This window comes from Etheostoma spectabile, unplaced genomic scaffold, assembly GCF_008692095.1.
Source record: "Etheostoma spectabile isolate EspeVRDwgs_2016 unplaced genomic scaffold, UIUC_Espe_1.0 scaffold00008247, whole genome shotgun sequence".
In the NCBI taxonomy this organism is placed as follows: Eukaryota; Metazoa; Chordata; class Actinopteri; order Perciformes; family Percidae; genus Etheostoma; species Etheostoma spectabile.
In genome coordinates this window covers 1-62,965 of record NW_022603574.1, presented here as the reverse complement: position 1 = coordinate 62,965, position 62,965 = coordinate 1, and the positions used below count along the sequence as shown (strand labels likewise).

The 62,965-nt window shown below is 46.2% G+C and overlaps 2 protein-coding genes across 2 annotated transcripts; one reads left to right on the top strand and one right to left on the bottom strand.

The window, feature by feature from the left end:
• Positions 1–3,413: 3,413 nt before the first annotated feature.
• On the top strand, positions 3,414–3,956 carry gemin6 (gem (nuclear organelle) associated protein 6; the record flags this gene model as incomplete). Its single annotated transcript, XM_032508542.1, is given in 2 exon segments — positions 3,414–3,781; positions 3,842–3,956. Coding segments are annotated over 2 exon segments (405 nt in total), but the record flags the coding sequence as incomplete, so codon positions are not given.
• Positions 3,957–12,308: 8,352 nt separating this feature from the next.
• sos1 (son of sevenless homolog 1 (Drosophila)) lies at positions 12,309–62,962 on the bottom strand (the record flags this gene model as incomplete). The annotated part of the gene is given in 24 exon segments (XM_032508539.1): positions 12,309–12,449; positions 12,835–12,978; positions 12,981–13,157; positions 13,160–13,274; positions 23,028–23,149; positions 26,524–26,559; positions 27,386–27,659; positions 27,741–27,857; positions 28,107–28,279; positions 29,610–29,727; positions 29,812–29,974; positions 31,342–31,461; positions 31,546–31,768; positions 31,948–32,051; positions 37,906–38,022; positions 38,333–38,414; positions 41,168–41,829; positions 53,064–53,191; positions 53,468–53,566; positions 54,950–55,060; positions 60,509–60,652; positions 61,800–62,009; positions 62,260–62,426; positions 62,920–62,962. Coding segments are annotated over 23 exon segments (3,636 nt in total), but the record flags the coding sequence as incomplete, so codon positions are not given.
• Positions 62,963–62,965: the final 3 nt, after the last annotated feature.

Sequence of the window (62,965 nt, the reverse complement as noted above, 5' to 3'; positions counted from 1 at the left end):
ATATATTACACTAATCATACACACAATATATACACTAATACATACACACAATATATACACACTAATACATACACACAATATATATACACTAATACATACACACAATATATATACACTAATACATACACCAATATAGAGACTAATACACACTATACATACACACATATATATACACTAATACATACAAACAATATATATACACTAATACACATAATACATACACACAATATATATACACTAATACATACCAAAAATATACACACTAATACTACACACAATATATACACACTAATACATACACACAATATATACACTAATACATACACACATATATATACTAATACATACACACAATATATAACCACTAATACACACTAATACATACACACAATATATACACTAATACATACACACAATATATATACACTAATACATACACACAATATATATACACTAATACACACTAATACATACACACAATATATACACTAATACACACTAATACATACACACAATATATATACACTAATACATACACACAATATATACACACTAATACATACACACAATATATACACACTAATACATACACACAATATATACACACTAATACATACACACAATATATATACACTAATACATACACACAATATATACACACTAATACATACACACAATATATACACACTAATACATACACACATATACCACACTAATACATACACACAATATATACACTAATACACACTAATACATACACACTAATATATACACACTAATACATACACACAATATATATACACTAATACACACTAATACATACACACAATATATATACACTAATACATACACACAATATATATACACTACTACATACACACAATATATATACACTAATACATACACACAATATACACACACTAATACATACACACAATATATATACACTAATACATACACACAATATATACACACTAATACATACACACAATATATACACACTAATACATACACACAATTATATACACTAATACACACTAATACATACACACAATATATATACACTAATACATACACACAATATATACACACTAATACATACACACAATATATACACACTAATACATACACACAATATATATACACTAATACACACTAATACATACACACTAATATATACACACTAATACATACACACAATATATATACCTAATACACACTAATACATACACACAATATATATACACTAATACATACACACAATATATACACACTAATACATACACAATATATACACACTAATACATACACAATATATACACACTAATACATACACACAATATATACACACTAATACATACCACAATATATATACACTAATACATACACACTAATATATACACACTAATACACACTAATACATACACACAATATATACACATAATACATACACACAATATATACACACTAATACACACTAATACATACACACAATATATACACACTAATACATACACACAATATATATACACTAATACATACACACAATATATATACACTAATACACACTAATACATACACACTATATACACACTAATACATACACACAATATATACACACAATATATATACACTAATACACACAATATATACACACAATATATACACACTAATATATACACACTAATATATACACACTGTTTACACACAAAACAACATAGATACACTAATACATACACACAATATATACACACTAATACATACACACAATATACACACTAATACATACCACTGAGGTATACACACTAATACATACACACAATATACACACACTAATACATACACACAAATATACACACTAATACATACACAATATATACACACTAATATACACTAATACATACACACAATATATACACACTAATACATACACACAATATATACACATAATATACACTAATACATACACACAATATATACACACTAATACATACACACAAATATACACACTAATATACACTAATACATACACACAATATATACACACTAATACATAAACACAATATATACACACTAATATGTACACACTAATATGTACACAATATCTCCATACTCTAAACAGAAACAATATGGAGGCATGAGTGCAGTGAAGAGTTCAATAAAATTATTTAAATGTGGAGCATCGTTTGGTTATTGATCCAGATGTTTTCTGGTTACTGATCCAGATGTTTTCTGGTTACTGATCCAGATGTTTTCTAGTTTTTATTCAGATGTTTTCTGGTTACTGATCCAGATGTTTTCTGGTTACTGATCCAGATGTTTCTGGTTACTGATCCAGATGTTTCTGGTTACTGATCCAGATGTTTTCTGGTTACTGATCCAGATGTTTCTGGTTACTGATCCAGATGTTTTCTGGTTACTGATCCAGATGTTTTCTGGTTACTGATCCAGATGTTTTCTGGTTTTTATTCAGATGTTTCTGGTTACTGATTCAGATGTTTTCTGGTTACTGATTCAGATGTTTCTGGTTACTGATCCAGATGTTTTCTGGTTTTTATTCAGATGTTTCTGGTTACTGATTCAGATGTTTTCTGATTACTGATTCAGATGTTTCTGGTTACTGATCCAGATGTTTTCTAGTTTTTATTCAGATGTTTTCTGGTTACTGATCCAGATGTTTTCTGGTTACTGATCCAGATGTTTCTGGTTACTGATCCAGATGTTTTCTGGTTACTGATCCAGATGTTTTCTGGTTACTGATTCAGATGTTTCTGGTTACTGATCCAGATGTTTTCTAGTTTTTATTCAGATGTTTTCTGGTTACTGATTCAGATGTTTCTGGTTACTGATCCAGATGTTTTCTAGTTTTTATTCAGATGTTTTCTGGTTACTGATCCAGATGTTTCTGGTTACTGATTCAGATGTTTTCTAGTTTTATTCATATGTTTTCTGATTACTGATCCAGATGTTTTCTGATTACTGATCCAGATGTTTTCTGATTACTGATCCAGATGTTTTCTGATTACTGATTCAGATGTTTTCTGGTTACTGATCCAGATGTTTTCTGATTACTGATTCAGATGTTTTCTGGTTACTGATCCAGATGTTTTCTGATTACTGATCCAGATGTTTTCTGGTTACTGATTCAGATGTTTTCTGATTACTGATCCAGATGTTTCTAGTTAATGATCCAGATGTTTCTGGTTACTGAGCCAGATGTTTTCTGGTTACTGATCCAGATGTTTTCTGGTTACTGATCCAGATGTTTTCTGATTACTGATCCAGATGTTTCAAGTTAATGATCCAGATGTTTCTGGTTACTGAGCCAGATGTTTTCTGGTTACTGATCCAGATGTTTTCTGATTACTGATCCAGATGTTTCTGGTTACTGATCCAGATGTTTTCTGTGTTCCAGTCTGGTTCTGGTGAACTTCCAGGACGATGCAGTCCGGGGGGGCGGGGCCTCGGTGCAGGTGGTGATGGGTCATGCCGTGCAGGAGGTGCAGGTCTTGCAGGAGGCGGACCAGGAGACCACGGACCGTCTGCAGACCTCCTTCCTGCCCGCGAGCGCCCGCCCCCTCGCCCCGGAGCAGCGGCACCGGAGGCGGGCCAGCGTGCGGCGCTGGCTGGAGCAGAACCGGGTCCCGGTGCAGGAGGACGGCGAGGACCTGCTGGTGGCCGGCGCTCTGACCATCACGGCGCCGTATGGACCCGAGGACTGCTGCAGCTCCAACCAGATCATCCTGGACCGCGTCCAGAGACTGATCCAGAGTCAGCCGCCAGGTCCATCCAATCACAGCGCAGTGCCACCTGCCAGCCCACCCATCCAGAAACTGATCCAGCCTGCTGACCAATCAGAGCGCAGCAGCTGTGACTGACACTTGTCTGAGACAGTTTGAGTTCAGATTAAGTTTTGTTTTCTGTCTTATGGCCAATAAAAATCCCTGAAGGGTGAAGTCCCGCCCTCTACCTGCTGATGTCATCAGTCGGATGAATAGAAAGAAAGTTATAATATTTAAACCGATCAGTTTTCTTTAATAAAACAGGAAGCAGCAGCAACTGGAAACATGAATCATATATTTATTATATCTTATTCAATTCAATTCAGTTTTATTTATAGTATCAGTTCATAACAAGAGTTTAATGGAGACCCTGAGAAAGCTCGATCACCTCTACTCTTGAGCCGTGTTTTAGGGACAACAAGTAGACACTGGTTTGCAGACCTTAATGACCTTGAAGGAGTATGTGGCTTCAAAAGATCAGTGATGTAGACTGGAGCTAGTCCATGAAGGGCTTTAAAAACAAACAATAAAACCTTAAAATCAATCCTAAAAGTAACTGGGAGCCAGTGAAGAGAGGCAAGGACAGGGGTGATGTGATCTCGCTTACGAGTTCCAGTGAGGAGACGACTGGCAGCATGTTGAACCAGTTGTAGTCGAGAGAGGGAGGCCTGGCTAACACCTCCATAAAGAGCATTACAATAATCAAGGCGTGTTGTAATAAAAGCATTTATAACCCTCTCAAAGTCTGTGAAGGATAAAAGGCCTTAAGCTTAGAAAGAAGCCTCAGTTGAAAGAAACTTGCTTTCACAACAGAATTGATCTGCTTCTCCATTTTAAAATCACAATCCATTTTTACACCCAGGTTTGTTACAACAGACTTAACATAAGGTTGAAAAATGCCCAGGTCTATTTGTGAGACATCAGAGGTTCCACTAGGTCTAAAAACCATGACCTCATTTTTACTCTCGTTAAAGTTTAAAAAATGTAAGGCCATCCAGGCTTTAATATCATTAAAACAGTCAAGAACTACCATCATTTCTCTTGATGGGCAGGTGGATTTGTGAATCATCTGCATAAAGATGGAAGCTGATGTTGTGTCTTCTTAAGATACATCCAAGGGGAAGCAGATAGAGTGAAAAAGAATTGGCCCGAGAATCGAACCCTGTGGAACTCCACATGTGAGGGACACAGAAAGTGAAATAGAGCCACCAAAACTGACTCTAAAATCTCTGTTCGACAAGTATGACCTAAACCACGCTAAGGCAGTGCCCCTAATCCCCACGCCATGCTCGAGGCAAGAAATAAGGATGCTGTGGTCAACTGTGTCAAATGCTGCTGTAAAATAAGAATTACATAATCTCCAGAATCAGTTGAGATTAAACGATTGTTAAAAACTCTTAAAAGGGCAGATTCAGTGCTATGAAATGTCTTAAAACCAGATTGGAACACCTCAAGAACACCATGTGTATCTAAAACCGACTGCAACTGTAAAAGAACAACCTTCTCTAAAATCTCCGAGACGAAAGGGAGTTTAGAGATAGGGCGATAGTTTGAAAGTGCAGATGTGTCCAAATTTGTTTTTTTGATTAGTGGCTGCACCACTGCTTGTTTAAAAAAGACTGGTACAGAACCTGAAGTAAGGCTGCTGTTTATAATTTCTGGGATGCTAGGTCCAATAGTGTCTCACACCTCTTTAAAAAGGCGAGGCAGGACAATATCAGTGGGACAAACTGAGAGTAGAGATGGACACAGACTCAAATCGGTTGAAAACAGCTGCACACTCAATGGAGATGGAGGGGTCAAAAGCAGGATGTGAGGTGCTTGCGCTAATTGAGGCAATCTTATACACACAAAAATGGAGACATTTTTCACAAGCCTCAGAGGATTCTACATGGTAGACGGAATGGGGCGTATCAAGAACCGAGTTAATTGTTTTAAAAAGAACATGAGGTTTGTGGCAATTATTTGAAATAAAATCAGAGATACTTGGTCTTCTCAGCTTTAACAGTTCACTGATAAATGCATAAATTTTTTCTAAAAATGTCATAAGAAACCTGCAGATTGTCTTTTTTCCATTTGCGCTCAGCTTTCCTACACTGTGCCATTTATCAAAGGTTCAGGTTTGGGTTTTGAAAACATGGATTTAAATGGGCCAGGGTGGTGCAGGAGGCCAGGGTTGTGCAGGAGGCCAGGGTGGTGCTGGAGGCCAGGGTGACTATATCTTTGGATAATGCGTCACGGAGGTGCTTGGGTCCGAGAGCAATAACTTCAGTTTTATCTGAGTTTAACATTAGAAAATTACAGCTCATCCAGGTTTTAATATCCTGAAGGCACGTTTGAAGTTTAGCTAACTGATTAGTTTCATCCGGCTTGATCGATAGATATAACTGAGTATCATCTGCATAACAATGAAAGTTTATGGAGTGTTTCCTAATAATACTGCCTAAAGGAAGCATATATAAAGTGAACAGGATTGGACCGAGCACAGATCCTTGTGGGACTCCATGATTAACTTTAAATCCTGACTGAAAATCTTCAAATAAGCTGTTGCTATGCAGAAAGTCACACAGCTGTTTGGCGACTACTTTCTCAAGAATCTTAGAAAGATATAGGTCTATAGTTGGCTAAAACATCTGGATCAAGGTTGGATATAGGTCTATAGTTGGCTAAAACATCTGGATCAAGGTTGGATATAGGTCTATAGTTGGCTAAAACATCTGGATCAAGGTTGGATATAGGTCTATAGTTGGCTAAAACATCTGGATCAAGGATGGATATAGGTCTATAGTTGGCTAAAACATCTGGATCAAGGTTGGATATAGGTCTATAGTTGGCTAAAACATCTGGATCAAGGATGGATATAGGTCTATAGTGGGCTAAAACATCTGGATCAAGGATGGATATAGGTCTAGTTGGCTAAAACATCTGGATCAAGGATGGATATAGGTCTATAGTTGGCTAAAACATCTGGATCAAGGATGGATATAGGTCTATAGTTGGCTAAAACATCTGGATCAAGGTTGGATATAGGTCTATAGTTGGCTAAAACATCTGGATCAAGGTTGGATATAAGTCTATAGTTGGCTAAAACATCTGGATCAAGGTTAGATATAGGTCTATAGTTGGCTAAAACATCTGGATCAGGGTTGGATATAGGTCTATAGTTGGCTAAAACATCTGGATCAAGGTTGGATATAGGTCTATAGTTGGCTAAAACATCTGGATCAGGGTTGGCCTTTTTTAGAAGAGGTTTAATTACAGCTACTTTAAAGTGCTGTGGTACATAGCCTGTTAATAAAGACAAATTGGTTATATTCAGTAGAGAAGTGTTGACTAAGGGTAAAACTTCTTTAAGTAGCCTAGTTGGGAAGGGGTCTAAGAGTTAGGTTGATGGTTTAGATGAAGCCTAGACGGGATGGGGTCTAAGAGGCAGGTTGATGGTTTAGATGAAGCCTAGACGGGATGGGGTCTAAGAGGCAGGTTGATGGTTTAGATGAAGCCTAGTCGGGATGGGGTCTAAGAGGCAGGTTGATGGTTTAGATGAAGCCTAGTCGGGATGGGGTCTGAGAGGCAGGTTGGTGGTTTAGATGAAGCCTAGTCGGGATGGGGTCTAAGAGGCAGGTCGATGGTTTTGCCTCTCCGCGAGCTCTGTCCCGGTGCCGGTGCGTGTCTTTACTTTAAGAGACGTGTTCTTCATTCATGAATTGCGAGCATTAAATCGTCACAAACCCGCGCATGCAGTACATCATTTGAAAGCTGAAAGTCTCATGATTCCATTGGGCCCACACACAAAGCATAAGGTGACTTATAATACGCTATGAAGTAAAGAAACACGGAAAGATTCTGCACCGTTTCTGTCTAAAGTCGAGCTGCATCCCTACCTTTGTCCTCGTGTCTTTATCCACAGCGGTGAAAGATCGTCATAAACTTTTTTTTCCTACATCGCCAACAGTTCAAAGAATAAGTCTATCCATTCCTTTTAATCCAAAACAAGCTGGTCCCCTCACAATCTGGTAGATTCTGGCCGAGTTTCCTCGTAAACAAAGCTGAACAGTCCATCATTTTTGGACTTTGATCGCTTCTGCCGTCTGTCCTGAAGCAGCCACATTGTATCTTGTATTGTATCTCGATAGCTTGAAGTCTAAGGAGTTGAGTGACAGCTGATATTAGCCAATCCCTCCACTGGAAGCTGAGAAATCCTTTGTCGAAGCCAATGAAGTCGCAGTGTTTACAGAGGAGGGTCCTGGTTAAATATTGACAGCTATTCTATCCAATTACAACCAAACATTATGAAACCAGCCTCCCTGTGTAGCCAATAAGAAGACGAGTTGATTGATACCAAACATGACCAGAAAAATGTAACCCTGTGATGGCTCCAGCTGTGTCAAAGCAAAAATATTGCCTTCTTATGGCATTTCACCATTTCATCAAACTATGATTACTTATTCCTATAAATCTATGCATGTAGTTCTTTCAGGTATGTGTGTGAGTGATGTAGATGTGTTTTTGTATTTCAGAAGTATTGTATTTTGCACTTTTTGGGCTTTTTTAGAAATAAGAAATAATAAAAACGCAAAGACATATCTGTAGAAATACATTCATATAAAATCCATTTTCTAAGTCATTTTTTCTGGATCCTTTCTGTTCTAAGTTGAGACATGTGGCTAGGGTACTATGTTAGTATATAGCACCTGTAATATGCTTACAGTAGTGCTTTTTATTAATTTTTCAGATGATTTACTTGGACGGAAATAGAGATTCTGTGTTCTAACCTCTGTAGCTCTGTGTCAGTAAGGCCTGGTGTCACACTGCCACTAGAAACTAAAAACTGAGAGTGTTCACAATGACCTCAGGGTCATCAGAGGGCAGAAGCATGTGGAAACTGCATCACTTTTTTGGGGGTACAAAATTTAGGCGAGAAAAGCATATATTTTCAAGGGTTTCTGAAGAGGTTAGATGAAGAAATAATTGAATTAAATTGATAAAGATCAAGTGAAGCAAAGCAGTCTAAACATATATCTGGTTTTACAGCTGTTTCTAAGGTTCCTGAGTTTAGAGATAAGCCAGTTAAAGGCAGGTCTTGGTGAATTTTGCTTCTAATAGTTATCATTTTATCGTTGAAGAACCTCATAAAGTCGTTACTACTAAGAGCTCTGGGAATACTTGGCTCAGTAGAGCTGTGACCTTCTGTTAGCCTGGCTACAGTACTGAAAAGAAACCTGGGGTTGTTCCTATTTTCCTCTATCAATGACGAGTAGTACGCTGCTCTGGCATTACGGAGGGCCTTCCTATACGTTTTAAGACTATCTTGCCAGGTTAAACGAGAATTTTCCAGTTTGGTGGAGCGCCAGATCTTCTCAGTTTCCGCGATATTTGCTTTAATTTGCGAGTTTCAGTGTTATACCATGGAGCTAACCTTCTTTGTTTTATTATCTTCTTTTTTAGAGGGGCAACAGAGTCTAGAGTCATTCGTAGCGAGCCTGCTGCACTATCAACAAAATGATCGATTTGGGAGGGACTAATAGCATAGGAGTCCTCCGTTACTTTGGGACTTGGTAATGAATTAAATGCTAACGGAATCGCATCCTTAAATTTAGCTACAGCACTATCAGATAGACATCTTGTATAGGAGGTTTTGCCTAACGGCGTGTAGTTCAGCAGTATAAACTCAAAAGTTATCAAACAGTGGTCAGATAGGAAGGGATTCTGTGGGAACACTATTAAATGTTCAATTTCAACACCATACACCAGAACAAGATCGAGGGTGTGGTTAAAACGGTGAGTCGGTTTATGAACACTTTGAGAGAAGCCAATAGAATCTAATAGAGAGATAAACGCAGTGCTAAGGCTATCATTCTCATCGTCCACATGAATATTAAAATCCCCTACAATTAGAGTCTGGACCAGGGTCTCGGTACACTATAACAAATAGAACTGGTTCAGAGTCTGGACCAGGTGCTCGGTACACTATAACAAATAGAACTGGTTCAGAGTCTGGACCAGGTGCTCGGTACACTATAACAAATAGAACTGGTTCAGAGTCTGGACCAGGTGCTCGGTACACTATAACAAATAGAACTGGTTCAGAGCGTGGACCAGGGTATCGGTATATATACACATATATGCATATATATACACTCACCGGCCACTTTATTAGGTACACCTGTCCAACTGCTCGTTAACACTTAATTTCTAAGCAGCCAATCACATGGCGGCAACTCAGTGCATTTAGGCATGTAGACATGGTCAAGAGAATCTCCTGCAGTTCAAACCGAGCATCAGTATGGGGAAGAAAGGGGATTTGAGAGACTTTGAACGTGGCATGATTGTTGGTGCCAGAAGGGCTGGTCTGAGTATTTCAGAAACTGCTAATCTACTGGGATTTTCACGCACAACCATCTCTAGGGTTTACAGAGAATGGTCCGAAAAAGAAAAAACATCCAGTGAGCGGCAGTTCTGTGGGCGGAAATGCCTTGTTGATGCCAGAGGTCAGAGGAGAATGGCCAGACTGGTTCGAGCTGATAGAAGGGCAACAGTGACTCAAATAACCACCCGTTACAACCAAGGTGGGCAGAAGAGCATCTCTGAACGCACAGTACGTCCAACTTTGAGGCAGATGGGCTACAGCAGCAGAAGACCACATCGGGTGCCACTCCTTTCAGCTAAGAACAGGAAACTGAGACTACAATTTGCACAAGCTCATCGAAATTGGACAATAGAAGATTGGAAAAACGTTGCCTGGTCTGATGAGTCTCGATTTCTGCTGCGACAGTCGGATGGTAGGGTCAGAATTTGGCGTCTCCAACATGAAAGCATGGATCCATCCTGCCTTGTATCAACGGTTCAGGCTGGTGGTGGTGGTGTCATGGTGTGGGGAATATTTTCTTGGCACTCTTTGGGCCCCTTGGTACCAATTGAGCATCGTTGCAACGCCACAGCCTACCTGAGTATTGTTGCTGACCATGTCCATCCCTTTATGACCATAATGTACCCAACTTCTGATGGCTACTTTCAGCAGGATAATGCGCCATGTCATAAAGCTGGAATCATCACAGACTGGTTTCTTGAACATGACAATGAGTTCGCTGTACTCAAATGGCCTCCACAGTCACCAGATCTCAATCCAATAGAGCATCTTTGGGATGTGGTGGAACGGGAGATTCGCATCATGGATGTGCAGCCGACAAATCTGCGGCAACTGTGTGATGCCATCATGTCAACATGGACCAAACTCCCTGAGGAATGCTTCCAGCACCTTGTTGAATCTATGCCACCAAGAACTGAGGCAGTTCTGAAGGCAAAAGGGGGTCCAACCCGTTACTAGCATGGGGTACCTAATAAAGTGGCCGGTATATATATATATATATATATATATATATATATATATGCATATACTTACATATATACATAAACATACACACATATACAGTATATACATATATATACACATATACATATACAGATGATGTGAGGAAAATAAGTTTTTAACACTCTGCTATTTAACAAGTTCTCCACTTAGAGATCATGGAGGGTCTGATGTCCTCGTAGGTGCATGTCCACTGTGAGAGACATGTCCACTGTGAGACATAATCTAAAAAAACATCCAGAAATCACAATGTATGATTTATTAACTATTTATTTGTATAATACAGCTGTAAATAAGTATTTGACACCTGAGAAGATCCATGTTAACATCTGGTCCAGCAGCCTTTGTTTCCAACGTTTCCTGTAGTCCTTCACCAGGTCTGACACCCTGCAGAAGGGATTTTGGCCCCCCCTCCACACAGATCTTCTCTAGACCAGTCAGGTTTCTGGGCTCCCTCTAAAGATTCTCTATTGGGTTTAGGTCTGGAGACTGGCTAGGCCCCCCCAGAACCTTGATCTGGTTCTTCTAGAGCCCCCCCTTGGTTCTCCTGGCTGTGGTCTTCGGGTCTTTGTCATGTTGGAAGACCTCGACCCATCTTCAATGCTCTAACTGAGGGAAGGAGGTTGGTCCCCAAAATCTCCCAATCCATGGCCCCGGTCCTCCTCTCCTTAATACAGTGCAGTCCCCCTGTCCCATGTGCAGAAACCCCCCCAAAGCATGATGCTACCCCCCCCCCCCCCCCTACTATTCATATGACAGAAATAATAAATTATAAAATAAAGACAGTGGAGCTCGGTGTATTCCCTTGTTTTATTACCAGAGAGAAACACAAGCAAAACAGTACCCACAATCCTCTCTGCTCCTCACACACACACACACACACACACACACACACACACACACACACACAGAAACACACACACATCAATGTTCTCCAACGCTCTGCAGGAAACAAGCAGTTGGGTTTTCACAATAAGAGCACATGATCTTTAGTTTTCTCAGTTCCGACTGGATCAGAGTTTTTCCTGTTTGTTCTGATCCAATCAGCTGTCCAGTCAGCTCAGAGCCCCGCCTCCTCCAGCCTGTCCAATCAGCTCAGAGCCCCGCCTCCTCCAGCCTGTCCAATCAGCTCAGAGCCCCGCCTCCTCCAGCCTGTCCAGCCTGTCCAGTCAGCTCAGAGCCCCGCCTCCTCCAGCCTGTCCAATCAGCTCAGAGCCCCGCCTCCTCCAGCCTGTCCAATCAGCTCAGAGCCCCGCCTCCTCCAGCCTGTCCAATCAGCTCAGAGCCCCGCCTCCTCCAGCCTGTCCAGTCAGCTCAGTTTCCCGCCTCCTCCAGCCTGTCCAATCAGCTCAGAGCCCCGCCTCCTCCAGCCTGTCCAGTCAGCTCAGAGCCCCGCCTCCTCCAGCCTGTCCAATCAGCTCAGAGCCCCGCCTCCTCCAGCCTGTCCAGTAAGCTCAGTTTCCCGCCTCCTCCAGCCTGTCCAATCAGCTCAGAGCCCTGCCTCCTCCAGCCTGTCCAGTCAGCTCAGAGCCCCGCCTCCTCCAGCCTGTCCAATCAGCTCAGAGCCCCGCCTCCTCCAGCCTGTCCAGTCAGCTCAGAGCCCCGCCTCCTCCAGCCTGTCCAATCAGCTCAGAGCCCCGCCTCCTCCAGCATGTCCAGTCAGCTCAGAGCCCCGCCTCCTCCAGCCTGTCCAATCAGCTCAGAGCCCCGCCTCCTCCAGCGCAGGGGGCATGTCCAGCAGGGGGGGGGCATGGCTCAGAGACTCCCTCTTGTACGTCTTGGGGGGAAGTTTAGGGACGCTGTGTCGGGGAGGCACGGGGGGGCCGTCCAGGGGAGAAGAGGGAGGGCTGTTTTCCTGGATTGGGGGGTGGGGGTGACGGGTGTTAGGGGGGGCAGAGGGGGCGGGGAGGAGGAGGGGAAGAAGGCCTGCAGGTCCCCGCGGGGGGGGCGGCCCTGAGGGGGGGGTAGGAGGTGTAAAGGAGAGCTGACGGGTTCCCGAGGGGGCAGCGAGGGGGGCTGTCGGGGGGGGATGAGGAGGATAGGGACGAGGAGTAACGAGGGGGGAGGAGCTTACAGGTGGGCTGGCGGGGGGGGACGGCGGGGGGGCTGTCCAATTGTGACATCATCTGAAGAGGGAGGAGACGTTCAGTGAGATTAAGAAAGCTTAGACACTTTTAGAGACAATTGGAGACATTTAGAGACAATTAGAGACTTTTAGAAACAATTAGACACTTTTAGAGACATTTAGAGACAATTAGAGACATTTAGAGACATTTAGACTGTAAATGTCGAGCCCTTACAACTTTAACATGTGGAAACAGTTTGGGGTTTGAAGACGGCATGGTTGCTTTGTGGTTGGGGCGGCCCAAACGGAGAGGACGGACACCAGTCAGTCTCATGGGTTAGGTAGCTGACATTGGACTTAGGACATGGTCTGTTTCTAGACCTGGGTAAGGACATGGTCTGTTTCTAAACCTGGGTAAGGACATGGTCTGTTTCTAGACCTGCATAAGGACATGATTTGGTTCTAGACCTGCATAAGGACATGATCTGGTTCTAGACCTGCATAGGGACATGGTCTGGTTCTAGACCTGGGTAAGGACATGGTCTGTTTCTAGACCTGCATAAGGACATGATCTGGTTCTAGACCTGCATAAGGACATTGTCTGGTTCTAGACCTGCGTAGGAACATGGTCTGGTTCTAGACCTGCATAGGGACATGGTCTGTTTCTAGACCTGGGTAAGGACATGGTCTGTTTCTGGACCTAGATAAGGACATGATCTGTTTCTAGACCTGCATAGGGACATGGTCTGGTTCTAGACCTGGGTAAGGACATGGTCTGTTTCTAGACCTGCATAAGGACATGATCTGGTTCTAGACCTGCATAAGGACATGGTCTGGTTCTAGACCTGCATAAGGACATGATCTGGTTCTAGACCTGCATAAGGACATGGTCTGGTTCTAGACCTGGGTAAGGACATGGTCTATTTCTAGACCTGGGTAAGGACATGGTCTGTTTCTAGACCTGCATAAGGACATGATTTGGTTCTAGACCTGCATAAGGACATGATCTGGTTCTAGACCTGCATAGGGACATGGTCTGGTTCTAGACCTGGGTAAGGACATGGTCTGTTTCTAGACCTGCATAAGGACATGATCTGGTTCTAGACCTGCATAAGGACATTGTCTGGTTCTAGACCTGCGTAGGAACATGGTCTGGTTCTAGACCTGCATAGGGACATGGTCTGTTTCTAGACCTGGGTAAGGACATGGTCTGTTTCTGGACCTAGATAAGGACATGATCTGTTTCTAGACCTGCATAGGGACATGGTCTGGTTCTAGACCTGGGTAAGGACATGGTCTGTTTCTAGACCTGCATAAGGACATGATCTGGTTCTAGACCTGCATAAGGACATGGTCTGGTTCTAGACCTGCATAAGGACATGATCTGGTTCTAGACCTGCATAAGGACATGGTCTGGTTCTAGACCTGGGTAAGGACATGGTCTATTTCTAGACCTGCGTAAGGATATGGTCTGGTTCTAGACCTGCATAAGGACATGGTCTGTTTCTAGACCTGCATAAGGACATGATCTGTTTCTAGACCTGCATAAGGACATGATCTGGTTCTAGACCTGCATAAGGACATGGTCTGGTTCTAGACCTGGGTAAGGACATGGTCTGTTTCTAGACCTGCGTAAGGACATGATCTGGTTCTAGACCTGCATAAGGACATGGTCTGGTTCTAGACCTGGGTAAGGACATGGTCGGTTTCTAGACCTGCATAAGGACATGATCTGGTTCTAGACCTGCATAAGGACATGGTCTGGTTCTAGACCTGGGTAAGGACATGATCTGGTTCTAGACCTGCATAAGGACATGGTCTGGTTCTAGACCTGGGTAAGGACATGATCTGGTTCTAGACCTGCATAAGGACATGGTCTGGTTCTAGACCTGGGTAAGGACATGATCTGGTTCTAGACCTGCATAAGGACGTGGTCTGGTTCTAGACCTGGGTAAGGACATGGTCTGTTTCTAGACCTGCATAAGGACATGATCTGGTTCTAGACCTGCATAAGGACATGGTCTGTTTCTAGACCTGCATAAGGACATGATCTGGTTCTAGACCTGCATAAGGACATGGTCTGGTTCTAGACCTGGGTAAGGACATGATCTGGTTCTAGACCTGCATAAGGACATGGTCTGGTTCTAGACCTGTATAAGGACATGATCTGTTTCTAGACCTGCATAAGGACATGGTCTGGTTCTAGACCTGGGTAAGGACATGATCTGGTTCTAGACCTGCATAAGGACATGGTCTGGTTCTAGACCTGGGTAAGGACATGGTCTGTTTCTAGACCTGCGTAAGGACATGATCTGGTTCTAGACCTGCATAAGGACATGGTCTGGTTCTAGACCTGGGTAAGGACATGGTCGGTTTCTAGACCTGCATAAGGACATGATCTGGTTCTAGACCTGCATAAGGACATGGTCTGGTTCTAGACCTGGGTAAGGACATGATCTGGTTCTAGACCTGCATAAGGACATGGTCTGGTTATAGACCTGGGTAAGGACATGATCTGGTTCTAGACCTGCATAAGGACATGGTCTGGTTCTAGACCTGGGTAAGGACATGATCTGGTTCTAGACCTGCATAAGGACGTGGTCTGGTTCTAGACCTGGGTAAGGACATGGTCTGTTTCTAGACCTGCATAAGGACATGATCTGGTTCTAGACCTGCATAAGGACATGGTCTGTTTCTAGACCTGCATAAGGACATGATCTGGTTCTAGACCTGCATAAGGACATGGTCTGGTTCTAGACCTGGGTAAGGACATGATCTGGTTCTAGACCTGCATAAGGACATGGTCTGGTTCTAGACCTGCATAAGTACATGATCTGTTTCTAGACCTGCATAAGGACATGGTCTGGTTCTAGACCTGCATAAGGACATGATCTGGTTCTAGACCTGCATAAGGACATGGTCTGGTTCTGGACCTAATAATAATAATAATAATAAATTTAATTTATAATGCACTTTATATTTGCAAAATCTCAAAGTGCTACATGGTAAAAAAAAAAAAAAAAAAAAAAAAAAAAAAAAAAAAGAAAGTAAGTGATAAAATAAAACACATGGAGAGCATGAAAATAATAAATATAAAAATAAACAAAAACAATGTAGAAAAGGGCAAGAGATCAGTCATAAGCTCTCCTAAAAAGGTGGGTTTTAAGGCCACGTTTAAAAGCATCCACAGTCTGTGGTGTCCTCAGGTCTCCAGTCTGTGGTGTCCTCAGGTCTCCAGTCTGTGGTGTCCTCAGGTGGTCAGGGAGACCATCCACAGTCTGGGAGCCGCTGAGCAGAAAGCTCGATCTCCCATAGTACGGAGCTTTGTCCTGGGAGGTTTTAGGAGATAACCTGAGGCAGATCGGAGGGTCCGGGTAGAGGTCTGAGGGGTGAGACCTATGGGTCATATTATATATTATATAAAATATATATATATATATATATATATATAGATAACTTTATTGTCATTACACATGTACAAGTACAAGGCAACGAAATACCGTTTGGAGCATGCCTCCGGGCCGCTGCTGATAAAAGCGCCGCCACACGCACTCCTTGAAAATGATTTATGCAGACAGCAACATGGTAACACAACATCACAACGTAACGCACAAGACAACACACAGGTCATGTGGACACATGAAGGAATCTTTTGAGGTGGCATTGAGAGGGAGCGAGAAAACAGAATCGAGGCAGACAGACGGATGTGGGGCGGGATGGGGGAGGGAGTGTATGGTGTGTGTGTGAGATAGTGAGTTGTGTGTGCAATGTGCGCGTCAAACTGTCTGTGTTGTTAAAAGCTCAGTCCATCGGCGTGACCTTGGAGAGATAACCAGAGCACAGGACGAGATGGAGGCCAGCTGCTGGTTGTTTTCCTGCTCGGGTGAAGGGTGGCGGGGGGGGGGGGGGTAGTTGATCGGTTGCAGTCCAATTTAGGGTGACTCGGTAGAATTTATCCAAATCAATGTCCATCACTCATTTGTCACCGACCTCAGCGTCATGCGAGCATCCAGATCACGTAGTGGTTTTTGCAGTCCATCTACCTTCTCTGCCAGTCCAGTGGTCACACGAAGCAGCTCCACCGACTGGGCCCTGATGGTGTCAATCCCCTTCTGCACTACCGCGGTCCGGTCTGAGATGTTACGAGACAGTTCACAGGACTGGTCAGCCCTCAGATGTAAAACCTTCCTCCTCTCAACCACTCCGTGTAGGCACTCTTTGAGTTCCCCAGACAGCTGGTGGGTGAATTTGCTGGCGGCTGTCTTACCGATCTTCCAATATGTCAGTGAGACCCCGAGGCCGATGATCAGGAGCCCCACCAACAGAATTCCAATTATCCAAATGTCTTCAACGTCCTCCACAGTGAGAACGTCCAGGCAGACCACCTGCCACTCCCGGGAATAGGAATCGCGAGCATAGCCTGCCGGGAACGTCCCGCTGGGACAGGCCGGCTCCCCTGGGGCAGACCGGCTCCCGTGGGGCAGACCGGCTCCCCCGGAGAAGCATGTTTAGATGAAAAAATCTTGTCAATAGCGCTGAGTGACCAGTTAATCAATTCCATATTCGAATGTCTCAGGAAAACAGCAGGCAGGGGACAAAGAGACAAGAGAAAACAGCAGGCACGGGACAAAGAGACAAGAGAAAACAGCAGGCAGGGGACAAAGAGACAGGAGACAACAGCAGGCAGGGGACAAAGAGAAAAGAGAAAACAGCAGGCAGGGGACAAAGAGACAAGAGAAAACAGCAGGCAGGGGACAAAGAGACAGGAGACAACAGCAGGCAGGGGACAAAGAGACAAGAGAAAACAGCAGGCAGGGGACAAAGAGACAGGAGACAACAGCAGGCAGGGGACAAAGAGAAAAGAGAAAACAGCAGGCAGGGGACAAAGAGACAAGAGAAAACAGCAGGCAGGGGACAAAGAGACAGGAGACAACAGCAGGCAGGGGACAAAGAGACAAGAGAAAAGGAGATTCCACAAGACAGGGTAGACAGAGTACTTCCTGTCTGAAATATCACCAGAGTACTTCCTGTCTGAAATATCACCAGAGTACTTCCTGTCTGAAATATCACCAGAGTACTTCCTGTCTGAAATATCACCGGAGTACTTCCTGTCTGAAATATCACCGGAGTACTTCCTGTCTGAAATATCACCAGAGTACTTCCTGTCTGAAATATCACCAGAGTACTTCCTGTCTGAAATATCACCAGAGTACTTCCTGTCTGAAATATCACCAGAGTACTTCCTGTCTGAAATATCACCAGAGTACTTCCTGTCTGAAATATCACCTTGACAAGCATTCAACAAGACACACAGTGGGCGGGGCTTCAGCAGACTGCGTTAGATGCAGTGTGGGGGGCAGACTACATTAGATGCAGTATGGGGGGGCAGACTACATTAGATGCAGTGTGGGGGGGCAGACTACATTAGATGCAGTGTGGGGGGCAGACTACGTTAGATGCAGTGTGGGGGGGCAGACTATGTAGATGCAGCGTGGGGGGGCAGACTACGTTAGATGCAGCGTGGGGGCGGGGCAGACTACGTTAGATGCAGCGTGGGGGCGGGGCAGACTACGTTAGATGCAGCGTGGGGGGGGAAGACTACGTTAGATGCAGCGTGGGGGGCGGGGCAGACTACGTTAGATGCAGCGTGGGGGGGGTAGACTACGTTAGATGCAGCGTGGGGGCGGGGCAGACTACGTTAGATGCAGCGTGGGGGGGTAGACTACGTTAGATGCAGCGTGGGGGGGTAGACTACGTTAGATGCAGCGTGGGGGGGGTAGACTACGTTAGATGCAGCGTGGGGGGGTAGACTACGTTAGATGCAGTGTGGGGGGGTAGACTACGTTAGATGCAGCGTGGGGGGGGTAGACTACGTTAGATGCAGCGTGGGGGGGGTAGACTACGTTAGATGCAGCGTGGGGGGGGTAGACTACGTTAGATGCAGCGTGGGGGGGGTAGACATATACAACGGCAAGACACACTAACAAATGCCATAGCAACGTGGATAGCTACAGACTGCAGGCCCATTAGGGTGGTGGAGGACATCGGTCTGGTGGAGGACGTCGGTCTGGTGGAGGACATCGGTCTGAGAATCGCAACGACGACGGCAGGTATGAGATTCCCTCAAGACACCATCACAAGAAGAATACACGAGTGGATTCTGGACTCACCGGGGACCACTGGACTCACTGGGGACTACTGGACTCACCGGGGACTACTGGACTCACTGGGGACTACTGGACTCACTGGGGACTCCTGAACTACTGGACTCACTGGGGACTACTGGACTCACTGGGGACTCCTGAACTACTGGACTCACTGAGGACTACTGGACTCACTGGGGACTACTGGACTCACTGGGGACTCCTGAACTACTGGACTCACTGGGGACTACTGGACTCACTGGGGACTCCTGAACTACTGGACTCACTGGGGACTACTGGACTCACTGGGGACTACTGGACTCACCAGGGACCACTGGACTCACTGGGGACTACTGGACTCACTGGGGACTAATGGACTCACTGGGGACTACTGAACTACTGGACTCACTGGGGACTACTGGACTCACTGCTGGGGACTACTGGACTCACCGGGGACCACTGGACTCACTGGGGACTACTGGACTCACCAGGGACTACTGGACTCACCGGGGACTACTGGACTCACTGGGGACTACTGAACTACTGGACTCACCAGGGACTACTGGACTCACTGGGGACTACTGGACTCACTGGGGACTACTGGACTCACTGGGGACTCCTGAACTACTGGACTCACCAGGGACTACTGGACTCACTGGGGACTACTGGACTCACTGGGGACTACTGGACTCACTGGGGACTACTGGACTCACTGGGGACTCCTGAACTACTGGACTCACTGGGGACTACTGGACTCACTGGGGACTCCTGAACTACTGGACTCACTGGGGACTACTGGACTCACTGGGGACTACTGGACTCACCGGGGACCACTGGACTCACTGGGGACTACTGGACTCACTGGGGACTAATGGACTCACTGGGAACTACTGAACTACTGGACTCACTGGGGACTACTGGACTCACTGGGGACTACTGGACTCACTGGGGACTACTGGACTCACTGCTGGGGACTACTGGACTCACCGGGGACTACTGGACTCACTGGGGACTACTGGACTCACTGGGGACTACTGAACTACTGGACTCACCAGGGACTACTGGACTCACTGGGGACTACTGAACTACTGGACTCACCAGGGACTACTGGACTCACTGGGGACTACTGGACTCACTGGGGACTACTGAACTACTGGACTCACTGGGGACTACTGGACTCACTGCTGGGGAATACTGGACTCACCGGAGACCACTGGACTCACTGGGGACTACTGAACTACTGGACTCACTGGGGACTACTGGACTCACTGCTGGGGACTACTGGACTCAACGGGGACCACTGGACTCACTGGGGACTACTGGACTCACTTGGGACTAATGGAATCACTGGGGACTACTGAACTACTGGACTCACTGGGGACTACTGGACTCACTGGGGACTACTGGACTCACTGCTGGGGACTACTGGACTCACTGGGGACTACTGGACTCACTGGGGACTACTGGACTCACTGCTGGGGACTACTGGACTCACCGGGGAACAACTGGACTCACCGGGGACCACTGGACTCACTGGGGACCACTGGACTCACCGGGGACTACTGGACTCACCGGGGACTACTGGACTCACTGGGGACTACTGGACTCACTGCTGGGGACTACTGGACTCAACGGGGACCACTGGACTCACTGGGGACTACTGGACTCACTTGGGACTAATGGAATCACTGGGGACTACTGAACTACTGGACTCACTGGGGACTACTGGACTCACTGGGGACTACTGGACTCACTGCTGGGGACTACTGGACTCACCGGGGAACAACTGGACTCACCGGGGACCACTGGACTCACTGGGGACCACTGGACTCACCGGGGACTACTGGACTCACCGGGGACTACTGGACTCACTGGTGACTACTGGACTCACTGGGGACTACTGAACTACTGGACTCACCAGGGACTACTGGACTCACTGGGGACTACTGGACTCACCAGGGACTACTGGACTCACCGGGGACTACTGGACTCACTGGGGACTACTGAACTACTGGACTCACCAGGGACTACTGGACTCACTAGGGACTACTGGACTCACCGGGGACTACTGAACTACTGGACTCACTGGGGACTACTGGACTCACTGGGGACTACTGGACTCACTGGGGACTACTGGACTCACTGCTGGGGACTACTGGACTCACTGCTGGGGACTACTGGACTCACTGCTGGGGACTACTGGACTCACCGGGGACCACTGGACTCACTGGGGACCACTGAACTACTGGACTTACTGGGGACTACTGGACTCACTGGGGACTACTGGACTCACTGCTGGGGACTACTGGACTCACCGGGGACTACTGGACTTACCGGGGACCACTGGACTCACTGGGGACTACTGAACTCACTGGGGACTACTGAACTACTGGACTCACCAGGGACTACTGGACTCACTGGGGACTACTGAACTACTGGACTCACCAGGGACTACTGGACTCACAGGGGACTACTGAACTACTGGACTCACCAGGGACTACTGGACTCACTGGGTAATCATAATTATCTCGGAGTTCCAGTGCTTTATACTGATAAAAAGTGGGCGCTGCATTCACATGCTCTGACTGGACTGAAAACAGAAGACAGACATTATGCTGAGACATGTGCGGGACACTTTATTGAAGTTGCACAGCAGTGGAATGTGTCAAATAAAGTCCCCTTAGTTAGGACAGATAGTACGAATAGAGACGAAATCTGATCGCTGCTGCGAGCCTTCTGCCTTCTAATCATGTCCCCTGCTTTGTGTCTCCAGCGTTCTGTCAGTGTCTCTGCTTTACAGCGCGTTGGACAGTGTCCCATAGTGTCTCTGCTTTACAGCGCGTTGGACAGTGTCCCACAGTGTCTCTGCTTTACAGCGCATTGGACAGTGTCCCTCAGTGTCTCTGCTTTACGGTGCGTTGGACAGTGTCCCTCAGTGTCTCTGCTTTACAGCGCGTTGGACAGTGTCCTTGCAAAGTGTATAAAGTTGTGGGCTCTAAACCCAGTCCAGCAGGTGCTGCAGAGTTAGAGCAACAACAGAAGGACGTGGACAGAAGGACGGGGACATAAGAAGGACGTGGACAGAAGGACGTGGACAGAAGAACGTGGACAGAAGGACGTGGACAGAAGAAGGAGTTGCTTAGCAACACGTTCCAACCAGATGAGTCCCTCTCTGGACATGATGAAGACTTTATGTTCAAGTCGAGATTAACTAAATATTTTATTAAACTGCTGCTTCATGAACTAAATGAACGAATGTTACGGCACTTTGTTCATATGGCACAACATTAAAATAAAATACACTATATCCACTACTTTTGAATTCATTATTTCATTTTGCGATTAATCGCGATTAAAAATTGTAATCAGTGCCCAGCTGTAATATATATTATATATATATATATATATATATATATATATATATATATATAATATATATATATATATATATATATATATATAAAATCAACAAATTTCTCAGAACAGTATGAACGTCATGGGCAATAACACAACCGGTTTCCATGTTTTTAAAATGCTTTCTCATATATTTAGTGACTATCAACGAGTGATAAAGTATTTATTTGAGTTTATATTACTTTAAGAATTTTTATATTCAGGTGCGGTAAAACAAAGTCTATTCTTTAATATGTGGACCCAGGTAAACTGGTTACCTTGGAGGGCGAGGACTCAGCGGGGGCCGACTCTGGACGTCTGCGAGGAGGGACAGGAGGAGGAACCTGAACGTCCTCACAAGCCCGACTGAAACTCACCATGGAGGAGACGGAGGACGACCCTGAGACGAGAGAGACAACCATTAGACCCACAGGGACACAGAAGATATAGAAGACAAACCTCTAAACCTGAGACCAGAGAGACAACCATTAGACTCACAGGGACACACAGGAAATAGAAGACAAACGCTAACACTGAGACCAGAGAGACAACCTGTGTTTACTCGACTTCACTGACATGTCTGTCCTCCGAGAGTTGGTACCCGGAGGCGTGCGTAGGACGGCAAGACGGCTGCACCGCATACTCAAGTCGGGGTTCTGTATCTCTATGGACCTGTTCACATCTACCATCAACACGTCCCAGCTTCCTGTTAACATCTACCATCAACACGTCACAGCTTCCTGTTAACATCTACCATCAACACGTCACAGCTTCCTGTTCACATCTACCATCAACACGTCACAGCTTCCTGTTAACATCTACCATCAACACGTCACAGCTTCCTGTTAACATCTACCATCAACACGTCACAGCTTCCTGTTAACATCTACCATCAACACGTCCCAGCTTCCTGTTAACATCTACCATCAACACGTCACAGCTTCCTGTTAACATCTACCATCAACACGTCCCAGCTTCCTGTTCACATCTACCATCAACACGTCACAGCTTCCTGTTAACATCTACCATCAACACGTCCCAGCTTCCTGTTAACATCTACCATCAACACGTCACAGCTTCCTGTTAACATCTACCATCAACACGTCCCAGCTTCCTGTTAACATCTACCATCAACATGTCACAGCTTCCTGTTCACATCTACCATCAACACGTCACAGCTTCCTGTTAACATCTACCATCAACATGTCACAGCTTCCTGTTAACATCTACCATCAACACGTCACAGCTTCCTGTTCACATCTACCATCAACACGTCACAGCTTCCTGTTAACATCTACCATCAACACGTCCCAGCTTCCTGTTAACATCTACCATCAACACGTCCCAGCTTCCTGTTAACATCTACCATCAACACGTCCCAGCTTCCTGTTAACATCTACCATCAACACGTCCCAGCTTCCTGTTAACATCTACCATCAACACGTCCCAGCTTCCTGTTAACATCTACCATCAACACGTCCCAGCTTCCTGTTAACATCTACCATCAACACGTCACAGCTTCCTGTTAACATCTACCATCAACACGTCCCAGCTTCCTGTTAACATCTACCATCACACGTCCAGCTTCCTGTTAACATCTACCATCAACACGTCCCAGCTTTCCTGTTAACATCTACCATCAACACGTCCCAGCTTCCTGTTAACATCTACCATCAACAGTCACAGCTTCCTGTTAACATCTACCATCAACACGTCACAGCTTCCTGTTAACATCTACCATCAACACGTCCCAGCTTCCTGTTAACATCTACCATCAACACGTCACAGCTTCCTGTTAACATCTACCATCAACACGTCACAGCTTCCTGTTAACATCTACCATCAACACGTCACAGCTTCCTGTTAACATCTACCATCAACACGTCACAGCTTCCTGTTAACATCTACCATCAACACGTCACAGCTTCCTGTTAACATCTACCATCAACACGTCACAGCTTCCTGTTAACATCTACCATCAACACGTCCCAGCTTCCTGTTAACATCTACCATCAACACGTCCCAGCTTCCTGTTAACATCTACCATCAACACGTCACAGCTTCCTGTTAACATCTACCATCAACACGTCACAGCTTCCTGTTAACATCTACCATCAACACGTCACAGCTTCCTGTTAACATCTACCATCAACACGTCACAGCTTCCTGTTAACATCTACCATCAACACGTCACAGAGGGCGTTTCTCAATCTGTGTTCTTCTATGGACTTGTGTCCTTGTGTCCTTGTGTCCTTGTGTCCTTGTGAAGCGTCATGTTTGGGCCAAAGTACTGACCCAATACACAAGTTAGCATTTCCCCAAGAACAGTTAAATCCCCGGATGTGACCTCGACACGCCCATTTCACCGAGGATACATCGGATGGTAACGTGTGTGAACTTGGCCGGGCCGGTATCCCAGCATTCAATTCGGGTGTAAAGCGCTTATGGTTTCCGGTACACATATTCTCACAATTTACGTCTATTATTAAATCAATAAATCATTTTAAAGATGTTTTAAGGCGAGAAATCAGCGGTGTAGATTTTGAGTTTAGGCAGTTCAACGAAAATTGATGGTGAATTAAAAAAGCCTTCGGAGTTTGAAAGCTCCGCAAACCCCGGCGGGCGAGCTCGCTACGCCAGACCCCTCTGGCCCCACGTCTAGACAGACCCTCTGGCCCCACGTCTAGACAGACCCCTCTGGCCCCACGTCTAGACAGACCCCTCTGGCCCCACGTCTAGACAGACCCCTCTGGCCCCACGTCTAGACAGACCACTCTGGCCCCACGTCTAGACAGACCCCTCTGGCCCCACGTCTAGACAGACCCTCTGGCCCCACGTCTAGACAGACCCCTCTGGCCCCACGTCTAGACAGACCCCTCTGGCCCCACGTCTAGACAGACCCCTCTGGCCCCACGTCTAGACAGACCCTCTGGCCCCACGTCTAGACAGACCCCTCTGGCCCCACGTCTAGACAGACCCCTCTGGCCCCACGTCTAGACAGACCCCTCTGGCCCCACGTCTAGACAGACCCCTGCAGCAAAGCCAGGTCCAAGATATTGTAAGATATTTTAAACAGTTTTTCCGCTGTCATATATATATCTGTCCTCCTCATCCTGGCTCTCCTCCCTCTCAGGATCCTCTTCTGCCTCTCGGTAACGTATACAGACGGCAGTGACTAACTTTACCCAGTCCATCTATAATTTTAATGCCTATTTTAACGTTTCTGTTCTGCTTTCAATTAAAATTGAATCCCGAACAAAGTTACAAGGATTTTTCCCGCCGTTGTGTCGGTATGTATATAGTTATTGGCCCGTGATACTTAATAGCACTTTAAATCAAAACCTGGAAGACTGAACAACAGAACAACAAGGCGGTGTGAAGGGTGACCGTCCATGTTTTATTATGAATACACACATCAAAGCTAACTATAAGTGGCAGCGCCCTCTTTGCTGGGGGTGTTGCGCAATAACAGGAGGAACGCTTCGTCTCTAAACTGTCAACAGCGTGTTGTGTTCTTCTGAACTTGCGAGTCCAGTCTTCCAGGTCCAGCTAGCAAGTACGGTCTCCCCAAGAACACAAGTCCGTTCTTTGCTTACTTGGTATTGAGAAACGCCCAGAGTCCTGTTAACATCTACCATCAAAAGTTCCCGCTGCATCAGGTGAGAGCCAGACATGTGAGAGATAGACGGGTGTGAGACAGACATGTGAGAGACAGACGGGTCAGACACAGACAGGTGACAGACAGGTACGGAGGGTCCCGAGGGACATACTAACGTGGGCCGTGAGGAACAGAGAAGATGCTTTCGCAGGCTGCAGGGAGAGGAGAAAACACTGTGAGAGGAAGAAGCTAACGGTCTCCAGGCATTATGCTAAGCTAACGGTCTCCAGGCTTTATGCTAAGCTAACGGTCTCCAGGCTTTATGCTAAGCTAACGGTCTCCAGGCATTATGCTAAGCTAACGGTCTCCAGGCATTATGCTAAGCTAACGTTCTCCAGGCTTTATGCTAAGCTAACGGTCTCCAGGCATTATGCTAAGCTAACGGTCTCCAGGCATTATGCTAAACTAACGGTCTCCAGGCTTTATGCTAAGCTAACGTTCTCCAGGCTTTATGCTAAACTAACGGTCTCCAGGCTTTATGCTAAACTAACGGTCTCCAGGCTCTATGCTAAGCTAACGGTCTCTAGGCTTTATGCTAAACTAACGGTCTCCAGGCTTTATGCTAAGGTAACGGCTCAAGAGAGTTTAATTAAATCTCACAATTCATGAAGATAATTGGTCAGAAAATCCTGTTAAACAGACACAATGTTATTAATGTGGTTGGTGGGCGGGGCTACTGTAGTTGGTGGGCGGGGCTACTGTGGTTGGTGGGCGGGACTAATGTGGTTGGTGGACGGGACTAGTGTAGTTCGTGGGCGGACTACTGTGGTTGGTGGGCGGACTACTGTGGTTGGTGGGCGGACTACTGTGGTTGGTGGGCGGACTACTGTGGTTGGTGGGCGGACTACTGTAGTTGGTGGGCGGACTACTGTGGTTGGTGGGCGGACTACTGTGGTTGGTGGGCGGACTACTGTGGTTGGTGGGCGGGACTACTGTAGTTGGTGGGCGGGGTTACTGTGGCTGGTGGACGGGGCTTACTGGAGTGGAAAGGGCTGCTGGGAGCCTGCGGCGAGTCAAACACGCTGCCTACATCCGTGGAGCTGGAGGCGGCTGAGGCCGGGGGCGGAGTCAGAGGGGTGCGGGGGGAGTTGGGGGCAGAGACAGCCCCCCCCTCGGCCTCGCTGTCCGGGATACGGCTGTAGCTGATCTTCCGAGGTTCGTTCTGCAGCGGAGTCGGGTGGCGCATGGTCCCAGGCCTCGCCGAGGTCGGACGGATCCCCGGAGACTTCAGGGGACACGTATACCTCTTGACCTGGAGACAGCAAGGGGACATGGTGGACATGATGGACACAAACTATCTCTCAGGTGTTGATGTTGCCATGGTGATACTTACGAAGCGAGGTAACGAGCGGGCGTTCCGAGGTTCGATCTCCAGAGATTTGTTGAAAAGATAATCTGCAAAGTCTTTCTCCGACATGTCCTCCATCGGGTTCAGGTTCTCAAAGAACTTCTGAAACAGACACAGAAAGACACGTCAACACGCACGCGCGCACAAGCACACACACACACACACACACACGCGCATGCACGCACGCACACACACACACACATGCACGCATGCACGCACACACACATGCACACAAGCACACACACACGCACGCGCAGACACACATACGCACGCACACATACACGCGCGCACACATGCACAGACAGACAGACAGACAGACAGAGAGCGGCAGCAGGAAGGTCCATCACTGACCCTGATGTCCCCCTCCACCCTCAGGCAGTACGGCTGGTTCTGGTACTGCTGGATCTCTCCCGTGATCTCGGCCACTTTCCTCCTCTTGCTGAAGTTGATCAGGTCTTTACCGTGTCGGCGCAGGAAGTCGGGGTTCCCCTCCTCCGTCTTCAGGATGTTGGTCAAGTAGATTCCTAAGACAGAGACAGACTAGTTATCTCACGGCCGAGACACAGAGACAGACTCCTTATCTCACCGCGGAGACACAGACAGAGACAGACTCCTTATCTCACAACAGAGACCCAGACAGACTCCTTATATCACCGCCGAGACAGACAGACAGACACGTTATCTCACCGCCAAGACACAGACAGAGACAGACTCCTTATCTCACCGCGGAGACACAGACAGAAACAGACTCCTTATCTCACCGCCGAGACATAGACAGAGACAGACTCCTTATCTCAACACGGAGACAGAGACAGACTCCTTATCTCACCGCCGAGACACAGACAGAGACAGACTCCTTATCTCAACACGGAGACAGAGACAGACTCCTTATCTCACCGCCGAGACACAGACAGAGACCTACTCCTTATCTCACCGCCGAGACACAGACAGAGACAGACTCCTTATCTCACCGCCAAGACACAGACAGAGACAGACTCCTTATCTCACCGCGGAGACACAGACACAGACAGACTCCTTATCTCACCGCCGAGACACAGACAGAAACAGATTTCTTATCTCACCGCCGAGACACAGACAGAAACAGACTCCTTATCTCAAGACTAAGACAGAGACAGACTCCTTATCTCAACACGGAGACAGAGACAGACTCCTTATCTCACCGCGGCGACACAGACACAGACAGACTCCTTATCTCACCGCCGAGACACAGACAGAAACAGATTTCTTATCTCACCGCCGAGACACAGACAGAAACAGACTTCTTATCTCAACACAGAGACAGAGACAGACTCCTTATCTCACCGCGGAGACAGACAGAGACTCGTTATCATGTAATATAACAGATTATGGTCCGTCACCGGTTCACCTTAACAGCCCTAATATTTAACCTCTGAGCCCCTAGAACAAACAGGTGTGTGTGTGTGTGGTGTGTGTGTGTGTGTGTGTGTGTGTGTGTGTGTGTGTGTGTGTGTGTGTGTGTGTGTGTGTGCGCATGTATGTGTGTGCGTGTGTGTACGTATGTGTGCGTGCGTGCGGTGTGGTGTGTGGCGTTATTAGCGTGTGTGTGAGCGTATGTGTGCGTGCTTGTGCGTGTGTGTGTGTGTGTGTGTGTGTGTGTGTGCGTGCGTGCGGGTTATTGCATGTGTGTGTGAGAGTATGTGTGCGTGCTTGTGCGTGTGTGTGTGTGTGTGTGCGTGTGTGCGTGTGTGTGCGTGCGTGCGGGTTATTGCATGTGTGTGAGAGTATGTGTGCGTGCTTGTGCGTGTGTGTGTGTGTGTGCGTATGTGTGCGTGCGTGTGTGTGTGTGCATGTGTGTGTGTTTTCAGAGCGTACCAAAGAAGGGCACACAGGGGGGGTTGATGGAGCGCAGCTTGGCTAAGTACTTCTTGTAGTGGTCTTCACTCAACTCGTGAGCCTCCTCCAGGATCTTCCTCTGCCGACTCGGGATTTGCTGGAAACCGAAGACATCAGATAAAATAAACGGTTTGTCTCGACGGGTGAACAAGCTGCACCTGGACTCTCCCAGAACAGTTACCTCGAAGGTGTGGTCCAGTCTGTAGACCGGAGACGAGTTCATGGCGCTGACCACCTCCAGAACGCCGTTGAAGTTGTTAAGTTCCTGAAAAACCTGCAAGATCTCAATGATCCGGGACACCACGGCGACTCGTTCTTCCAGGTTCTCTGTTTCTACGATACACCTGAGAGACAGACACAGGTGAGAGTTAGGAACCAATCAGATAAAGACCACCTGTTTCTACGATACACCTGAGAGACAGACACAGGTGAGAGTTAGGAACCAATCAGATAAAGACCACCTGTTTCTACGCTACACCTGAGAGACAGACACAGGTGAGAGTTAGGAACCAATCAGATAAAGACCACCTGTTTCTACGCTACACCTGAGAGACAGACACAGGTGAGAGTTAGGAACCAATCAGATAAAGACCACCTGTTTCTACGCTACACCTGAGAGACAGACACAGGTGAGAGTTGTCGGGGGAGGGGGCAGACACGGCTCAGATAAAAGATCATCTGTTTCTTTTGGCGTTTTTCCATTGATGGTACTAGCTCGCCTCGGCCATCATCATGGAGAACCAAAGAAGAAGAGTAGAGGAGGTACCAGGGACTCTTTATCATCATGAAAAACCAAAGAAGAAGAGTAGAGGAGGTACCATGCAGTGAAATAACGCCATCTGATTACACAGCAGGCTCCACCACCACGTTTGGGTTTTTAAGCATTTGGCACATCACATCACAGAGTGATGTCAGAGTGATGTCAGGGGGATGTCAGAGTGATGTCAGGGGGATGTCAGAGGGAGGTCAGAGTGATGTCAGAGGGATGTCAGAGGGATGTCAGAGGGAGGTCAGAGGGAGGTCAGAGGGATGTCAGAGGGATGTCAGAGGGAGGTCAGAGGGAGGTCAGAGGGATGTCAGAGGGAGGTCAGAGGGAGGTCAGAGGGAGGTCAGAGGGAGGTCAGAGGGAGGTCAGAGGGAGGTCAGAGGGAGGTCAGAGGGATGTCAGAGGGAGGTCAGAGGGAGGTCAGAGGGAGGTCAGAGGGATGTCAGAGGGAGGTCGAGGGAGGTCAGAGTGATGTCAGAGGGAGGTCAGGGGAGGTCAGAGGGAGGTCAGAGAGAGGGATGTCAGAGGGATGTCAGAGGGATGTCAGAGGGAGGTCAGAGGGAGGTCAGAGGGATGTCAGAGGGATGTCAGAGGGAGGTCAGAGGGAGGTCAGAGGGAGGTCAGAGGGATGTCAGAGGGATGTCAGAGGGATGTCAGAGGGAGGTCAGAGGGATGTCAGAGGGATGTCAGAGGGAGGTCAGAGGGAGGTCAGAGGGAGGTCAGAGTGATGTCAGAGGGAGGTCAGAGGGATGTCAGAGGGATGTCAGAGGGAGGTCAGAGGGAGGTCAGAGTGATGTCAGAGGGAGGTCAGAGGGATGTCAGAGGGATGTCAGAGGGAGGTCAGAGGGAGGTCAGAGTGATGTCAGAGGGATGTCAGAGGGAGGTCAGAGGGAGGTCAGAGGGAGGTCAGAGGGAGGTCAGAGTGATGTCAGAGGGAGGTCTTACTTCTCGAGCCACAGCGTGAGGTTGGTAGTGTGTCGGATCATCCTCAGCAGGTTGGGGGAGTGAATCTCTTTATCCTCTTTGGTCCAGACGCTGCCGACCAGCTCGGACGGCTGCACCGCCCTGAACACACACAGGAAGTATTAATATAGAATATTATACTACACTGTTAGGGTTAGCCTGTGTCAATAAAATTTGGAGGACTACCTGTACAAGTCGGACTCGAGCAGCGTGAGCTGGCGGCCGACCTCGATGGGGTGCAGCGTCATCAGGTCGAAGGCCTCGCTGCCTCCTGGTTTGCAGATGTGCCACTCGAAGGGGGGCGGGGCGTTCTGGAAGGTGATGCTGTGGCTCGCCACGCTCACCTGGACCTGCTTCTTCCTCTGGATGATCTTAGTGATCGACTCCACCCACTTCCTCATCGCTTTACCTGGGACACAGCACCGCATGACATCACTCATTACAGCATGGGTGACATCAGGTGTGACATTCGGAGTCAGGGGTCAGAGTGACACGTCACTACTACCTCTGATCTTTTAGATGATATAGATCTTTTAGATATATATATATATATATATATATATATATATAGCAGTGATTGGTTGGTACCTCTGACAGAGGTGATGAACTCCTCCAGACGTGTCAGCAGGTGAGCGTCTCTCTCAAAGTCGTAGAAGTGATGCTCCACCCAGTGACGACACACGTTCAGCACTCTGGACGACACAGGTCACATGATCAGCTACATCACACTGAGGTTGTTACATCCCATTGAGGTATCAGTGTGTATCAGTGGGTGGGTGGCCTTTAACTGGCACTGGCTTATCTCTAAACTCAGGAACCTTAGAAACAGCTGTAAAACCAGATACATGTTTAGATTGCTTTGCTTCACTTGATCTTTATCAATTTAATTCAATTATTTCTTCATCTAAACCATCAACCTGCCTCTTAGATCCCATCCCAACTAGGCTTCATCTAAACCATCAACCTGCCTCTTAGACCCCATCCCAACTAGGCTACTTAAAGACGTTTTACCCTTAGTCAATACTTCTTTATTAGATATAACCAATCTATCTTTATTAAAAGGCTATGTACCACAACACTTTAAGGTAGCTGTAATTAAACCTCTTCTGAAAAAGCCCAACCTTTATCCAGATGTTTTAGCCAACTATAGACCTATATCCAACCCTGATCCAGATGTTTTAGCCAACTATAGACCTATATCCAACCTTGATCCAGATGTTTTAGCCAACTATAGACCTATATCTAACCTTGATCCAGATGTTTTAGCCAACTATAGACCTATATCCAACCTTCCATTTCTCTCTAAGGTTCTTGAGAAAGCAGTCGCCAAACAGCTGTGCGACTTTCTGCATAGCAACAGCTTATTTGAGGATTTTCAGTCAGGATTTAGAGTTCATCATAGCACAGAGACAGCACTTGTTAAAATTACTAATGACCTCCTAATTGCATCAGACGAAGGACTTATCTCTGTACTTGTGTTATTAGATAGTTAGTTATTAGAATAATAATAATTAAAAAAAATTAGATCTTAGCGCTGCATTTGATACCATTGACCATCATATCTTATTACAGAGAGTGGAACATTTAATTGGCATTAAAGGGACCGCTCTAAGCTGGTTTAAGTCTTATTTATCAGATCCATCTCAGTTTGTTCATGTTAACGATGAATCCTCTGTGCACGCCAAGGTCAGTCATGGAGTCCCACAAGGATCTGTGCTCGGTCCAATCCTGTTCACTTTATATATGCTTCCTTTAGGCAGTATTATTAGGAAACACTCCATAAACTTTCATTGTTATGCAGATGATACTCAATTATATCTATCAATCAAGCCGGATGAAACTAATCAGTTAGCTAAACTTCAAACGTGCCTTCAGGATATTAAAACCTGGATGACCTGTAATTTTCTAATGTTAAACTCAGATAAAACTGAAGTCATTGCTCTGGGACCCAAGCACCTCCGTGACGCATTATCCAAAGATATAGTTACTCTGGATGGCATCACCCTGGCCCCCAGCATCACCCTGGCCTCCAGCACCACCCTGGCCTCCAGCACCACCCTGGCCTCCAGCACCACCCTGGCCTCCAGCACCACCCTGGCCTCCAGCACCACCCTGGCCTCCAGCACCACTGTGAAGAATCTTGGAGTCATCTTTGATCAGGACATGTCCTTTAGTTCCCACATAAAGCAAATTTCAAGGATTGCCTTTTTTCACTTACGTAATATTGCAAAAATCAGGAATATCCTGTCTAAAAATGATGCAGAAAAACTAGTCCATGCATTTGTTACTTCTAGGTTGGATTACTGCAATTCTTTATTATCAGGCTGCTCGAAAAAATCCATAAGGACTCTACAGCTGATCCAGAATGCTGCGGCACGTGTTCTGACAGGAACCAGGAAAAGAGATCACATCTCTCCTGTTTTAGCTTCTCTGCATTGGCTTCCTGTAAAATCCAGAATAGAATTTAAAATCCTTCTTCTCACCTACAAAGCTCTTCATGGTCAGGCTCCATCTTATCTTAAAGAGCTTATAGTACCTTACAACCCTGGGAGAGAACTACGCTCCCAGAATGCAGGGTTACTGGTGGTTCCTAGAGTCTCTAAAAGTAGAACGGGAGCCAGAGCGTTCAGCTATCAGGCTCCTCTCCTGTGGAACCAGGTTCCAGTCTGGGTCCGGGAGGCAGACACCGTCTCCACATTTAAGAGTAGGCTTAAGACTTTCCTTTTTGATAAAGCTTATAGTTAGGGCTGGCTCAGGAGAGTCCTGAGCCATCCCTTAGTTACGCCGCTATAGGCAAAGATATAACTGTTGTAGTGATTAAGCACTATATAAATAAAATGGAATTCTCTCTCTCTCATAGCCACCTCCGCTAGACAGTGGGATGGTCATGTCTCTCTCTCTCTCTCTCTCTCTCTCTCTCATAGCCACCTCCGCTAGACAGTGGGATGGTCATGTCTCTCTCTCTCTCTCTCTCTCTCTCTCTCTCTCTCTCATAGCCACCTCCGCTAGACAGTGGGATGGTCATGTCTCTCTCTCTCTCTCTCTCTCTCTCTCTCATAGCCACCTCCGCTAGACAGTGGGATGGTCATGTCTCTCTCTCTCTCTCCTCTCTCTCTTCATAGCACCTCCGCTAGACAGTGGGATGGTCTGTCTTCTCTCTCTCTCTCTCTCTCTCTCTCTCTCATAGCCACCTCTGCTAGACAGTGGGATGGTCATGTCTCTCTCTCTCTCTCTCTCTCTCTCTCTCATGGCACCTCCGCTAGACAGTGGGATGGTCAATGTCTCATCTTCTCTCTATCTCTCTCATAGCCACCTCCGCTAGACAGTGGGATGGTTCTCTCTCTCTCTCTCTCTCTCTCTCTCATAGCCACCTCCGCTAGACAGTGGGATGGTCATGTCTCTCTCTCTCTCATAGCCACCTCCGCTAGACAGTGGGATGGTCATGTCTCTCTCTCTCTCTCTCTCTCTAGCAACCTCCACTAGACAGTGGGATGGTCATCTCTCTCTCTCTCTCTCTTCTCTCTCTCTCTCTCTCATAGCCACCTCCGCTAGACAGTGGGATGGTCATGTCTCTCTCTCTCATAGCCACCTCCGCTAGACAGTGGGATGGTCATCTCTCTCTCTCCTTTCTCTCTCTCTCTCTCTCTCATAGCCACCTCCGCTAGACAGTGGGATGGTCATCTCTCTCTCTCTCTCTCTCTCTCTCTCTCTTCTCTCTCTTTCTCTCTCTTTTAGACTGCTGGGGGACACACTGAGCTCCTCTCTCATCTATCTTCTATCTTTCCATTTGTGTGCATCCATGTCCCAGAAATGCTAGTTACTAACCTAGCTCCGGGGAGTCATTCCCCGGAGTCTTATGTTCTTTTCCCCCCAGCATGTTTCCTCGGATCAGGGAGGCGTCAAAAAATCAGGGTAGCAGCGGTCCATGGTCCCGCTACATGTCCGCGATGCCATGTTACATCCTGCTGCGCTCTGCGGTGACAGCTACGTCTGCTGTGCCTTGTAACGCCCACAGTGATCTGCTATGCTACAAAGAACTACTACAAACAAAATCCATTCTAATCCCAAACGGTCGTCAGACACGCCTCCCAAGAGCCTGGGTCTGACCCAGGTTTCTGCCTAAAAGGAAGTTTTTCCTCGCCACTGTCGCACTGTTGCTTGCTCTGGAGAAAAAACTGGAACTGTTGGGTCCTTGTGGATTGGAGTGTGGTCTAGACCTACTCTATCTGTGAAGTGTCTTGAGATAACTCTTGTTGTGATTTGATACTATAAATAAAATTGAATTGGGTGAGAATAATAACTAGAAAATTCCGCAGAAATTTTATCAGTGTGCCTGCTATTGGGGCCCATCCACACACACACACACACAATGGAAACATCAGTTAGGAGTCAGTTGGTCAATATGGCCGCCAGGGAACAGTCTCATGATAGGTTTGTGTGTGTGTGTGTGTGTGGTGTGTGTGTGTGTGTGTGTGTGTCAGAACTTGTTACTATGCTGATTTTTTGTTTTTTTGCATTTGTTTGTTTCAGAGCATCGTCCTGCAGCCCCCCCCTCTGTCCTCTCAGTAACAGAACCTGTTGCTATGGTAATTTCGTCAGAGAGGGAGCCAGAGTCTTTCTTTCAATGACTTCTATCGCAGTTGGTGAGCCTAGCGCGAAAAGTTTTAGTCCGATAGACTCCATAGTTACATGTCTGCGACCGGCACAAGATTTTCTACATGTTGACCAACTATGATGTCTAAAGAGATAGAACTGGAGAGAGAGAGAGCAATCTGTTTGGAGAAAGAAAATCAATGAATCGTCCCCAGCTGAATGTTTTTTTCATGATTTCTCTCGACAGTTGGTAGGTCACAGCAACAATTTAAGTCCGATAGTCTCCATAGTTACTGTCCTGCGACCGGGAACAAGAGTACCTACATTTTTACCCATAATGAAGCCTAAAGACTGAAAAACTGAACGAGGAGAGACCATTGTTTGAAAAACTTCCAGATATTCGTACCCAGCCCCTCACTCTGTCTCCCACTCTAGCTCTGAACATTCCACCACATACACCACATTGGAAAATCTGGGACGGTCTGAAAACGGGACGATACGTAAACTGGGATTTGGGAGAAACCGTGCCTGATATCTGAACGCCCATTCAGCCCAATAAACGTCAAAGTCTTGTCTTTGGTTTAAACTTTTAATCACGTTTCTACGTTAAAGTATGGCGACACAGCACGGTCCCAAAGAGGGGGCGTTTTGAGCGATGTTGAGCAATTTCCCGAACATTTCCCATTCAAGTCAATGATAGATTTTGGCCATATTTTTGCCGATTTCGGTAAAACCACGCGGCAAATCTGTTGAAACTACATAGCACACCATTCCCGATCAATACCACATGTCGGTGTAATGTGTTGCGCGTGTTGGGCAACGCTTTGGACTAGAGTGCGTAAAAAAAACAGCGAATAATACTATAAGTATGGGCAATAATAGTCAGTGTGCCAATGCTGCTTATGCAGGCACATTGGCACACTGAATGATCAGCAGTGTGTATCTGAGTATAATGATAATATAATAATATATATAAATTATAATTATGATAATATGTTAGGGAGTGTAGTTAGTCACATAGTTCATAATAACTAAAGGGAGACTGGCATACAGCCCGATCCGGTTGGGGAGAGTTCTAGCCCGGCCGGATGGAGCTCTTCTTACCTCGTCTCTCTTGGTTTTGTTGTAATAGTTTTAGACAGCCTGGGACTTATTTTGAGACAACTGATCTCCTCTCTCCTCTATTTTCTATCTTTCATTTATGTGCATCCATGTCCCAGAAATGCGTGTACTAACTAGTTACTAACCTAAGTACTAACCTATTTCTGGGGAGTCATTCCCCGGAGTCCTTATGTTCTTTTTTCAACAGCATGTTCCCTTGGATCAGAGAGGCTCCAAAATCAGGGTAGCAGCTGTCGCCATGGTCCCGCTACACGTTCTGTGATGCCATGTTCAACTGCTACACTGCGGTGCCCTGCTACGTCCTGCTACGTCCTGCAACGCCTGCTACGTCTGCAACGTCCTGCAACGTCCTGCAACGTCTGCTACGTCATGCTACGTCCTGCAACGTTCTGCTACGTCTGCTACGTCTGCTACGTCCTGCTACGTCTGCTAGTCCTGCTAGTCCTGCTACGTCTGCTGTGCCTTGTAATGCCGCACAGCGTCCTGCTATGCCATGAACTACTACAAAGAACTTCTACAAAATACTAATTTTTTTCTATTTTTATTGCCACTCTTCATTCTAACCCCAACCGGCCGTCAGAACCGCCTACCAAGAGCCTGGGCCTGGGTCTGGGTCTGGTCGGGCCTGGGTCTGGGTCTGACCGAGGTTTTCTGCCTAAAAGGAAGTTTTTCCTCGCCACTTTCGCACTGTTGCTGCTCTGGTGGAAACTATTAGAACTGTTGGGTCCTTGTAAATTCTGGAGTGTGGTCTATCTGTAAAGTGTCTTGAGATAACTCTTGTTATGAATTGATACTATAAATAAAATTGAATTGAAAATTGAATTGAATTACCGAAGCTGGACCGGCTGGACGAACTCTTTGCGGAAGCGTTTGAGTTCTGTGCTGATTGGCTGCTCTGCTCCCTCCATCTGGTCTGCCTCGCTGGGCCGCGGCTCGGGGATCTCGAACCTGGAGGGTAGGGGGGTCAGGGTCAGACACTATCAGATCAGCTGATCTCAGACACTCGCAGATCAGCTGATCTCAGACACTCTCAGATCAGCTGATCTGAGATCAAACCTACAGATCCTAACCCTACCAGATGCAAGAGGGTTATACCCTAACCCTAACCCTGCCAGATGGAGAAGGGTTAGACCCTAACTCCAAACCAAAGTTCAGAATCACAGCGGAAATATTCCTGTAGAAGTAAAATACAGAATACCTTCTTTGGAGGGGAACATTAGGGGCATCCTGATAGTTGCTATGGAAACACAGAGCTCACCTCTCCATGAGCAGGTCCAGCAGTTCCTGAGGTTTACAGAAGGACCGGTACGTTGTCAGGAAGGTTCGCACAAAGTTTGGGTCTGAAAACACAGAAACAGCTGATCAATAAACACAGAAACAGCTGATCAGTAAACACAGAAACAGCTGATCAGTAAACACAGAAACAGCTGATCAGTAAACACAGAAACAGCTGATCAGTAAACACAGAAACAGCTGATCAATAAACACAGAAACAGCTGATCAATAAACACAGAAACAGCTGATCAGTAAACAAAAAACAGCTGATCGATAAACACAGAAACAGCTGATCAGAAACAGCTGATCAATAAACACAGAAACAGCTGATCAATAAACACAGAAACAGCTGATCAATAAACACAGAAACAGCTGATCAATAAACAGTGCCTTGTGAAAGTATTGGTCCTCCTTGAACTTTTCAACCTTTTGACACATTTCAGCTTCAAACATAAAGATAGAACATTTTATTTTTTGTGAAGAATCACCAACAAGTGGGAACAAATGTGAGTGGAACGTTATCTATTGGATATTTTAAACTTTTTTAGCAAATAAAAAACTGAAAGTGGTGCGTGCTAAATGATTGGCCCCTTTACTTTCAGAGCAGCAAACTGAGTCCAGAAGTTCAGCGAGGATCTCTGAATGATCCGATGTGGTCCTAAATGACTGATGGGGATCAATAGAATCCACCTGTGTGGGATCAGGTCTCTGTATAAATGCATCTGCTCTGTGATGGTCTCAGAGTTCTGTTGAAAGCCCAGAGAGCATCATGAAGACCAAGGAACACACCAGGCAGGTCCCTAATACTGGTCTGGAGAAGTTTAAAGCCGGATTTGGATCCAAAAAGATTTCCCAAGCTGTAAACATCCCAAGGAGCACTGTGCAAGCCATCATTTAGAAATGGAAGGAGTATCAGACCACTGCAAATCTACCAAGACCTGGTCCCTGTAAACCTTCAGCTCAGACCAGGAGAAGATGATCAGAGATGCAGCCCAGAGGCCCTTGATCACTCTGGAGGAACTGCAGAGACCGCCAGTTGAGGGGGGACAGTCTGTCAAGAGGACAACTATCAGTCGGACACTGCACAAATCTGGCCTTAATGGAAGAGGGGCAAGAAGAAAGCCGTTTGTCAAAGATCTCCAGAAAAAGTCTGGTCTAAAGTTACCCACAAGCCACCTGGGAGACACCAAACATGTGGAAGAAGGTCTCTGGTCAGATGAAACCACAATGCAAAACGATATGTTTGGCGTAAAAGCAACACAGCTCCTCACCCTCAACACACCATCCCCACTGTCCAACATGGGGGGGCAGCATCAGGGTCTGGGCCTGCTTCTCTTCAGCAGGGACAGGGGAGATGGTTCAGATTGAGGGGAAGATGGATGCAGCCAAATACAGGACCATTCTGGATGAAAACCTGTTGGAGTCTGCAAAAGACCTGAAACTGGGACGGAGATTTATCTTCCAACAAGACCATGATCCCAAACATACAGCAACATCTCCAAAGGAACGGTTCCCAAATAAACGGATCCAGGTGTTAGAACGGCCAAGTCAAAGTCCAGACCTGAATCCAGTCCAGAATCTGTGGAAAGACCTGAAACCTGCTGTTCACCAACGGTCTCCATCCAACCTCACTGAGCTCCAGCTGTTTTCCAGGAAGAATGGGCAAGAACTTAGTCTCTGGATGTTAAACTGATGTCCCCCAAGAGACCTGCAGCTGGAATCCAGCAAAAGGGGGCTCTACAAAGTCTTAACGCAAGGGGGCCAATCATTTAGCCCGCACCATTTTTCCGTTTTTTATTTGCTAAAAAAGTTTAAAATATCCAATAGATTTTGTTCCACTTCACAATTGTGTCCCACTTGTTGGTGATTCTTCCCAAAAAAATAAAATGTTCTCTTTTTATGTTTGAAGCTGAAATGTGTCAAAAGGTTGAAAAGTTCAAGGGGGCCCAATACTTTCACAAGGAACTGTACATAGGAAGAGCTGATCAATAAACACAGAAACAGCTGATCAATAAACACAGAAACAGCTGATCAATAAACACAGAAACAGCTGATCAATAAACACAGAAACAGCTGATCAATAAACACAGAAACAGCTGATCAATAAACACAGAAACAGCTGATCAATAAACACAGAAACAGCTGATCAGTAAACACAGAAACAGCTGATCAGTAAACACAGAAACAGCTGATCAGTAAACACAGAAACAGCTGATCAATAAACATAGGAAGAGATGATCATAAACACGAAAACAGCTGATCAGTAACACAGAAAAAGCTGATCAGTAAACACAAAAAAAGCTGACAGTAAAACACAAAAACAGCTGATCATAAACACAGAAACAGCTGATCAGTAAACACAGAACAGCTGATCAGTAAAACCGGGAACAGCTGCAGTAAACACGGAAACAGCTGATCAGTAAACACGGAAACAGCTGATCAATAAACACGGAAACAGCTGATCAATAAACACGGAAACAGCTGATCAATAAACACGAAACAGCTGATCAATAAACACGGAAACAGCTGATCAATAAACACGGAAACAGCTGATCAATAAACACGGAAACAGCTGATCAATAAACACGGAAACAGCTGATCAATAAACACGGAAACAGCTGATCAATAAACACAGAAACAGCTTATCAATAAACACAGAAACAGCTGATCAATAAACACGGAAACAGCTGATCAATAAACACGGAAACAGCTGATCAATAAACACAGAAACAGCTGATCAATAAACACGGAAACAGCTGATCAATAAACACAGAAACAGCTGATCAATAAACACTAGTGTAACAGCGTCCCGTCTTACCTGCGTACATGTGGAAGGTGAGTCTCTCGATCAGCTTCAGAACCGTACCGGCCTTGACGATGGGGATCCCAGACTTGGATTGGACGCTGTCCTCGAACACGACGTTCTGCTCGGAGTCGGGCTGGGCGAAGCGGTACAGCTCGACGCCGGGCAGCCACACCGTCTGCTCCTTGTCCTCCTGCAGCATGGCCGAGTCCAGCATGCGCTCCAGCGTGCTGCGGTACTGCAGTGAAATCAGCGCCGCCATCCAGCCGCTCTTCTCCTCTGCAGACTTGGCGGCAAACACCACGCTATTGCCGTCCTTCAGGATAATCTCGAAGGCGTGGCGGTACTCGCCCTCCTTGTCATCTTTGTCGTTGATCTGGACTTTGCGCATGAAGAACTTCTCCTTGAGGCGGTACTCGGCGGCGGAGCCGGCTCCCGGGAGCCGCGGCGGCCCGTGGTTGGACTTGCAGCAGATCATTAGGCCGTCAAACAGGAAGATGTGGCGCTCGTGCTTGGCGCCGACGCGCGTCAGCGTGCCCTCCATGATGAACTCGTTGCAGCACTGGCCGATGTCCTTCCCTTCCCAGCCGTCGATGTTCTTCTGGATTTCGTTCATCTTCCTGATGGCCAGGTGCTTCCCCTTCATCTGGTGGCTGTAGAAACGGCACGTCGACTCGCTGCACACGACAGAAGAACAAGAGGGAGTCAGAACAGTCAGAAGAAGACCAAGTTAAATGGATTGGTGTGTTTTAAAGAAGCTAAAAAACTCTAATAATAATAATAATAATAATAATAATAATAATACAGCTAACCACTATTTTACTGTGAAGAAGTTCTTGGAGTTAGCCACAGAGTTAGCATAGCATAAAACCTGATGGTGGACCAGTAATAGCTGCCTACTTTTCCTGTTGGACCAACAACAACAACAACAACACAAGTGTGTGAGAGGTCGTGTGTTCCTCAGCAGCAGCTAATCAGTTTACAGCTAAACCCCTCAGCTATGTTAACACCTCAGGAACTAAGCCGTCCTGTTCACAGCTACGCAGCAGAACAAGGTAGCAGACCAACCTCCGAATGAACCGAGTAGCGGTGCAGAAGTAATGCCGCGGTGCACAAGTAACGCCGCATAAGTAACGCCGCGGTGCACAAGTAACGCCGCATAAGTAACGCCGCGGTGCACAAGTAACGCCGCATAAGTAACGCCGCGGTGCACAAGTAACGCCACAGAAGTAACGCCGCGGTGCAGAAGTAACGCCGCAGAAGTAACGCCGCGGTGCAGAAGTAACGCCGCGGTGCGGTAGTTACACCGGTGCAGAAGTAACGCTGCGGTGCGGAAGTAACGCCGCGGTGCGGTAGTTACACCGGTGCAGAAGTAACGCTGCGGTGCGGAAGTAACGCCGCGGTGCGGTAGTTACACCGGTGCAGAAGTAACGCCGCGGTGCAGTAGTAATGCCGCGGTGCAGTGGTTACACCGGTGCGCAGAAGTAACGCCGCGGTGCAGAAGTAACGCCGCGGTGCAGGAGTAACGCCGCGGTGCAGGAGTAACGCCGCGGTGCAGGAGTAACGCCACGGTGCAGGAGTAACACCGCGGCGCAGTAGTTACACTGGTACGCAGGATTAACGCCGCGGTGCAGGAGTAACGCCGCGGTGCAGGAGTAACACCGCGGCGCAGTAGTTACACTGGTACGCAGGATTAACGCCGCGGTGCAGGAGTAACGCCGCGGTGCAGGAGTAACACCGCGGCGCAGTAGTTACACTGGTACGCAGGATTAACGCCGCGGTGCAGGAGTAACGCCGCGGTGCAGGAGTAACGCTGCTCTCTCCAGACCGGCATGTCTGTTTAACTGGTTTCCTGTGAACGAGGTATCGACCCCCCGCCGAGCCCCCCCCCCCCCCCCCCCCCCGCCTTAACCGCACCGTCATTAATGACTTAAAAAGGGAATAAAACCTTCATGTCCAGGAAAGGGGGGGGGGGGGATTTCACCAGTTTAGGCCAGCATACAGTGTAAGGGAAAGAACAATGGCATCTCTCATGCCCTGGTAAAAACCATAATCACCCCCACACACACAGCACACAACACAGCCACACACACACAGCCCACACACACAGCCACACACACAGCCCCACACACAGCCCCACACACACACACACACACACACACACACACACACACACACACAGCCACACACACACAGCGTCACTGTGTCCACGTTCGGACACGTATTGGCTCACGTTCTATTAAAATATCTGTTAAAATACAAATATAAATGATCTATTGATGTTTTAACTTAATTTAATGGTGTAAAACTATCGTGTGACTTCTTACCTTTCTAACGGTTAGTGTTAACTTGTTACTTTAGCTTTTACTTTACAAGAGCCAGCTAAAGTACGCTATTGCCGATGAATCAGCCGTGCGCTACCCTTGGCCATAACCGGACACCGCTACAGACAGTTAGTTAAAGAAAGTCCCATCAATGCTGTCAAAACTACGGGATCTTACATCTGTCCTTTCCGATATAATACCATGCTTCAACAACTCTGAATATGCAATAAGAGCTCCTTAATGTCCAGTTCAGTAAAAATAGAGGAGGAAAATCCATCGCCCGAGCGTTCTTACGTCTTTTCCACTTTCATATACTAGTTAGACAACTAAATGTCCATGTACATGTGGGACATTTCATACGTAGATTGTTAGATGGGTATACATCAATTTGGTTAACATTTTGGTGATGATCGGAAATGTAAAGTACTGCGAAAAGACCACAAAGTGCGTCAAGCTGAAGTGTCCGGATATGGCCAATAGCAGTGAGTGGTGTCCCAACGTGGACACAGTGATGTTATATAACTTCACCTGGTGGCTCAGGCCCATTCCTTCAAAACAAAAGCTCCAACAGACACTCGGCCAACAGACACTCGACCATGTCCCTCTCTAACTGGGACGTTATATAAAGAATATGTTAGATCATCTCTAACTGGGACGTTATATAAAGAATATGTTAGATCATCTCTCTAACTGGGACGTTATATAAAGAATATGTTAGATCATCTCTCTAACTGGGACGTTATATAAAGAATATGTTAGATCATCTCTAACTGGGACGTTATATAAAGAATATGTTAGATCATCTCTAACTGGGACGTTATATAAAGAATATGTCAGATCATCTCTAACTGGGACGTTATATAAAGAATATGTTAGATCATCTCTAACTGGGACGTTATATAAAGAATATGTTAGATCATCTCTCTAACTGGGACGTTATATAAAGAATATGTTAGATCATCTCTAACTGGGACGTATATAAAGAATATGTTAGATCATCTCTAACTGGGACGTTATATAAAGAATATGTTAGATCATCTCCTAACTGGGACGTATATAAAGAATATGTTAGATCATCTCTAACTGGGACGTTATATAAAGAATATGTTAGATCATCTCTCTAACTGGGACGTTATATAAAGAATATGTTAGATCATCTCTAACTGGGACGTTATATAAAGAATATGTTAGATCATCTCTAACTGGGACGTTATATAAAGAATATGTTAGATCATCTCTAACTGGGACGTTATATAAAGAATATGTTAGATCATCTCTAACTGGGACGTTATATAAAGAATATGTTAGATCATCTCTAACTGGGACGTTATATAAAGAATATGTTAGATCATCTCTAACTGGGACGTTTTATAAAGAATATGTTAGATCATCTCTAACTGGGACGTTTTATAAAGAATATGTTAGATCATCTCTAACTGGGACGTTATATAAAGAATATGTTAGATCATCTCTAACTGGGACGTTTTATAAAGAATATGTTAGATCATCTCTAACTGGGACGTTTTATAAAGAATATGTTAGATCATCTCTAACTGGGACGTTATATAAAGAATATGTTAGATCATCTCTAACTGGGACGTTATATAAAGAATATGTTAGATCATCTCTAACTGGGACGTTATATAAAGAATATGTTAGATCATCTCTAACTGGGACGTTATATAAAGAATATGTTAGATCATCTCTCTAACTGGGACGTTATATAAAGAATATGTTAGATCATCTCTAACTGGGACGTTATATAAAGAATATGTTAGATCATCTCTAACTGGGACGTTATATAAAGAATATGTTAGATCATCTCTCTAACTGGGACGTTATATAAAGAATATGTTAGATTATCTCTAACTGGGACGTTATATAAAGAATATGTTAGATCATCTCTCTAACTGGGACGTTATATAAAGAATATGTTAGATCATCTCTAACTGGGACGTTATATAAAGAATATGTTAGATCATCTCTCTAACTGGGACGTTATATAAAGAATATGTTAGATCATCTCTAACTGGGACGTTATATAAAGAATATGTTAGATCATCTCTAACTGGGACGTTATATAAAGAATATGTTAGATCATCTCTAAATGGGACGTTATATAAAGAATATGTTAGATCATCTCTAACTGGGACGTTATATAAAGAATATGTTAGATCATCTCTCTAACTGGGACGTTATATAAAGAATATGTTAGATCATCTCTAACTGGGACGTTATATAAAGAATATGTAGATCTTCTCTAACTGGGTTGTTATATAAAGAATATGTTAGATCTCATCTCTAACTGGGACGTTATATAAAGAATATGTTAGATCATCTCTAACTGGGACGTTATATAAAGAATATGTTAGATCATCTCTAACTGGGACGTTATATAAAGAATATGTTAGATTCATCTCTAACTGGGACGTTATATAAAGAATATGTTAGATCATCTCTCTAACTGGGACGTTATATAAAGAATATGTTAGATCATCTCTCTAACTGGGACGTTATATAAAGAAATGTTAGATCATCTCTAACTGGGACGTTATATAAAGAATATGTTAGATCATCTCTAACTGGGACGTTATATAAAGAATATGTTAGATCTCATCTCTAACTGGGACGTATATAAAGAATATGTTAGATCATCTCTAACTGGGACGTTATATAAAGAATATGTTAGATCATCTCTAACTGGGACGTTATATAAAGAATATGTTAGATCATCTCTAACTAGGCGTTATATAAAGAATATGTTAGATCATCTCTAACTGGGACGTTATATAAAGAATATGTTAGATCATCTCTAACTGGGACGTATATAAAGAATATGTAGATCATCTCTAACTGGGACGTTATATAAAGAATATGTAGATCATCTCTCTAACTGGGACGTTATATAAAGAATATGTTAGATCATCTCTCTAACTGGGACGTTATATAAAGAATATGTTAGATCATCTCTAACTGGGACGTTATATAAAGAATATGTTAGATCATCTCTAACTGGGACGTTATATAAAGAATATGTTAGATCATCTCTAACTGGGACGTTATATAAAGAATATGTTAGATCATCTCTCTAACTGGGACGTTATATAAAGAATATGTTAGATCATCTCTCTAACTGGGACGTTATATAAAGAATATGTTAGATCATCTCTCTAACTGGGACGTTATATAAAGAATATGTTAGATCATCTCTAACTGGGACGTTATATAAAGAATATGTTAGATCATCTCTAACTGGGACGTTATATAAAGAATATGTTAGATCATCTCTAACTGGGACGTTATATAAAGAATATGTTAGATCATCTCTCTAACTGGGACGTTATATAAAGAATATGTTAGATCATCTCTAACTGGGACGTTATAAAGAATATGTTAGATCATCTCTAACTGGGACGTTATATAAAGAATATGTTAGATCATCTCTCTAACTGGGACGTTATATAAAGAATATGTTAGATCATCTCTAACTGGGACATTATATAAAGAATATGTTAGATCATCTCTAACTGGACGTTATATAAAGAATATGTTAGATCATCTCTCTAACTGGGACGTTATATAAAGAATATGTTAGATCATCTCTAACTGGGACATTATATAAAGAATATGTTAGATCATCTCTAACTGGGACGTTATATAAAGAATATGTTAGATCATCTCTAACTGGGACGTTATATAAAGAATATGTTAGATATCTCTAACTGGACGTTATATAAAGAATATGTTAGATCATCTCTAACTGGGACGTTATATAAAGAATATGTTAGATCATCTCTAACTGGGACGTTATATAAAGAATATGTTAGATCTCATCTCTAACTGGGACGTTATATAAAGAATATTTAGATCATCTCTAACTGGGACGTTATAAAGAATATGTTAGATCATCTCTAACTGGGACGTTATATAAAGAATATGTCAGATCATCTCTAACTGGGCGTTATATAAAGAATATGTTAGATCATCTCTTACTGGGACGTTATATAAAGAATATGTTAGATCATCTCTCTTACTGGGACGTTATATAAAGAATTTGTTAGATCATCTCTAACTGGGACGTTATATAAAGAATATGTTAGATCATCTCTTACTGGGACGTTATATAAAGAATATGTTAGATCATCTCTCTTACTGGGACGTTATATAAAGAATTTGTTAGATCATCTCTAACTGGGACGTTATATAAAGAATATGTTAGATCATCTCTAACTGGGACGTTGGGGGGGGGGGGGTGTTTAGCCGAGCAGACCTTCCTCCACAGGTATCAGAGACGACTTCCTGCTGAACGTCTGCTTCCTGTTTCCTTCAGGGATCTTCTCTTTGTACGTACGCGGTTCCTTCCTCAGACGATTCAGCAGAGCCCAACGCTATGGGGACTGGCTTAAAGAACCTAGAGAGTTTAGTCTCCTATCCCAGAATGCATCTGTGGTGGAGCCAGACTTTAGAAAAAGAGCTGGGAAGGAAGACTAATCTTCACCCAACTGGCAGCTAAAAGACAAAGAGAGAAGAAACTAAAGATCACCTACGTCCTCATATCCACCTGACCATCATCCAGCCATCTTCCTCTCCTCCTCCTCCTTCTTATTCCTCCTGGCCATCCTCTCCTCCTGCTTATTCCCCCTCTCCTTCCTCTCTCGTAGTGCAGAAACTTTCAACTTCATAAAACATGAGCAGAGTTTTCCTGTCAGTTCTTTTCTTTCTTTCAGAGAACAATAAGCTGCAGCAGCACCGCCCAGGTACTGACGAAACTTCCTCTGACCCCCCCCCCCATTCCTGTCCAGAGGGAAACAGGGAGGATGGGAGGAGTCCACACACTCAGCCTGTACTCGTGTGTTCAGCTCTTATTGTTGCACTCAGCTGAACTCTGTTACATGCCAATCTTTTATTCTACTGCAACATTAGCAATTGGCACACTGATTATTATCGCCCATACTTATTATTCAGCGCAATGTCTATTATTCCCCATACTTATTATTCTTCTTCATCTTCCGCCACATTTTCGTCCCGCTACTAGTCCCAAAGCATGGCCAACACGTGCACACACAATACATCAAAACGTGTCTAATGATCGTGAATGGTGTGCTAAAAAGATTTCTCATTGACTTGAATGGGAAATGTTCGAGAAATCGCTCAACATCGCTCCAACCCCCCCCTCTTTGGGACCGTGCTGCATCGCCATACTTTAACGTAGAAACATGATTAAAAGTTTAAACCGAAGACAAGACTTTGGTGTTTATTGGGCTGAATGGGCGTTCAGATATCAACCACGGTTTCTCCCAAATCCCAGTTTACGTATCGTCCCGTCGTCAGACGTCTCAAATTTTCCAATGTGTGTGTATGTGGTGGAATGTTCAGAGCTAGAGTGGGGGACAGAGGGGGGGGCTGCGGTACGAATCTCTGGAAGTTTTTCAAACAAATGTCTCTCTCTCCTCCAGTTTTCAGACTTCAGACATCATTATTGGTCAAAATGTGGGAAATCTTGTGCCGGTCCCAGACATGTAACTCTGGAGTCTATCGGACTTATATTGTTGGCTGTGATCTACCAACTGTCAACAGAAACTATGAAAAAAACCATGCAGCTGGAGAACGATTCACTGATTTTTTTCCCCTAAACGAATGTCTCTCTCTCCTCCAGTTTTAACTCTTCAGACATCATAGTTGGTCAAAATGCAGGAGATCTTGTGCCGGTTGCAGACATGTAACTATGGAGTTTATCGGACTTAAATGTTTGGCTCTATTTGCACCAACTGCTGATAGAAACTATGAAAAGAGATATCTGGATTCTTCAATGTGGAAATTACCATAGCAACAATGAGAAGAGTTATCTGTCAGCTAACATGATGTCATGATAGACCACACCCACCAGACTCCATGTAAATAAACAGTCATTTTAGCATCGTAACACACACTGCCTTCAGTGTCAAGAGAAACCATATTAAACTATGAAAAGCTGTTTTTGGTCTTCTCTACACTTTCTTAACCATCACAACTCTAGTATTGGTGGAAATAAACACATACTTTCCTGATTTACATGTGAAAATATGTTGGCTCTGTTTTTTAAATAGAGTCTGGTTGGTTAAGCGCTAGCTACTTCATAGCTGTTTCTGGGAAACAGAAAGGTCTTAAATAGCTCTGGGGAGTCCTGCTGAGCCTTGTAGTGCCCACAGTGCCCTGCTATGCCATGAACTACTACAAAGAACTACTACAAACTACTATTTTTTCTATTTTTGTTATTTCCCTCTTCACTCTAACCCCAACCCGTCAGACACCGCCTACCAAGAGCCTGGGTCTGTCCGAGGTTTTTTCCTCGTCACTGTGGCCCTGTTGCTGCTCTGGAGGAAACTACTAAAACTGTTGGGTCCTTGTAAATCCTGGACTGTAGTCTAGACCTACTCTATCTGTAAAGTGTCTTGAGATAACTCTTGTTATGAATTGATACTATAAATAAAATTGAATTGAATTAAATAGGTTTTATGAAATCCTCCACCTATCCCCTGGATTCTCTCCCAACATCCCTGGTAAAATCCCATATCACTGTCCTAAGTCCCCTGATCACTGCGGCTTTAAATAATTCCCTTCAATCTGGTCATGTTCCCTCTGTCTTAAAAAAGTCCATTATCACATCATTGCTTAAAAAACCCACTATCGAAAGTACTGGAGAAAGCAGTTGCCACTCACCTTCAGGACCACCTCAAACATCAGAACCTCTTTGAAAAATTCCAGTCCGGTTTCCGCTCTGCCCCCAGTACAGAGACAGCCCTGGTCAGAGTCACACATGACCTCCTCACATCATCCGATGCTGGCTCTTCATCCCTCCTCATCCTCCTTGACCTTTCTGCTGCGTTTGATACGGTCGACCATGGCGTTCTCTTAAACCGGCTCCACCTCACTACTGGACTTAATGACACTGGCCTCAGTTGGTTCAGATCTTATCTCACAAACCGGACAGAATACATCTCCCTAGGCCACTCCAAATCAAATCCACACACGGTTATTTGTGGTGTCCCCCAGGGGTCAGTCCTTGGCCCCATCCTCTTCATCCTCTACCTTACCCCCCTTGGCCAAATCATCAGCTGCCACAATATTTCTTTCCATTGCTATGCTGATGACATACACAGCTCTATGTAAATGTCACAGCTGACCCCCCCACCCTCACAGTCATCCCCATCAGGACTCACCACCTGTCTGGAGGAGATAAAGGTTTGGATGGAGCAATCATCCCCATCAGGTCTCACCACCTGTCTGGAGGAGATAAAGGTTTGGATGGAGCAATCATCCCCATCAGGTCTCACCACCTGTCTGGAGGAGATAAAGGTTTGGATGGAGCAAAACTTTCTCCAAAGCCGAAGCCATCCTGGTTGGAACTCCTCATCAGACCAAATCATCATCCATCACCAGCATCACCTCTTCCGGTACTAACATCCCGCTCTCATCAACAGTCAGTAATCTTGGTGTAAAAAAGGACTCCCAACTTACTTTTGAAGCCCATATAATCACCTATGCAAGACCTCTTTCTACCACCTCCGTAACATCTCCAACCTCCAACCCGGTCTCTCCCTCCCAGACGCCGAGAAGCTGGTTCAGGCCTTTGTCTCCTCCAGACTGGACTATTGCAACACACTTCTCATTGGGATCCCAAGAAAGAGTCTGCAGAGGCTTCAGTACATTCAGAACTCTGCAGCTAGGATCCTGATGAGAGTTCTCCACCCATTATGCTGGCTTCCCATCTCCACCAAGATGGAGTTCAAGGTTTCCCTCCTCACACATCAATGCATCCATGGACATGCCCCCCCTTACCTCAAAGAACTTATCAAATCACAGAACACAACCCGCTTCCTTCGCTCCGCTCACTCAAACCTCCTCCACCTTCCCAGAACCAGACTCAGGACCATGGGAGATGGGGCATTAGGCTGCTGCCCCACATCTGTGGAATGCCCCCCCTGACACCTCGAGGGCACCTCAATCCACTGAGTTTAAAAAATAAAATAAAAAAAGGCCTTAAAACATTTCATTTTAGCAAAGCTTTTGGTCCCCCCCCCCTTAGATGTCTTTTATCCTCTCTTCTAAGAATAGCTTTATTTTCCTTTTTTTATTCTTTTTCTATTTCTCCTTTTTTACCTGTAGCACCTTGAGATCTATTGATGAAAATTGCATTATAAATAAAATGTATTATTATTATTATTATTTAAAAAAGTTATAGATCTGTGTATATCTGTTTCACTTACTATTTTTTATTAAGTTTTATTGCTATTCGGATGTGCCCCAATAGCAGGCACACTGATACAACTTCTGCGGAATTTTCTAGTTATTCTTCCGCCAGTCTTTCGTCCCGCTACTAGTCCCGTAGTGTTGCCAACACGCGCACACACAATACATCAAAACGTGTGTAATGATCGGGAATGGGGGGGGCTATGACTTTTCTAGGAGAGTTGCTGCGTGGTTTTCACGAAATCGCAAAAAAAACAGTGAAATATTTCTCATTGACTTGAATGGGAAATGGTCAGGAAATCACTCAACATTGCTCCAAACCCCCCCCCCCCCCCCTCTTTGGGACCGGGCTGTACCGCCATACTTTAACGTAGAAACATGATTAAAAGTTTAAACCGAAGACAAGACTTTGGTGTTTATTGGGCTGAATGGGCGTTCAGATATCTATTATATTATATTATATTATATTATATTATATTATATTCAGATATCAAGCCCGGTTTCTCCAGAATCCCAGTTTACGTATCGTCCCGTTTTCAGACCGGCTCAGATTTTCCAATGTGTGTGTATGTGGTCAAATGGTGAGAATTAGAGAGGAGCACAGAGTGGGAGGGGGGGGCTGCAATACGGTTCTCTGATATTTCCCCAAACAAACTTCTCTCTCTCCTCCAGTTTTCACTCTTTATACATCATGGTTGGTCAAAATGTAGGAAATCTTGTGCTGGTCGCAGACATGTAACTATGGAGTCCATCGGATGTAAACTTTTGGCTCTGTTCACACCAACTGATGATATGAAAAAGAATATCTTTATTATCTCTGAGGAAATCACCATAGCAACAAGTTGTCTCAAACACACACATACACACACCTATCATGAGACTGTTCCCTGGAGGCCGTGTTGTCCTCTCTTTGCAGGACATGTCCAACAGCAGAGTAAAGTTAGCTGAGACCAGCTGTTACTAATGAGATTAACTGTACACCTGTGGTGACCACGGCCTTTACTCAACCATTGTCCATCACTATAGCAACACAGGAGGAGGAGAAGAAAAGGAGAGGACAAATAGAGGAGAGAAATAAATGAGGAGGAGAAGAACAGGAGAGAAAATAATAATTTACCGATTTACAAGTGACAATATGTTGGCTCTATCCACGCTAAAAGTAGTTTTTTTTAAATGGAGGTTGGTTTAGCGCTAGCTCCGTTGTAGTTTTATTGTTGGTAGGATGTGTACCAAGAAGTCGGCACATTGTTAAAATCTTCTAGTTTATGATTCCTCTTTTATTCCTTAACATGTTGTGGAATCATTTCTGTAAGCATGTGTGTATCAGGGTGTGCGTGCGTGTGAGCGGGGGTGTGTACCTGAGCCTCCTCTTGGCCAGGCTCCTGGAGCAGGCCCTCTCCATGCTGCTCTGCAGGTTCAGCAGAGCCGTGATCGCCTGCTTCAGACACTCCTTGTCCTCTTCGTCCTCACTCTTCTCCTCCAGTTGCTATGGAGACAAAGTCATAGTGAGACATAATGAGACAGAGTGAGTCAAAGTGAGTTATAGTGAGTCATAGTGAGACACAGTGAGTCAAAGTGAGTTATAGTGAGTCATAGAATGTGAGTGTGTGTGACAGTGTGTGAGTATGTGTTAGAGTGTGTGACAGTGTATGAGTATGTGTTAGAGTGTGCGTGTGCGTGTGCGTGTGTGTGTGTGTGTGTGTGTGTGTGTGGTGTGTGTGTGTTGTGTGTGTGTGTGTGTGTGTGTGTGTGTGTGTCTTACCTTCAGCATCTCAAAGAGGTGCAGACAGTGGTAAACTGGTGTGAGCAGCAGTCTGGGCAGAACGTACTCAACAGCTTCTTTAAAACCTTCACAGATGGACTGGAAACAGACAGACAGGTTACAAAACAGTTACAGAGTTTACGGACAGGTTACAGACGGACAGGTTACAGACAGACAGGTTACAGACGGACAGGTTACAGGCAGACAGGTTACAAAACAGTTACAGAGTTTACAGACAGGTTACAGACGGACAGGTTACAGACGGACAGGTTACAGACGGACAGGTTACAGGCAGACAGGTTACAGGCAGACAGGTTACAGACGGACAGGTTACAGGCAGACAGGTTACAGACGGACAGGTTACAGGCAGACAGGTTACAGGCAGACAGGTTACAGGCAGACAGGTTACAGGCAGACAGGTTACAGGCAGAAAGGTTACCGACGGACAGGTTACAGGCAGACTTGTTACAGGCAGACAGGTTACAGGCAGGTTACTGACAGACAGGTGACATACGGACAGGTTACAGGCAGACTTGTTACAGGCAGACAGGTTACAGGCAGAAAGGTTACCGACGGACAGGTTACAGGCAGACAGGTTATCAACGGACAGGTTACAGGCAGACTTGTTACAGGCAGACAGGTTACAGGCAGGTTACTGACAGACAGGTAGCATACGGACAGGTTACAGGCAGACAGGTTACAGGCAAGTTACAGGCAGACAGTTTACAGGCAGACAGGTTACAGGCAGACTTGTTACAGGCAGACAGGTTACAGGCAGGTAGGTTACAGGCAGGTTACAGACAGGTTACAGGCAGACAGGTTACAGACAGGTTACAGACAGACAGGTGACATACGGACAGGTGACAGGCAGACAGGATATAGGCAGACAGGTTACAGGCAGACAGGTTACAGGCAGACAGGTTACAGACAGACAGGTTACAGACAGGTTACTGACAGACAGGTGACATACGGACAGGTTACAGGCAGACAGGTTACTGACAGACAGGTGACATACGGACAGGTTACAGGCAGACAGGTTACAGGCAGGTTACAGGCAGGTTACAGGCAGACAGGTTACAGGCAGGTTACAGGCAGACTTGTTACAGGCAGACAGGTTACAGGCAGACAGTTTACAGGCAAACTTGTTACAGGCAGACAGGTTACAGGCAGGTTACAGGCAGACAGTTTACAGGCAGACAGGTTACAGGCAGGTGACAGGTTACAGGCAGACAGGTTACAGGCAGGTGACAGGTTACAGGCAGACAGGTTACAGACAGGTTACTGGCAGGTTACAGGCAGGTTACAGGCAGGTTAGCATCATCATCTGCAGCTGGCGGGAGCCTACATGAGTCTGATGTCACAGAGCAGGAAGGGGCAACAGGCGTGTGATGTCACAGAGCAGGACGGGGCTACAGGCGTGTGATGTCACAGAGCAGGACGGGGCTACAGGCGTGTGATGTCACAGAGCAGGACGGGGCTTACCTGCAGGTGGAAGGCGGCCCCCGGCTTGGACACCTGACTCAGGAAGTGTTCATGGAAACCAGAGCGCAGCGTGTCCTGGGCGTACGTCTCATAGGGGTCAAAGGCCACCTCCTACCAGCCAATCAGAGATAACAGCTGATATCAGAGATAACTAACAGCTGATATCAGAGATAACAGCTGATATCAGAGATAACAGCTGATATCAGAGATAACTAACAGCTGATATCAGAGATAACAGCTGATATCAGAGATAACGATAGTTACGTAGGTAACTTCAGATTCTATGAGTATAGGCGTAGCCCTCTAACCCGCTATTGGGTTTATCCCTTCGCGCATGTGCAGTCGTGAAGATTTTCTTTCCCGCCCTTTCGTCCAGCAAGGGCCTCAACTACGTCTGCACAGCGGACCCGTTGTTCGTCTCCCAAAACATCAGCTTTTTCTTCAACTAATGTTCTAGGAGCAAGTGGCCCGGACCTTAGAGGGCTACGCCTATACTCATTGAATCTGGAGTTACCTACGTAACTATCGTTCTACTTCGTATAGGCTTCACCCTCTAAGGGCTACGCTATTGGGTTAGGGCAAAGCTGACGTAGTCAATCCCACCTGCGGCACAGGGCCCACAAGCCGAACATAGACCACATTTACCCTACAACAATGTACAGAGGCCCAATCAGAGTCCTTCTTCTGATAAAGCCTGCCATGCTAATGTCGCGGCCTGAAAAGTTCATAAGGCCCGCAATATGATGGCAGTAGTTCAATGAGTAATGGGAATTGTGCGTGATTGACCCTGCAAGGGACGCCCGAGGAAGGTCCGTATGCGGGCGAAAAAATCACGCATGCAACCGAGTGACTGGAGTGCTTGGAAGTAACATGGTTATGAAACTACAAGAAACCGCGTCTCACAATGCGCCTAAAACAAGCGAGGTGAAGACAGCAGGGTGTGACTGCAGCGGCACACACTAGGTGCATGAGATTGGTAACAATCGGGCATCCGCTTCTTGTCCTCATAACGCACATCCAACGCAGCATTACACGTTGTTGATTGTGGACAGAACATATGTCATGTTCAGACATATCTCGCACATAGAAGCGGATGAAAGGGCCCGGGGAAGCCCAGGAGGCTGCCGCGCTGATGTCGGCTGCCATGCCTTTAAATAGAGCCACAGGTGCCGACAGCCCTCGTATCATGCCCTCAGATCTCGCGTAATAGCCTCGCACAGACAGTGAGACAGACGCTGTTTTTGTACAACAAGCTGCTGTGTTTTTCTGATATTTGCCGTGCGTAAAATGTATTAAGGTAGGGCACGCACCGGACACAACCGGTGGGAAGCCACCTCCGCATCGTTGACATGAGGCGGGGGGGAAAACCCTTGAGGGAAAAAACACCCTGGACCAAAAATAACTAGTTACAATCCTCGGTGTGAAGGAGGGATTTGGCTGTAATGTGGCTGCGCTCCTGTCTCCCCAAATGGAGAGGCAGGACGGAGAAACCGACAGTGCACATAAATCACTCACTCTTTTGGCTGACAGGGCAAAGAGAAGTGGCGTTTTAGCGACAGCTTTCTGAGAGAAGCCTGCGCCAGAAGCTCAAAGGGGGGCTTCCCTAGAGCCCGGAGCACCAGAGCTAGGTCCCATAGGGGGGTGATTGGGCGAACAGCCGGTTTTGACGCCTAACCCCCTTCAGAAACGCTTCACCAGGGGATAGGCAAAAAGCTGTCTCACCCTAGCCCTCTTGGTAGGATGAGAGGGCAGCTGTGTATGCTTGACAGTAGATGGAGCCAAAACGCTATCCACCACAGTTTGGAGACACGTCAACACGAGAGGCAGGGGACACGATGTGGGATCCGCGTCCCTCCCTGTGCACCAGCGCTGGAAGGCAGACCAGCGCCCTGCGTAACATGCTATGGTAGAAGGGGCTCTGGAGCCCTGGATGGTGCGCACCACGGCAGGGGGGAATCCTAGTCTCTAGAAGCGTTCCCGCTCAGCAACCAGCCCAAAAAGTCTCTGTGTTATCACTGAGGGATGACAGATCGCGCTGTTTAGCTGCGACAGTGCGTCTCCCTGCCACGGAATTTGCTAAGGGGGGCCACCAGCAGCTGAACAAGGGTCGGGAACCAGGACGCGCTTGTGCGCTCCGGTGCCACCAAAGCCACTGCCAGATTCTTCTCTTGGATGCGCTCCAGCAGGCGAGGGAACGGAGGAAAATCATATGGAGATGGTTGTGTCAGGGCTGGTGGGAGAATACGTCTACGCCAAGGGGAGGATTGTCCCGCATGCTCAAGGAAAAAACACAGAGTGCACTGTGTGTTTTCTCGTGGAGCGAACAGATCCCCTCCGCTTCCCCGAACCTGCCCCATAACATTTGAAAAATAGTGGGATTCAATCTCCACTTGTTGTGGGAGGCCTCCCCCCCCCCCCCCCCCCCGACATCAGGTCGGCCGCCCGTTTCAAAAAACCTCGGGGTATAAGCCTACACTGCTTTGAGAGACAGTAGGTGACTGTGACAGCGGGAGGCGTCCGGCTATTTCCAACAGCTGGGCTGAGCGTATGTCGCTCTGGCGGTTTATGAACCCTGCCGCCGTGATGTTGCCTGTCCGCACAACAACATGTCTCCCCCCTACCAATGGGGTGAAGTGTTTCAACACTTTCAACACCGTGGACAGCTCCAGGTAGTTTATTTGGGAGGAGGAGAGGGGGAAGTGGCCAGTCCCCTCCCACCACCTGTGACTCACACATCCCCCCCCCAGCCAGTGAGGGACACGTCTGTGTACACCGTCACATATGACGTCACTCTGCCCTGGGGAACCCCAGAAGACAGGATCCGGGGATTGCCTCAGTATGCCGGGTCTGACCGGAGGCAATGAGGGTTGGACAGCATTCGCCATTTGGGGCGAATGTGATCGAGTTGTTGGAGAAGAAACTACGCCCGGATAACCTATGGATTGTGCGGGCACCAGAGCGGTCTTTTGCCAAATTATGGCAAAACCCAGCGTTTGCAGCTGCAGGACCTCTATAGTCTGCAGTGCTGCTTGCTCCAGAGAGGGGGCAAGAATGAGCAGATCGTCCAAATAAAAAGGACTCTGATGCCCCTCTTCTGTAGCGGCTGGAGCGCCGTTTCCATGCACTTGGAAGACGTGCGAGGGGGTAGTGAGTACCCGAACGGCAGCCGGTTGAACAGAAAAAGGGCGCTCCATAATGTATCGATTGAACTGTGACAGGTGCTCCTTACCCCTTCGGGATGAGAAAGTAGCGAGAGTAAAACACACTCGTTCTACTCCCCTGGAAGGACACGGAAAATGGCTCTGCTTGTCAGCAGCCCATCTAGCTCTGACGTCATCGCGTCTGACTGTGCTAGAGATGATACGGTTGCCTCCAACACGCCCGCGAAAGGAGGGGGGGGGTGGGAGTCGAACTGGAGTGTGTTATCGGCTTTGACATCCATGAGTCCATGTGTGTCAAGCCAATCCATGCTGCGTTGCACTCTGATAGCACATGTCTGAGTGTTGTTCACCGGCTCGGCTAGCGGGGAGCGCAGGGCTTTTCGAAAAAGGGCAGTGGCCGGTCACCGCCATGTGGGGCGGGAGTTGGGTTAACGTGTCCCTCGTCCCGCAGGCATCGCCGCGGGGAGGTGGTTGATTGAGCGGCGTCATCCACAATGGGTGGGCAGCGAGCGGCGTCTGGCAGCTCCGCCGGGAGTGCTATGCCTCTCCGCTCTGCCGCCTTCCTGATGATCTCTGGCAGATCAGCAAAGAGAGCTTTGGCGTTGAAGCCTGGGGCAGTTTGAGGCAAAGGGGAAGGCCGCTCGGCGGTGCCCCTGACCGTTCGGGTGACGGAGAAAGCTCCGTGGGAGGGCGTCGATCGCCGTCTCCAGGCCCACTCCCCCCCGAGAGAAGGGGGATTCCTCCTAAGGTGGAGTTGGGGAAAAAACGGTAACGGCGGCGCTGTTCGAGAGAACCGAGCCAGCGGACTCAAGCTCGTCAAAAGACGCCGTCCGCCAGCGGCTCCAGGGTGTCGTTGGGTTCCCGTCTGTCTGCCCCGCTGCTGTTTCCGTCCCCGATAGCCTGGCAAGACCAGAATAGCTTCTGACTGTCAGTTTAGCTCTTTCGATGACAGGCGGGCGCAAAACTGGCAGGCGGCGTGAAAGAAAATCTTCACGACTGCACATGCGCCAAGGGATAAACCCAATAGCATAGCCCTTAGAGGGAAAAGCCTATACAGAATAGAACAGCTGATTTCAGAGATAACAGCTGATATCAGCGATAACTGTTGTTTTTTGTAATGCACTGTATGTATGAGAGTTGTTAATGCTTCCTTTTGTTGTGAAGCACTTTGTGATCTTTATCTGAGAAAAGTGCTATACAAATACATTTTACTTACTTACTTTACTTACTTAACTAACAGCTGATATCAGAGATAACAGCTGATATCAGAGATAACAGCTGATATCAGAGATAACTAACAGCTGATATCAGAGATAACAGCTGATATCAGAGATAACTAACAGCTGATATCAGAGATAACAGCTGATATCAGCGATAACTAACAGCTGATATCAGAGATAACAGCTGATATCAGAGATAACAGCTGATATCAGAGATAACAGCTGATATCAGAGATAACAGCTGATATCAGAGATAACTAACAGCTGATATCAGAGATAACAGCTGATATCAGAGATAACAGCTGATATCAGAGATAACTAACAGCTGATATCAGAGATAACAGCTGATATCAGAGATAACAGCTGATATCAGAGATAACAGCTGATATCAGAGATAACAGCTGATATCAGAGATAACTAACAGCTGATATCAGAGATAACTAACAGCTGATATCAGAGATAACTAACAGCTGATATCAGAGATAACTAACAGCTGATATCAGAGATAACTAACAGCTGATATCAGAGATAACAGCTGATATCAGAGATAACTAACAGCTGATATCAGAGATAACAGCTGATATCAGAGATAACAGCTGATATCAGCGATAACTAACAGCTGATATCAGCGATAACTAACAGCTGATATCAGAGATAACAGCTGATATCAGAGATAACAGCTGATATCAGAGATAACAGCTGATATCAGAGATAACTAACAGCTGATATCAGAGATAACTAACAGCTGATATCAGAGATAACAGCTGATATCAGAGATAACTAACAGCTGATATCAGAGATAACTAACAGCTGATATCAGAGATAACTAACAGCTGATATCAGAGATAACTAACAGCTGATATCAGAGATATCAGCTGATATCAGAGATAACAGCTGATATCAGAGATAACTAACAGCTGATATCAGAGATAACTAACAGCTGATATCAGAGATAACAGCTGATATCAGAGATAACTAACAGCTGATATCAGAGATAACTAACAGCTGATATCAGAGACAACTAACAGCTGATATCAGAGATAACTAACAGCTGATATCAGAGATAACCATGTTTCCTTTAAATTGGCGTCATGGCCTTAAATCAGTGGGGTCCTACTTCATAGAGAGACAGAGACAGACAGGTAATGAGACAGACAGGTGGAGAGACAGACAGGTACCTCTGCCAGGTCCTCGAAGCAGCTCCCCACCAGAGGATGAGGACTTCCTTCGTCCGTCATCTCCACCGTGTCCTCGATCAGACCTAACAGGTTCACCGTCACTTCATGGATGTCTTGGATCCTGCTGAAGATGGCGTCCACGTCCTGAGAGACAGACAGGTAGAGAGACAGACAGGTAACAGACAGACAGGTTATAGGTCCACATCCTCATGGATGTCTAGGATCCTGCTGAAGATGGCGTCCACGTCCTGAGAGACAGACAGGTTACAGGTCCACATCCTCATGGATGTCGAGGATCCTGCTGAAGATGGCGTCCACGTCCTGAGAGACAGACAGGTAGAGAGACAGACAGGTCACAGACAGACAGACAGGTTACAGGTCCACATCCTCATGGATGTCTAGAATCCTGCTGAAGATGGCGTCCACGTCCTGAGAGACAGACAGGTAGAGAGACAGACAGGTTACAGGTCCACATCCTCATGGATGTCTAGGATCCTGTTGAAGATGGCGACCACGTCTTGAGAGACAGACAGGTTACAGACAGGTGACAGACAGACAGGTTACAGGTCCACATCCTCATGGATGTCTAGGATCCTGTTGAAGATGGCGACCACGTCTTGAGAGACAGACAGGTTACAGACAGGTGACAGACAGACAGGTTACAGGTCCACATCCTCATGGATGTCTAGGATCCTGTTGAAGATGGCGACCACGTCTTGAGAGACAGACAGGTTACAGACAAGTGACAGACAGACAGGTTACAGGTCCACATCCTCATGGATGTCTAGGATCCTGTTGAAGATGGCGACCACGTCTTGAGAGACAGACAGGTTACAGACAGGTGACAGACAGACAGGTTACAGGTCCACATCCTCATGGATGTCTAGGATCCTGTTGAAGATGGCGACCACGTCTTGAGAGACAGACAGGTTACAGACAGGTGACAGACAGACAGGTTACAGGTCCACATCCTCATGGATGTCTAGGATCCTGTTGAAGATGGCGACCACGGCCTTGAGAGACAGACAGTTCCAGACAGGTGACAGACAGACAGGTTACAGGTCCACATCCTCATGGATGTCTAGGATCCTGTTGAAGATGGCGACCACGTCTTGAGAGACAGACAGGTTACAGACAGGTGACAGACAGACAGGTTACAGGTCCACTCCTCATGGATGTGTAGGATCCTGCTGAAGATGGCATCCATCTTGGCGTCCTGAGTGAGAGACAGGTTACAGACAGACAGGTTACTTCCTGACACCCAAAGAGACAGACAGAGAGACAGACGTACGTGCTGGGAGAAGAGCCGGGGGCTGCAGCTGAACGGTTCCCTGAACACCTTAATCAGCAGGTTGAGTGTCCTCAGGTACTGGCGGCCGTCAGACATGAAGCTCCGCACCAGCTCGTAGTAACTCTGCTCCTCATTGGCTGACGGCTCCTCGTCCATCAGAGGGAAGCCGCTGATGTCATCCTCGTCCTGGTGGAACATGTCCATCAGCACCTGACACAGACAGGTGAAAGAGAGACAGGAGAGAAAGAGACAGACAGACAGAGTTGTCTAGACCTGCTCTATTTGTAAATTATAGAGCGGTCTAGACCTGCTCTATCTGTAAATTATAGAGCGGTCTAGACCTGCTCTATCTGTAAATTATAGAGCGGTCTAGACCTGCTCTATCTGTAAATTATAGAGCGGTCTAGAGTGTGTGTGTGTGTCTGTGAGTGAGTATGAGTGTGTGTGCGTGTGTGTGTACCTTGTCTGCACACATGGCCACGGTGATGTCCTGCTGTGAGATCTCGTAATGTCGAATGTTCCTGACGTAGTTTCCTGCCAGTTTCAGGATGTCAGCGGAGATGTACTCCAACACCGCCACCATGTACACGGACACCTGATGGTCCACCTTATAGCCCAGCACCTCCTGCAACACAGAGCACAAAGCATCATGGGAAACACAGGAGCACAAAGCATCATGGGAAACACAGTGAGAGCAGAGTGACACCTGACAACACTGAAACACAAAGCAAGGTTGGAGATCTCATCCCAGATGGTGGCGCTGCTCCAGAAGGTTGGAGATCTCATCCCAGATGGTGGCGCTGCTCCAGAAGGTTCGAGATCTCATCCCAGATGGTGGCGCTGCTCCAGAAGGTTGGAGATCTCATCCCGGATGGTTGCGGTTCCGTCCTCTGCCCCTGGTCTAACCTAATCCTGGACCTGGATCAAGTCTATCACCAAATGTTCAAAACATCTCCAGACTCCATCACTCTCTGACTCACTTAGCCGAGTTTTTACTACTGTCCATGATGAGGATAAGAGTGATAAAGATGATAGTGATGACGATAATGGAGAGGGTGAAGATATGATATATAGTGATGAAGATGAAGATGATGACAGTGATGAAGATTATGAAGATACCTGAGCAGCGGGTGGATCTTGTCGACGGGCAGGCCAGAGGGTTCCTC